The following is a 72089-nucleotide window of genomic DNA, read 5'->3' as shown; positions in this document are numbered from 1 at the left end:
AGCTCACCCATATGGCTATTATGTGCTAAAAAACCACAAGCACTAAGTAGGAAGACGAAATGGTGAATGGCAATTGGTTGAAGCCCTACTTTGAATAAAATTATATAAGATATGACAGTCACATGTATTTTTTTTGAAGATGAATGTATCGAATATATCACCCTCTTCTTGCCCTAGCCTTTCGGCTGATTCTCTACTTTCGGTCTTCCTTTGTCTTTCAAGGAGACCACTCTCACATAGCTTAACCACATCTCACCTACACAAAGCAAAAGAGACCACTACATATTCACTGATTTATGCGAGTTACCATGCTATGGAAGAGTTGTAACTCCATTGGGATAACAATGAAATGACAAACTCATTACATGTTCTAGAGAGTTTGTGTAGAACAATCCCTATGCAAAAGTCTAAGGAATCATAGGGGGTTCCATCTTCCAAAAGTCACTAGGAAAGTGAATTCTAGAGTGATCCACACGTAGAGCTACGGGTTGGCCATCAGATGCCTATGACCTTTTAACATTGTTGTATCACTTACTATCCCTTTGACGGAGAAGAAAGGCTAACTATATGATAAGGCTAAGTGTGGTGGTCTCCTTGAGGGAAAAGAAAGGCTAGGAGTCTTGGGTAATATAGGTAGGCCACAATCTTCTCTTGATAGAGTTGCGTTGTTATGATCCACACCCCCTTTTATTAGGGGAGCTCCCGAGGCCCTGAAGGGAAGGAGCCAGAAAGGGTTTGACTCCTATTTGGAAAGGGGATCTTTGATTCAGTGTCGATTGTTAGTGGGACACTACTAGGGGTTCGCCATGTGTCTCATGAGCCCAATGCGATTTAAGCAGAACTTGAACCCCAAGTGCAATTGAATAAATAGAAAACCAAAAGAGCAAGAAACAATAAAAATAAGACCATAAAGATCAAACATCTAGGGAAGAGATTAGGCCAGAACTTTGAGTATATCAATACTTATAATCTAAGGAGCTCATTAATTCAACTAAAGCAAAAACATATTAAATTAAAAGTAGAGAGTCACCCTTTTTTGCTAATTCAACCGTTATGCGATGGTGAGAGTCTTAATCATAGCATAGTGCGATAAACTAAAAGGTAAAAGAGAAAGGAAAGAAGAAAGAATAAAAAAAATTGCATATTTGATTAGTATTGCACGTCAGTTTCCAAGAATGATCTCTACATCAATGTTTTGTTTCCTAGGTCTTCTTTGGTCGCATTCAAGGTTTTCCCAAATCTTCTTTAATTGGCGTATTATCTTCCAAATCTCGGCTTGATTTTCAATTGATGATCTCTAATTGTTGGTCGCAATAGTCCTGAAGATCTTTTCTCAAGCTTTCAATGGGTCTTGATCCAATCTCATAGACTTTCACCGTCTAGTCACCTATCATGGCAATCTCCCCAATCTTTGCTCAACATTGGCCCCTCGTTACAATTGTCTTCATCCTCATGCATGAATTCACCATTTTTGTTATAGTGGTTGTCAACTACCATTCCCCCAAAGATCAAAGTTAGAACCAGAGATTCTAATGTAATCGCCATGGACTCCTGGCAGTTGGCCAAGTCTTTGAAGGTCTGAAGAGGACAACATGGAAGAGAGAATATGAGAACAAATATTGGTTATGGAGGATGATGGGAAAAGAGTGTAGGAGAGAGAAACAGATTGAGAGAGACCTCTAAGAAGCCCTAGGTCAGGGTTGCCCTAGTGTTCTCCTAGGGGGAGAGTTATTCCCCTTTTATAGAGAGGACGCCAAGGCTATAAGGAGAAGGATCTAAAAGGAGATCACTCATATTAGGAAATGAGATTTTTATGCCATCGATTGAGGAAGCACCATTGGGATTTTGCCATGTTCCTAACGAGATCCATCAAAGATAAAGTTTCCTTTCTCTTAAGGATTCTCATGTGGCATGTGTAAGTTACATCCTCTTACGGGTTTCCAAGTGGCCACATGTTAAAGGACAAGATCTAATTGGCGATGTTATCATAAGTCTCAGGCGACACCCATTGTTCATGTGGGTCCCAAGAGGTGTCTTATGCTTATCGCAAGTCTTGGATGGCCTTTTGTGCTTATTGCAGATCCCAAGTAGCTTTTAAGCTCATTATAATTTTTGCAATGGATATTAAGCTCATCTCCGTGATCAAGGAAGCAACTAGAAATTCTATTGTAAGCAAGGTGGTGAGACAACAAGGAGTGGTTCCTTTGAAGGATGAAGATAATGAAGGATTAATGAAAGGGGATTTAAGACTCAGATAGAATCCATATAAGAGTTGGAGAGAGGGATTATGATGGAGACTAGGGCCTGAATAGTATAGTCTAGGAGTCTTGGGATGAGATTCATGTCATATGATTTGTGTCTCCTCTTTTGATATAGGAGATCCCAAGGCTATAAATAGAAATGTCCAAAAGAGGACTTTTCTTGTTAAGAAAGGGGATCTTGGCTCTTTATTTGTTATCAGATAGGCTCCATCGAGGTTTCGCCACCTATCTAGTGAGTATAATGCATGCTAACATGAGTCTCTTTAGTGTCTAGTGTTTGGAGTTTCTTATAAACACCCATTGACTGTGCTTGGGGTCTAACTCTAGCAACTAAGATGAGCTGCTCCAACTACTTGACAGCACACCAATGTCAACCTTGTTAGGATAAACTCCCCAAGTTTATCCAATCATTGAGAACATTCTAAACTAACACGAGTCTCTCTAGTGTCTAGTTTAAGGGGTAATAAATTGAAAAATACCAATATAAACATGAAACAACTATGTCAAGGTTTTTAACACCGACATAGAGAACGAACTAGTCAAGGGTCTGGTTCTTGGGTCGAACGGTCTGACCGTTTGAATCAAACGATCGGATCATTTTGACAAAAAAATAAATAAATAATGGTCAAAACCATTCAAACGGTTCAACCGCACATCAACGGTTTATGGATCAAATCCATGCTTTTTGGGCAAAAATCTAGTTTTGGGGAAAAATGGAACTGGTCACCTAACCCGTTCCTAGTTTTTTCCGGTACGACCATCTGGTCCGGTTTGGTTTTGAAAATAGTGAACTATGTATTTTATTCATTTATAGATAAATGTTTGTGTATATCAGTTTGATTGGAGCTAAGGGCATACACTATCTAACACCTACAAGCTTCCATAATTTTCTCTACTCTCCAAAAATTCTCTTACTCATCCACACTAAACCACAATCATCTTTACACTTTCAGGGAGACCACCTTCAATCACCTTCCCATCTTGCTTACATTAGAATCTTTGGTTGTGTCCTTAATCGCAAAGATTATTTCCAGAAGAATCAATCTTTCCCCAATTTTGAAAGAATAACACGCCAATATTGAAAACCAAACCTAGAATGTGAACCTTAAGGAAATAATCCAGAAAGAATCGAGTGACTGGCCAACATCGAATTTTTGTCACACAAAGTTTATGGTTTTGAAGATCAATTTGGTTGTATGGAGCATATGCAGGCTGAGATGGGAAACACCCTGTAGCTGCTCTTGCAACGAATGCTTGCAAACGAGAACCCCCCTTCACACCAATTGGCTTGTTCAACTACCCTTCTACTTGCCCCGAAGATTTCGCTCTTGAGCAAAGGGATCAACGACCACAAAAGACTATCAGTGGATCAACCTTACTAGTGGGAAGTATGATGTGTGTGGTTTACCCACAGACCACTCCGATCCCATCACAATAACCATGGTTGCGGAATGAAGCACAACACTAGATGAAGCACCTGGTAGCCAATGGTTGAATGCTCTCAGTCGCTAGGTCATTTCTAGAAAACTCTTAGTAGAGCCACTTTGTTAGTTGTTGGGTGGCAGGTAGAACATTTTTGTGCTTAGGCTCAGGCCTGAAAATCACGGGTTGAACTTGTGCCCATGCTCAGGCTTAGACGACTCCTTATCAAGACAATCACAACGAAGTGTGAGAGAAGCCATTTCAGAAGCAGGGATGTAGGGGCCATTAATCTCGTAGGAAACCTCAATCTCACGTAGGAGACATTGGAGGGTGAGATGATCTAGAGTGTTGTCGGCGAAGCAAGGGGAAATCTGGACATAGAAGAGCCAAATCTAGAACCATGACAACAAAGGTGAAGGAAGGCCATTCATGAGGCTATATGAAGGCGCATATTTGGGACTAGGGCTCGAGGTTTTCTTTGACAGGTAGTTCAGAAATGATGAATCCTCCCTTACACCTTGTTGAAAATCCATGATTCACCATTGTATCACAAGAAAAGAAAACTCATAAAAAAGAAAAAAAAATAAAGACTTGAAACTAACTTGTTATAATCAGAACGGGATATTGAAGCAAAGAACTAGAATATCAGAGTTCCATAACATGGAAAATCCCCAAGATTCCTTTTTTCCTCTTGAGATTGGAAACGAGAACCAGAGATTCTAATGTAAAAGACATGGACTCCGATCGATTGGTCAAGTCTCCAAAGGTCTAGAGAGAATATTGGGGAAAAGAGGGAGAGAGATCCCCTCGAGAAACCCTAGGGTTAGGGCTATTTAATGGTGTCTAACATTGGGGTCTAGGAGGCTTCTTTTCCCTTACATAGATAAAAGGCTAGTGTTTTTATAGGAACGCTAGGGAGAGACCCATGAAATTTTCCCATCATGGAAAGGTATTTAAAATTCATTAAGTGCTAAATAAGTAAGAGACTCAAGGTTTTGCCACATGTCCATGAGAATTCCTTAGGATTGGGAATTCCTATCCTTAAAGTTTGCATGTATGAAGCTACAACCTCTTCTAGGAACTTGCTTGTTGTAATGTGATCCCTCTTATGGGAATCGTGAGAGCATCACAAGGGTATCTTCCGTAAGTGTGTGTTTGGAGTAATATTATTGCTACTACAAAGGTAGTGTGATGTCGTAAGCGTTATCACAAATTTTGGTGTTACTACACATTGTGTATTTAAGATTTTAGATCATGGACATACAATTGTGTTTATGTTCTGGCAATGGATGTCTTCATCATGATGATTAGCTCCATGTAGTTACACTATGAATATGTTTTGACCTTAACAAAGACCACCCATATTATTTTCTAAAAAAAGTGCAGATATTTTCCTTCCTCTAGTATTCGAAATAGAAAATGTTGATGTAATACACTAATTTTCTTTAAATACCAAATTTAGCTTCAACAAAATTTATCATAAATAATTACAAACCAAAAAATATTTTTACCTCAAAATAATACAAAAATAATTACAAATCATAAAATTTTAAAAATTAATAAAAAGTTTAGCATTAAGTTACTTGCAACTTGAATTATGATCGAATAAACTAAACATAATCCAAAAAAAAAATGATTGAATTGGACTTACATGAACACGGTTGATGAACTTACAATTTATCTATAATTTTTTAGGACTTTAGCATGGATTTTTATGCCGGTTTTATTAATTTTATGCCTTAATTTAGCTTGATTGCAAGAAAGATTTCAGGGGGAGCCAAATCAACAAAAAGAAGGCAAAAGCAAGAAAAGAAAACCCAAAATTTATCAAGTTCAGCCCGGCCCAGCCATGAGAGCAAGAGAATTTCATTCGGCCCAAGAAGAGCAAGTGAAACTCTTTGAAAAATCCAAGGGAAGAAGCCTAGCAAGAAGGAAATTTCGGCCCAGCCCATTTTTAGCCCAAATAACAGCCTAGAGTGTAGCCCACATGAGCTCAAAAGCAAGCTATGTTGTAGCCCAAATAGCAGCCCAAAGGGAGCTAGGGGCGGCAACTTCTAGGAGTTTCTTGAAGAGAAGGAGGGAACACTCTAGAAGGTTCATGAGGGGTGTAATACACCCCATTCTAGAGGCTTCAAGAAGGGGCAAGAGCCCCTTTGAAAAACTATATAAGGAGGCCTCTAGGAGGGGAGAAAGTTGTTCAATTGCTTGAGAGGAAGGCTCTCCCACTCTTAGAGGTTCGGCCACCTTGAGAGAAGAGAAGAGAAGAAGGCTAGGCGCAAGGAAGAAGAAGAAGAAGGGCTGAAGGAATTTCAAGACAAGCAAGCTAGAAGAAGAAGGTGAGTTCGAATTGAGGGTTTGTGATTCAAAGATCTTTTGTAATAAATCATTTGTAGTTTCATTCTCTTTTGATTTGAATTCAGTTTCTTAGTTATATGTTCTTTCTTCTTTCTCCTTGTTTCCATTCTTCCTTGATGTATTTCAGCTTGTAAAATTTCAGTTCAGCAATCTAATTCTTTTTGATTCATTCAAATGGTCATGTATTGTACTTGAAGTTTCTTGAATAAGGGTGTGATTGTAGAGTAATTCGGCCAACTAACCTTCAAAACTCATATCTGAATTCTCAGATCTGAGATTGCAAGATCTGAATTGCTTGAAAGAGAATTCAGATCTGCAATTTTCAGATTGGGCGAATTAATCTACAGCTTGGAATTCCTAGAGTGCTTGAGAGAGACTCTAGGAATTCAGATCTACTATTCAAGAACTGAATTGAGTGCAAGGTTAGAGATAACTTGCACAATTCAGTTGGTGATCAATTCAGATTTGAATTGATGCCTTAGAAGTGTTTGAAGAAATGCATGCATGGGGATTAGATTCTTGCTAGAGATAGAAGAACTGTCACTCATGCATAGGATGAACATGCGCTTGAGAGAGGCTGTTCATGACCTTGGGGTTTCACCAAACCAAGGCTCAATCATGATTTATTCGAATGATCCAAATTGATAGATTGCTGAATTCTGAGATTGACATTTACTGCTTACTCTTCTAACCTGAATTGAAGGCAATTGGGCCAATGATTTAGATAGATTTTAATTTAGGATTTCTTAGCTTTCATTAGAGTTTTGATTTATTTGTTGATCAGATAAGAAGTGCTCAATTTAGTATTGGTAATTGTTTCCTAAATCCTCGTGGGAACGATACTTCACTCACTACTTTATTACTTGAACGGCTAGTGCACTTGCTAGTGTCACAATGAGCCACACATCAACAGTTTAATGGGAAATGCCATAAAAAAAGCTCATTTCTCAAAATCTCTCTCTCTCTCTCTCTCTCTCTATATATATATATATATATATATATATATATATGTGTGTGTGTGTGTGTGTGTGTGTGTGTGTGTGTATTAAAATTGGTCCTACCTTGTGAGCAGCCCTCTCCTTGCTTCAAACCCCCTTCCTAAATTTTTGTTTTTTTGAATTTTTTAGTTTTTAACACCATATAATTACCCATTAAACCAATAAGGAAATCACATATGTTTAATTATTTCCAACACAACCAAAAAGAAAGAGGGATTTGCTTTTCTAATGTTTAGCCAAGTGGAACTACTTTCTCCCACTTCCTCCTAAATTGTCTCTAATTCTTATTTATGTCCTAAATTATCTCTAACTTTTATTTATCTCTTAAATTATATATAATTTAGTAGAGAGATTCTCCCCTAAACTATCTCTAATATTTATTTATCCTCTCCCCCACTTTTTATCTATATCTATCTAAAGAAAGTTTCAATTAAAAAAATAGAACTATTTAAATGTTAAAAAAAATTATATACTAAATTTAAAATATTTATTCAAAACACAAAAAAATAATAGATTTAATAATATTCATATTATTAATAATTCAATATTCTTACAAAACTCATCATGAAATTATGTACTAATAAAATAAATTATAATTTTATGAATTATTTAATTTAAATGTTATTCAAACAATAAAAGTTTAACATTAAAAAATAAAACATTATTTAAATATTTCAATAACTAAAAATCTTAAATAAAAAATATTAAAAATAGCTAAATAATATAACAAAATATTTAATATTACGTAATAAAATTAAAATAAATAAAATTGAAATAATGAAAATTTTAAATATTTTACATATTATTTAAATATTTAAATAAAAAACATTTAACATGATATAATTTTAAATAGTTAAAATAACAAAATTATGTAAAAAAATTTAAAAAAATCTTAAAAGTAGAAAAATAATTATAATAGAATTCATAATATTCATATTAATAATAATTTAATATTTTACAAAATAAATAACGAATTAGGTAATAGTTCAATTTTAATTTTATGGATTATTAAATTCAATAAATAATTAATATTTTAAGAATTTAAATAAAAAATTATTTCAACAACTAAACAATATTGTAAATAACTAATTTCACTTATATCAATTAATAATTATGGAAAATAACTATCAATAAAATTATATTTATTAGTAGTAATTTTATAATAATAGTTTATATTCATTATATATTTATATATACTAATTTTATATTTATTTTATTTTCATTATTATTTATTTTTTAAAATATACTTTCAATAATTATTTATAAATGTATTTTTATTTTTGTTATTTTATAAAAAAATATCAATAATTATTGGAGATTAAACAACTGTTAGTAATTATATATTTTTGTTACTATATTTTTTGTAATTACTATATTTTTATTTGATATCTATTATATATTCATTATAAACTTATTTTCAATGATTGTGTACATTTGTTATAAATTTTCAATTATTATTGAAGATTAAAGTATTGTTATTTATTAGAGATTAGACTATAAATTTAGTTGAAATTATGAGTGTTCAATGATTGGTTCAGTTCAGTTGTAGGTTGTTCGCCAACCAAATCGATCTGGTCAAGTCTGCAGTTTGTAACTCAAAACTAATTGACCATTAGCGAAATCCACCAACTCGGGTTGTATCGATTTGGGTTTACTATTTAACTTTCACTTAACAAAACACGGGTCCCTGTCACCATGCCTCTCCTTGCTCCATTATCCCTGCCCTACATTTTCTTTGACTTTCTCTCTCTCCCCTTCCCACCACTTCCATTAAGCCATGTCATCCAATTACCTAAAAATATTCCTATAATCTCTCTCCTAAGTTATCTCATTTAAACCAGTAGGAAATTATCATGTTGCCCCACTACCTAGGCTGTTTTTAATATGCTAATCAGTGAGATCCTTAGAGGGGGGGTCAAAACCTAGGTATGTTGGGACAATCCGAGAATTCATTTGAGTGGGTGATCGTAGTGACAGGATCAGCCCCTTTGTCGGACAAAGTGAATGATCGGGGATGCACTCTCTTTGATGGAAACCTAAACTTCCGGCAGTTGATTTCAACTGTTGAAATTTGTTTTTTGCAATATATATATATATATATATATATATATATATATATATATATATATATATATGTATGTATGTATGTATATCTTTATATAAACATATTTTGCAAAAAACAAATTTCAACAGTTGAAATCAACTGCCGGAAGTTTAGATATATATGTATGTGTATGATTTCAAAATTTTTGCAAAATGTTTTAATTCCTGTGATCCATGTGAGTAGAGAGTGTAGCACTATACCTTGCAATTGAGGGAGAGGTCCACTCTTGTCGGGCAGTGTTTGATCATTATGGGCTGAGAGGTTAAGTGTAAGACCATTGAGGGTAATACTTGATAGGATAATTTTGCATCTGCCCACAATCCTTGGATTTTCATAAGGTGACTGGACCCAATGACCATTTAGTATAAATGTTGGGCCCATTAAGAGCTCATGGTGATGGACTTAGGGGTTCATTGTCTCCTACGATGAATTCTGCCAGGCCTTGTAACAAAGGCAGGGCTGAACTTATGTAGCTGATGTGTAGATCATAGTTTGGGTCCCACGCCATACAAGGATAATTAATTGGGTAGCAGGTTAAGAGTTTAAGTGAGCACATAGACTTAATGGGTCTAAAGCCCATTCAAACTGGCTTAATAAGATTAATTAAATAAGGGGCGGTTCTGGGATTTGGATAAGCTGATAGAATAAGGGATTATCCCTATCCATTCAAAGAGTCCAAGATCCAAATAAAGTTTTGGATCAGGAAACTCCTAATTTGATTAAGAATGTTGATCTTTATTTGTAGATAAGATAAGAGATTATCCTTATCTCTTAAAGAGAGTCTATATCTAAATATAAGATTTGGATTAGGAAACTCCTAATAGGATTATGAGAAGTTTTCTTTAAAGCTATAAATAGGAAAGTAGGGTAGACCTCCAAACACACTCACAGTTTACTGAATTAAGAGAGAAGACAACTTACATTTGACTACTCTTGTCTTCTGCTCTTTTCTTCCTGTTCTTGCCACCCCTACCTAGTTCGATCTCCACCAGTGGGAGTGATCAAGAACCGTTCTTGATATTGCTTCTTGCTAGAAGAGGTAATCTAAAGTTGTTCTCACCAGCCCTTTACTACATTATTGCTGAAGAATTCGGTTCTTGCTAAAGAGTCGTCCTACTGTTACTTCGTATCAGGTATATCCCTCTCCTCTCTTTTGGTTTTAGATTTGGTCTGGTTTGTTTCAAGATTAATCATTGAAATTGCAGTTTTCTAAAATAGGGAATGTGATTCTCAGATGGGAGAGAGAGAAATTTTTGAAATTTCGCCAAACCTTCCTACGAGGTTCGACCATCTATATGATGGATCTCTCATCTCTTCAGACCCGTCAGACCGTTTGACCCCATAACAGTTCCCTATTCAGTATAGTTTTAAAAACCTTGGACAAGGAGTGGGTGTCTTGCCTTGAGCTTGGCTTGGTGTGCAGCATGGCCTGGCCCAAGGTTTGGCTCATGGACCAACCTGCCCATGGCACAACACGGGCCTATGTGGGCTCGAGCTGTGGGCCATGCCAAACTGACCCCCAAATTATCATAGAGGAGGGAGGCAAGGCCCAAGACGCCTCATGGGCCAGCATGGAACGACTCACACTTTGTGCGGGCCACATGCGGGTTGTGTCGTGTCGATACAGTATGACCCAATTTACACCTCTACTTGAACCCGCCCAATACTGGGGACGGGGCAGGGAAATTCAAGGATTCTCCATCCTTGATGAGGAGTGGGGTGCCTTGCCCCTAAACTCGTTCGACATTGAGAAGTGATTACCTTGCCTTGAACCCGCGTGACACTAGGGATGAGGCGGGGATGAGGTAGAGTGTCTTGACTATGGGGCGGGGAAAGTGATGGGGTACCCTACCCTGAACCCATGCCATTGTCATTCCTATATAATTGTTAATTATTAGTGAAATTAATAAAAATGTTAATTTTTATAATTATTTTTATTTATTTAAAATTAATCAAATTTTCATTTAAAAATAATAAAAAATAAATTTATTAAAATTACAACAAATTATTAATAAAACTAAATTTATTAAAAAATATTTATTCATATTCAGTTAACAATAATTATTTTTTATAAATCAATATTAAATGAAAAATAAAATTATTAAATCTTTCAGATTTTTTCGTGCATGGCAAGGGTCTCCGCTAGTTTTTTTAATAAAACGCGTGCGTCGCACGTGTAGCAACTAAACACCCCTCCCCCCAATTTTGGTGCCAGCGGGATTTGAATCCCCGTCTCTACTAAACGAACAGCTAAACGACCCCTCAATTGGCCTTGCTTGTCATTGCTTGCTTGTTTTCAACGCCTTCTCGCCAACACCAACCGAAGATGTCCGACCATAAATCGCGTGCAGAGAATCACGGAGAAGAGGGAAAGCTGGTCACAAAATCAGTCTAGTACTCCTCAATTTCAAGCCGTTGGATGGAGAAATAGACATGTATTGGTCCCACAAAGAGAAAACGGCTGTAATATCTTTCATATTCAATTCAACCTCTTATATTTGACCCCTCTCTGGCGTCTGAATTCAAATCTCCCCCCTCTCTGTCGCTCGCTCGCTCGCTCGCTCGCTCGCATCACAGTATTTTCATGGATTAGCTGTGAAGGTCAATTTTTCTCCTGCAATTTGTCTGTGGTTTTTAGTGTCGAAGAGTGTTCTGATGAAGAGGTATCGAAATGGAGAAATTTGGGACTTCGAGCGCGAAATGCCCGTTAGTCGAGATGGGTCGGACGTCATTCTCGGGTTGGATGGAGGAGCGACTTCGACGGTGTGCGTTTGCTTGCCAGTCATGTCCTGCTCCGAGCAACTTCCCGACCCACTTCCCGTTCTCGCGAGGGCTGTTGCGGGTTGTTCCAACCACAACAGTGTTGGAGGTAATAACCCAATTGTTCGATCTATCTCGATCCGGATTATCTGATACGATTCCCATTCTCGTACTATTTTCGTATTTCTCTATGTGGATGTTAGATTTGATGAGTTTCTTTATCTTCTAAATTTCTGGGTTTTGTCGATCTCCCTTTTGGTTACTTATATTTTCTTGTTTTTGATTTATCTATTTTTTCCCGTTTGTTCTATTGTACTTGTTCCATGCTTCTCTGATTTGTGGCATTCTTTCGGTAAAAGGCTCCCAATTTTAATATATATTATTCTACGTTTATGTATCTAGTTGCGACATTAATTCAGAACGATACGCAACAAGGATATATATATATATATATATATGTGTGTGTGTGTGTGTGTGTGTTAAACTTTTGTTCGATTGATTTTGGGTGGTTGGCAATGTTGAATTGGGCATTCTTGACTCTAACTAAGGTAACCTTCCAAGTTCCAACCCATAACTCCGGCTGAGTATTTTTGAGAAGGTGAACTCAATCATCTGCTTACACTGGATTGCCGGTGGTTGTCCATGCCAAGGGAAAATTGGAGAAAGAAACAGAAACTGGAGGTAATTCAAGCATCAGGAAGTGCATAGATTTTTTTTTTCTTTTTTTTGAAAATAATTTGGAAGTATATAGAATATTGGTAGAAAATTCTTTTCCTTATCCCTTTATATAAGTGAGTTCAATATTACATGATAGAGATAGTATAGTGGTCGCATCATTTGTAACCGCCAGAAGTTGAGCCTCATTTTATCCCTAGTCAAGTTAGAAGGATGAAGTTCTTAGGTTGTGGAGAGGTGATGAGGTGATTGATTTGTTATTTTCGTTTCTTCATTTTATTTATTGTTGCTTCTTCATTCTGGAATCATTTTATGATGCAATTTGTGATCTAGTGGATGTTTTTGCATGATATTATTTAGGTTTTGAGATGCTAGATCTCCCCCTAGGAAGAAAAAGGGAAAATTGATGTGGAGATGTCTTCTTTTGGTAACTTCATGGAGGAATTTGCGAGGAAATAATTGACGTTTTTGAATGAAATTCTTTATCATCTATGGAAGAAAAGAATTAAATAAAAACTCTAATAGGAAAGAAGTGTCTGCCATGATATGATTATTTATTCTAATTCTTGGTGGTTTGGATTCTATAGAAAGTGCAGCAAGGGAGACATTGGAACAAGTGATGGCAGAAGCCCTTTCAAAGGCTGGTTCTAATCGATTTGCTGTACGTGCTGTTTGCTTAGCAGTATCTGGTGTTAACCATCTTACAGATCAGCAACATATATTGAACTGGCTTAGGTTTGTCCTCTTGATATTTGGATTACAATTTCCTTTTTTTTCTTTTGGTCAATTACAATTTCCTTTTTGTATATTGGTTAAAATGCATCTTTGTTGTCTTTTTTTGGTAATAAAATAAAATTTATTAAAAGAAAAAAGAAATCATAGAGGAGAGTGACCAGAAGTCACCCGAGAGAGAAGAAGGGACAGAACAAAACTCTAAAACCCAACACAAGCACTCCAAGCCATCCTATCCTCAACAAAACCAGCTGAAATCAGAACCTACAAAATCACCACAAGATAAAACCCCACAATAGAAGAAGACCCCAAACAAAGGCAAATTTCAAAACTCAAAGCCAAACAAAGACAAGAACCACTTCAAATCCACGAGCACACATCTTTACTTGATAACAACCAAAGCCAAGAACAACTCACAAGCTCCGACCTTTGATCAACTAAAACACTAACATCTTCTTGAGGTTTTTTTTGACCTTCAACAACTTCTTGTTTGGTCCAGTTCCAAAGAGACTTCCTTTTAGTCTTGTGAATGCCTTTGACACCAAGACATTTCCATGTTTCCTTGTTTTTTAAGTATATTCTACTTGCTGCAACAATCTTCCTGGATTCTAATGAGCAAGAAGGGTTGTCATTAATCCTTTCCACTTTTAGGACAGTGTTCTTCCAAAAAAAATGAACATCCACCAATGTTGTAGTTCTTTCATTGTTAGCTTCCTTTGGTCTAATTGTACTCTAGTCGATACTAGTAATTAAGCACGTGCGTTGAACGTATGGATTTTTTTCATATTAGTTACTTTAATTTTAGATATATCATAACTAAGATAGAAATTGAAAATTAATAAAAGTAACAATATGGTTAATAATAAACTTCAATACTTGGACTCATAATTTTCAAGGCGTCTAAGCGATTCTGGGCGACATTGGGGTGCCTAGTCGCCTAGGCGATAAAAATTTTATAAAATGAAAAACTGACTTTTGGCTAGTTTCCTAGTTTTATATACCATTCATCAGCATAGCAATTCTCTTTATTAAGAACATTATATTTCCTCTAAAAATGTGGCAAATCATCACATCTAAAAGATAAAAATCTTTTACATATATTAATTTCATTATTTTTAAAAATAGTACTACTATAATAAGTATTTACTAGAGCAAATTCATGTTAATTAGTAGCTAAAGAAGGTTATTAACTTTATATGATAAATATTTAAGATGGAAAGTAAAATAGATAAAAAAACAAGGATGGAGTTTCTGTTTTATTTAATTAGAGAGAGAATAGAAAAAAAAACTTCATTATTCTATTGTTTCTTTCCCCTTTCTTTTCTTTTCTTTTCTTTCTTTCTTTCTTTCTTTCTTTTTCTCTTCTTAAAACCCTTTGATCTTTTAAATTTCAATAGTAAAACATTAAAACAAAATATAATTGATCACATACATTAATAAGATACAACAATATAAATGATATTATAAAAGGCACCCGCCTTTGTTAGACAGTTTTGTATGCCCTTAGCTTCAATCTGATTTGATGTACTTTTGTTATTTAGTGGAAATAAATAAAGTGCATGTTTGATTCATGTTGTTTGGTTTAATTCTGTGTAAAACCCTAAAACTGGACATTTATAGAGACTCATGTTAGTTTTAAATGTTCACAGCCGTTGGATAAGTCTGGGGAGATTTATCCTGCCAAGGCTGATACTGGTGTGCCACCAAGTGTTGGGATGGCCTGTCTCAGCCATCAGGGTAAGACCCGAGGCACATGCAGTATGGGATTACTTCAATCCTTGAACCGGACCAGATTTCCAGTATTGCCCTGGACCTTGGAGATAGATGGGCAAAACTAGAAATTTACACCTGACCCCTAGACTCGATTATGACATTTCACTAGGTGTTGGATCAGGCTGCCTTTGATATGCCAATCAGTGAAATCCTTAGTGGGGATCAAAACTTGGGTATGTTGGGGCAGTTTGAGAATTCATCTGAGTGGGTGATCATAGTGATAGAATCAGCCACTTTGTCGGACAAAGGGTAATGATCGGGAATGCACTCTCTCTGATGGAAACCAAACTGCCGGCAGTTGATTTCAATCGTTGGAATTTTGTTTTGCAAAATTAATATATTTATATATATATATGTTCGGTTTCGAATTGTTTGCAAATGGTTTTAATTCCCGCGATCCATGTGAGAGGAGAGTGCGGCACTGTACCTTGCAGCCGAGGGAGAGGTCCTCTCTTGTCGGGCAGTGCTTGATCATTAAGGGCTGAGAGGTTAAGTGTAAGACCATTGAGGATAATGCCTGATGGGCTAATCTTGCACCTACCCACAGTCCCTGAGTTTTTATAAGATGGCTTGGCCCAGGGACCACTTAATGTAAGTGTTGGGCCCATAGGGTCCATATGATGGACTCAAGGGGTTCATTGAGTTTTTCAGTGAATTCGGTTGGGCCTTGTTTTAGAGGCTGGGCCGAACCCATGTGGCTGGTGTGTAGATCAATGCTTGGGTCCCACGCCATACAAAGAAGCCCAACTGGGCAGCAGATTGGAAAGTAATTAGACACTGAACATTTAATGGGCCAAAAGCCCATTTCGAGGTGGGCTGATATGATCACCCATCCATGGGGCAAATTTGAGATTAAAGTTAGTAAAAGGATTGGGCCTTTTAGCCTTATCCATTCTTAGAGACCAAATTCAAATTAGATTTGAATCTGGTAACCTCCTGATAAGATCGGGAGTAAGCTAACTTTATCTGCAGAAAGGATTAAGATTATCCCCTATCCAAATACTGATTTGGATTGGGATAACTCCTAAAAAGGAGGTTTCTTAATCAAGAAGAAATGAGGAGATTTCGAACCACCTTGAAGAGGTATAGGATACCTCCTGCGAATTCAGATCTGATCTGATTCATACTCTCCAGAAAAAAGAGAAAAAGCAGTTCAGCCTTTTTCGTTTTTGGAGATCTCTTCCTGCCGCCGCCATCTGCCATTGCAAGATTAGATCTTTGCAGAAAAGAAAGTCAAGAAATCTGTTCTTGACATCAGTCTTGCAAGAAAGACTGAGAAGGATTCAGTGTTTAGTACTTCCAGAGGATTCTTGTGAAGGATCCAGTGTGTAGGACGCACCCTGCTGGTTCTGTTCCATTCACAGCTGTGTCATCTTCAGCAGGAACGGATCTTGGAGCATTCTTTGGGCGTGAACACCAACTTTGGGAGATACTGCTTCTCCGGATCAGGTATATTCCTCTCATTTATCTTTTGGTACAGATCTGGTTTGATTATGGTTCAAGTAGGATCCTTGAATATTGTATTCTAAATTTAGGGAATATGATTCCCAGTTGAGAGAAAGTAGAAAATTTTTGAAATTCGCCCACCCATTCCGCAACCTTTATGGCGTCCATTAGATGGATCCTACCATTCTTACAGCCTTGTCATTTTTGTCGCCTAGGCGGGCGCCTAGTTGCTAAAAGTCAAGGCGTTTGGGCGAGGTGCCCAGCCAAGGGCGCCTAGTCGACTAGGTGATGCCTTGACAACTATGCTTGTACTAAATGTGGACATGCAGAAATTTTAAATTACAATAACAATTATTGTTATTATTACTAAATGTGCACCTACTATTAAATTTTGTATTCCATTTCTGTCTCAAATAAAAATATTTTTTATTTTAACAATTATTTTTATTTAATATGATGATTATATAACGTTAGAAATGTTCCGAAATGTCTTTAACAAACTCTATACTTTTTTATCTTTTGTGTTCTATCTTTTTTTAAATATTTATTATTCAATTATGACATCATGATTTTTTTTTTTTAAAAGTTGGATCATTGACCCACCATTTAAATAAGAAAATAGCTTTGCTTTTGGATTAGTTTTAAGTTATATATTTCATCTCCATAATAAATATACCATTCAGCATATATGTTAATTGAAAAATAGCAATTCTTTTTATTAAGAACATTAAATTTCCTCTAAAAATGTGGCAAATCATCACATTTAAAAGATAAGAATCTTTTACGTATATTAATTTCATTATTTTCAAAAATAGTACTACTATAATAAGTATTTAATAGAGCAAATTCATGTTAATTAGTAGTTAAAGAAGGTTATTAACTTTATATGATAAATATTTAAGATGGAAAGTAAAATAGAAAAAAAACAAGGATGGAGTTTCTGTTTTATTTAATTAGAGAGAGAATAGAAAAAAGAACTTTATTATTCTATTGTTTCTTTCCCCTTTCTTTTCTTTTCTTTTCTTTTCTTTCTTTCTTTCTTTCTTTCTTTTTCTCTTCTTAAAACCCTTTGATCTTTTATATATTTATTATTCAATTATGACATCATGATTTTTTTTAAAAGCTGGATCATTGACCCACCATTTAAATAAGATAATAACTTTGCGTTTGGAATAGTTTTAAATTATATATTTCATCTACATAATATACACAATTTTTACTTATCACACTTAATTTTTGTTTGACATAATTAATATATCATTTTTAATTTTTTTATTAATTGTACTTTTTTATTATTTTTTAAATATTTACTATGTAACTCTTATATCATCGATTAATCTATTTGATCCAAACTACTAACCCATGACCCAAAAATTATATCTTATGTATAATATTTATTTTTGTGATTCTTTGTATTTTCTATTTTTAAAAATTTTATTATTTGTCTATGACATCATTTCATTTCTAGGTTGATTTTAATTTGGCATTTCATTTTCATCATTTACAAAAATACTTCTTACATTTCATACTTATTTTTGTTCAGTATAATGAATATACAATATAAATGACATGCCCAATTATTTTTATTTTTTTGTATTATATATTTTATTTATTTTAATTTTTCATTATTTAATTATGCCATTGTTTATTAATGGATTTGACCCCAAGTGGTTGAATTTCTTACCCACCACCGAGAGAGAAGAAAATGGTTTTGTTTTCAAATTATTTTTCAAAATATTTATTTTTTTATATTATTAAAATTAATGTTGTGGATTTAATTAGTAGAATTTGATGATGAGAAAAATATATCTTAAATATAGGATTTAATAAGAGAATATACCTTAGATATGAGATTTAATGAAATATAATAGGAAAATAGTTTTATTTTAATTGTTTTTAAATTTTACATCTCATTTCCATCATTAATAAAAGCATTTCTTATTTATAATCAATGTTTTCAACTTGTTATTAGCATACTCGATTGAACCGTTCAAACCGTCACTCAGCCTTGATTCTAGGTTTGGTTTTGTTGAACCCCCTTTTTGGTTAAAAACCATCTAACTTGGGCATTTCAACCATTGACTTGTTAGACTCAGTAACCAAGTCGTAGGTTGTGCACTTAATTATGTGCAAACTTTTGGAAGCCATAACTTTGAACTTAGATGTCTGATTGGGGTTATATTTTTTTGAGTAACTTTTTAAGATCTATACGTTCCAAGGGCATTATGTGCCTTGCCTTGCTATTTTTGCGAAAAAAACCCTTTTTTGACCCCAAATTGCAGTTTTTAATATTTTTTGTAAATAAAAAATTAAAACGGAATTAAAAAACGTAAATGCAACATAATACATATATTATATGTAATATATGTAAAACATAATTATATTATTTATTGATAAAATATGCATTTTTACACACACACACACACAGTGTTGCCGCAAAGCAGTTTGACTCGTTTGACATTGACAGTCTAATTGGTGACTTGTGACCCGAAGGCAAAAGTGGGTCGGCCTTTGAGTTGGTTTTTAAAACATTGTTTATCATACTTATTATTGTTTAATGTGTAAAAAATCTGATGTTAAAAACGTTCCCATTTTTTTAATTTCTATATTTTTTTCATTTTATATATTTTTTATTTTACTATTTAATTGTGGCAACATGGATTGGCCCATTTGGCCCAAATGGTTTAATTTCTTACCACCACCTAGATGAAAATACTATTTTTTTCTGGTAGATTTTAAAAGTATGAGCTTTTATGTTATTGGAATTGTTAATTTATTATGTATGTATTTAATTATAGAATTTTATGATGAGAAGAAACAAAGAAGCCTTAAATATATGATTCAATGAAAGTGAATGCAAATTAATACCTTAAATGTTGGATTTAATGAGAGATAATTGAATGCATTGAATATCTTATAATCAACTCTTTTCAACTCATTTAATATTAATAACTCATTACCCTATTTGCCCTCATTTTTTATCAATAAATTTAAATATAGAGGGGTAAGTTTTGTCATCACAAAATTCTAGAAATATTCTTGAGGCTATTCGTACTTTTTAAAGTAGTATAGATAACTCTCATCAGTATCTATAAAAAAATATAACTCTCATCAGTATCTATAAAAAAATATAACTCTCATCAGTTAGTGATGGATGTGTTTGAAGATCTCCATCATTCTCCTTAACATTCCTCTAACTCTTGAAACATCTTCCTTGCGAAGGATTCACCTCGCAACACAAACAAACCTAGGGTTTTACCTACCTTTGTTGCTGAGCTGCCAGGGTTAGACCCCAAGCACAACTAGTGGGTGTTTGAAAGAAACATTGAACCCGAACCAATTTCCATCTATGCCCTTGACCTTGAAGATAGATGGGCAGTGGAAAGTTGCACTTGATCCCAGACTTGATTATGATATTGCACTAGGTTTTGGGCTGAATTGTTTTTGTCTATTTGATATGCCAACTAGTGAGATCTATCAAGGGTCAAATATCTGGGTATGTTGGGACAACTTAAGAAATTACTTAAGCGGGTGATCATAGTGATAGGATCAACCCTTTTGTTTGACGAAGTGAATATTAGGATTTAGGCCATGTTTGGGAGTGCTTAAAAGTAAGTGCTTATTTGTGTGGGACCACATCATTAAGCACTTTTTGGTGTTTGGGAAATAAGCCTGAAATAAGTGCTTATTTTTTAAGCCCAAATTTCCATTTTTTTAAGTGCTTAAACAATAAGCAATTATTCGATTTTTTTTTTCTACCAAAACTGTCCCCATTTACTCATACCATCTTCCTTTGTACAACCAATTACTTTCCCTTCTATCTCCTATGCAACTCTTTTTCTTTTCCGATTTCTCACGACTTAAACTTCAAAACTCCCACACGACGACGACAACCACCACGAGAGAGGAAAGCCCAACGACGAATACTTTACCGCCATCCCCCCCATCTCCTACATTGTTTGCTGCAATTTCTACATGGAACAAACCCTCGAGAAGGTGCAAATCAATGTCACTTCCGAACTCATCTTTCGAGTCCTTAGGAGCTATGGTAAGTGTGGAATTTCATAGAGATACCAATACGGTTAAGTAATTGATAATTGATAGGGAAGGAATAGGCAAAACATCACATGTTAATTGAGTGATTGAACAATAGAATGGTAGAGAAAGACACGAACATCAAAGAGGCATATCTCAACCCCATTTTGTTTCCTTCAGCTATGCTTGGATCCAATTTGTATTGGTAATGTTTGCTGGAACTGTTGTTGCCAAGCTATTTTGTTTTTGTCCTGGAGAAGACGATGAACAGTATATTGCTTTGTTTTGTGATGGATGACAACGGATATTGAACTTAAACCTCTTTTTGTGAAGAAACTGAACTAAGCTAATAGGGGGTATTTAGACATGTCTCCTCCTCCTCTTGGTTGAGGTAGCAAAACAAGTGTAGTGAGAAATGGATGATTGGGTTTCGGGGAGTGAAGAAAGGAGATACGACTGGGACTTGTGAGAACGGTTCCAGGCGATGTGGGACTTGTGAGAACGGTTCCAGGCGATGAGAAACCGCCCAAAAAAAATGGGACCATTGAATATGATCCTTCGCATGGGATCGGGTTGTTGAAGTCTTTAACCGTATGAGAGAGAGCCCACCGCCCACAAGGTATATTTTGAAAAATTGAAAGAAAATGAAGGGCAAAATATTCACAAGTGCTTATTGGAGAAAAAGGCTGCCAAATGCCCAATATGAAATAAGTGCTTATTTATTTATTTTTAATTAAGCACTTGAATAAGTTGGGTGTTAAATGCAAATAAGTGCTTATTGGAAACCTAAACATGGCCTTACACTTTCTTTGATGGAAACCTAAACTGTCGGCAGTGGATTTCAATTATATTTGAAATCTGATTTGCAAAAATGTATTTATATGTTATATTATTATTTTATGAAAAAAGGTTTGCAAAAGGTTTTAATCTTGGGATTCATCTGAGCAAAGAGTGTGACACTGCATTTTGTAGTCAGGGAAGAGGTTCTTCCCTGTGGGTAGTGTTTTGATGATTATGGGCTGAAAGCTTAGGTGTAAGAGACCATTATAGGGTTGATTACCTGATCGACTTTATGTGTAAATATTGGGCCCAAATTGAGCCTAAGCTGATTGGGTCTAGGGTTAACTACCCCCGAGTAGTGAATTTGGCCTAACCTCTTCCAGAGGTGGGGCTGAATCCTTATGGACTTGTGTGAGACCTTTGTGGGTCCAACGCCATACAATATTCAGGCCAAAAGTGTCCACGCAACACCTTGGGACGTGAACCATTAAAGAAAATAGGCCAAGGTACATACTAATATGATTAGTTAAGTTGTCATGTGATTTGGGTTGAAAGTTGGTATAGATTTGGGTATAGAGCACCCATTCTCTTAAGAAGATAATGAATATCAATTAAAGATAAAGTTCTAATCTAAATTTGATTTGGATCAGCTCCTAATTAGATTAGGAGAGTGCTCTATATAAGGGGCTAAGAGGGGAGCTACAATTTAACCCAGTTCTCTCTAATCTCTTGCTCTCTTCTCTTCTCCCTTGCCTCTCAGAAATCCTAATTCGACCCAATAGCGATAGGGGCTGATTTCCATCAGTTCCCTATTGTGTTTTTGCAAGAAAAGCATTAGAGGATATTGGGTTCATACACCCACGTTGGTCCAAGCAAGTTGGGAACCGGTTTTTTCTGAAACGGTATTGCTGAATCAGCTTAACATACACACTCGCCATCTTCAGTTGGAGGCTGATTTTGGGATTGATATTGGGCGTGAACTACCACTTTAAGAGCTGCACACTATGGTCTCCATATCAAGTATAATCAGTTTTAATTTGGGTTTCAAATTTGGTTTGGTTCAATGCAAGATTGATCTCGAAATTTGAGATTTCCAAATGGTTAGGAAATCGGTTCTCGGGTTTGGTTAGAAAAATTTAAAATTCAGCCATCCACTAAACCTGATCCGGCCTTGTGAAATTTGATTTCTAACCCTTCCAACAATTTGATCATATGTAATTTATTCCTTATGCTCAAAACCCCATTACAAACCAGCCAAAGCAACTATTGTCTTGTTACACCCTGTTTAGTCTGAGAGTTAGCAAATCCGTACAAACTCCTTCTGACCCACTTAAACTCAGCCCCTATGCCTTTTGCAATCTTAGCCACTTCCCTCATCACATCTCAAAGTCCAAGGGATATGTTATTTATCAAAAAAAAAAAAGGGATATGCCTTTGTCTTGTGTCTGACCGTGACATGCTTATGTTTTCCCATGAAATGATTACTTTTGAATCCGTTCAGCCTCCATTAACCTGTAGCCTAGTTGTTTGTCTAATGTAAGGCCTTGCAAAAGATCCATCAGTTAGCCTTTACTAAGTTTTTCAAACCAGTCAGTCCTGAAAATAATGCCAGAACCCTTCCCTCAAAATTTCTTATTACCCCACCTATTCTTGCCCTTCCTGGATTTCCTATGGAGCTTCCATCAAAGTTCAGGTTAACTTTGTTGCCTTCTAGAGGTTTCCATTCCACTCTTACTCTAAACTTCTTGATGAATGAGATACCTGAGTCCAAGTTCTTAAGATGTCAGTGATAGAAAATGTTTGAAAGCAATCTGCAGACTTTACCCATAAATCTGCCTTAATTTTTTTGCTATCTATCACATCCTCTAAACTCTTGCTCTTTTTAGAGAATATCCTATTCTCCCCAAACCACCCAACAGATTGCTTCTTCATTGACTCTCCATTGCACTTTTCCTCTTTTCTTTGGTTGCCTTAAGAAGTTAGGATTGAAGATGCCCACTACATCTTATGGGGGGACCTGCTTGCATCCAAAGAGAGTGGAAAAAATACCCAGATTCTTTGCATAAAAGGACAGGATAATGATAAATGGGATAAGTTCTCACCACTACCCCTGCATAAGAAGCACATATGAGGAGAAAGGAAAATCAAAGACCTTCTCTCTACAGCATATCACAAGTATTTACCTTACCAAGAAAGATTTCCCAACAGAAAGCTTGAATTTTAGGTGGGATAAGCTTACTCCAAATTTCTTTCAATAGGAAGTCCACCCCTTGAGAGTTAGGCGAGACAAGGAGTTTGAAAAAGGAAGAGCAAGTGAATAAACCATTGGGATAAGCCAAGCAAACTCTAAAGTCTTCAAGGGACGGGCCCATGTGAACTTGCCCTAGGTTCCAATTCATCCCAGTTGGAGAAGGTGATCCCATTCTAGATATAGTCTCTCCATTTAAAAGCGAAAGGGAGAAGATCCGAGGGAATTGGTCTTTAAGTGGAGTATCTCCTATCCATAAATTTTCCCAAAACCATATTTTATTCCCCCTTCCTTCCCACATCAAATCAAGTAGAGTTGAAAAATGATTAAACCTCATGAATTGCTTTCCAAGGAGAAGCCGAGGAAGAGTGAGGGGTTAGTTTAGCATCCTGGTCAATTCTTTCCGGCCTATGAATGCTTACAATTTTGTGCCAAAGCCTATTGCTTTCAAAATGAAATCTTCATAACCACTTACCTAGTAGAGCAGTGTTTCTCAAAGCTATGTTTCCTATTCCTAGGACCCTCTTTTCCTTAGGCTTACTAACCTGTTCCCATTTGGCTAGGTGATCCTTTCTGTCCTCTCTTGGTTTCCAACGGAAGTCTCTCATGTATTTCTCTAATTGCCCCGCTATCCTCACAGGGAATTGAAAGGTGGAGATAAAATATGTGGGGAGATTCACAGTGTGGCTCTAATTAATGTAATTCTTCCTCCTAGAGAGATATAGTTCAGTTTGACATGACCACACCAAGCATATTGAGTTGGACTATCATTTTTTATCAAGAAGAAAATTGAAGCCCAAGAAATTTGTCTTTCGTTTATGAAGACTACTTACCAGCCAGCTGATTTCTTAACGAAAAGAGTTCTGAAAACAAAATCAGAGGCGATTCTTGACAAGTTGAGCATGAATGATGTCTATGTTCACTTGAGATGTCTATGTTCACTTGAGGAGGAGAATAGAGAAATATAATGGGCAGAAGAGGGACATAAGAGATAGGGGGGTAAATATGTAGTTTCACATTTTCTACTTAACCTAACAATAATGCTGAATACGCAGATTGTTGATCTTAATATGTAGTTTCACATCTTCTTCTTCTCTCTAATTACTGGTTCTCAGATCTGCAAAATGGCCAACTTCTTTATTATATGTTGATACTGCACTTACTTGTCCATTGTCAGTTCTGCTGCTTGTATGAAGTAATTATTTTTTGGGTTCAAAAAGGGCAGGGACCCTTGATAAGTTTTGCTTTGTCATTTTCCTTGTATGTTAACCCCCTCCATCCCCCACATACACACATAGACAAAAGTAAGAATGTCTTTTATCTGTTTATCTTTTTTGGTAGTGGTGGGTCTGATTGTTGTCTCGATCTTTTTTCCAGGGACGTATTCCCAAGCCATGTAAAATTATTTGTCCACAATGACGCTGTGGCAGCTCTAGCAAGTGGGACAAGGGGGAACCTTCATGGCTGTGTATTAATTGCAGGTACAGGAACAATCTCTTATGGGTTCACTGAAGATGGGAGAGAAGCTCGAGCTGCTGGTGCTGGACCTATCTTAGGCGATTTGGGGAGGTATATCTTTGCTAGTCTGGAGGAGCCAGAGACCTAATCGCTTCATTTGTGTGTGTGCTAGAGACATGATAGCTTTTTCAATTCCTTTTTTACCTCATCAGTTAAGACTAGTTTTTCAAAATCTGGGCAGGACCAGATTGTAAACCTGTTCACACTGCAAAATGGTCAGTGGAAAAAGGTTGGTTCAACCTTGATCTGTCCCTTGGTCAACCTCTATTCAGGCCTTGGTTTCTGTATAGTAGCCATTTACTTGGTGCTTTTAATAGTTTTCTTTGATGATTGTTTCTTTGACTTGTGATGGTTCATTTTTTTTTTTTGATAAGTAAAAGATCATTAAATTTCATTGAAAACAATAATGATAGGCACTGTTACAAGCATCCCAAAGGGAGGGGCAAAATGCAGCCTCACTATTAATTCAGAGCTCACACTGTAATTACAATTGCGCCCAATACAACTGGTCCCTAATTACCCCTTGCTTTGCTAAAGCATCAGCCAATGCATTTGCCTCCCTTCCCACCCATTGTATACTTGGATTCATCTGTTTTGTTAACCACTGGAATTTCTTCAATTCATTTCTATAACAGCAAATCACTGAGTCTGGATTTCTTAGCGAACCTACCACCACCTTGGAGTCCCTTTCAATCACCAGGTTCTCCAAATTCATGTCTTTTGCAATTTGAACACCTTGTAAAACTGCAAACCATTCAGCCTTTAAAGAGTCTCCAATCCCCACTGGTCCTGAGTAAAGTGCTAGTATAAACCCTTTCTTATCTCTTATGACTCCAATTCCCGAAGGACCTGGATTGCCTTGACTGCTCCTATCAAAGTTTAATTTCAGGAAACCTTCAAGAGGAGGCATCACACTGACCTTGTTTTATTTTTTGAAGTTTTGGATGTTAAATATAGATGGTTGAACTGCTAATCCATTAACTGGCTGGTCCAGTATCTAGTTCATTTTTCAAAAGATATGGTAAAGTTTAATCTAATAGCTAATAGATTGCTGGATAATCTGTATGTGTTGTAATATATAGAATACATTCCGCAGGGGCATTACTGTCATTTAACATTATTTTGACTCTCTTAATATATAATAACAAGAGTGGGCTCTGCCACTCAATTTTGGCTCTCAAAACTTATACTGTTTTTCTTCGTTTCTCTTTCTCCTCTTTTTCTCCAATTGATCTACTGTATGAAACATTGTATCATAGCAAAAACTGTTTTAGATCCCTTGTTTCTTCTGCTTTCTCCTTTTTCTTCTATATTTCTTAAGACTGGAGAAAACCCTTCTGCCCTGATCGATTCCAAGGACAACACTTTTTCTTATTCTCTCTTGGTTGTATGATTGACTGCTGCTTAACTGCTGGACATTCTGCTACATGGTGTATGGTGCAAAGATTGGAAAGTAGATTGGTTGGAAGAGGGCCCCGGTGCTGAACTGTTTCAACAGTTTGTGTTCCAAACAGTTTATTTAATGTTATGGTTGTGCCTAGAATTCTTTGTTGCGACCCGCTTCATGAATCCACTCTGAATTATGTTGAGAAAAACCCAAAGGCAAATACTCATAAAAAAACCCGAAGGCAAAATTTCATAGTGGTTTGTGGTGGAAATGTCCGATCCATATTCAGCTTGTGGGTCCGAACCGAAGAATTATGTTTCTCTCTTGTATTCTTTTGTCTTTGTCTTGTGAGAGAAGTCGAGAGACTTTGGGTGTATTTGGGGTTTAGGGTTTTCTGTGAGTGAGGTAGTGAGTGCACAGCTTTGTATTCTTTTCCATTGCTGATTTCATAATAGATTTCTGCTCCACCCATGGACATATGTTATAAGCCGAACCACGTAAATTTGTGTCTCTCTCTGTTTACTTATCTTTATCTCTGTTTTTCTTTCGTTTTCTGGGTGCCATTCGAATATGCATTCATGGGTTTTGCTCAACATTTAATGTTGGCTGTGATCTAAATGTTACAATGGGTCTTTTCCTTTTGTTTATCCCTTTGTATGAACTAGCAGTGGTGTTAGGGGTGCTGTTATAGACCTGAGCTTTCATTTTTGGGTTAGTGTGAACCAGTAAACGATAAAGTTGTTATTTGCATTTCTTATTTCTTTCTGTGGTTCATATGAACATTTTAAACGAGACAGAAGTGGTGACTGTGTGTAGTGACAGCAGTGGTAATTGGTTTTTTCTTTCCTTTGAGGGTCTGTGTGACTCCTATCATAGTTTTCAAGGCAACGCCTAGGCGATAAGGCACTCATGGAGGCTCACCTCATTTAATGGCCAAGATATTTTTTACATGGTGCTCTTGGATGCTTTTATATTCTTAACCTTTTATGATTATAATAATAAAACACATTATTAAAGTAAATTATTAAATGCTATTTCCTTTTTATTATTTTCTTATTTATTACGGTTCAAACATGTATACTGTCTTGAACCCTCGAAGAGTTGAAAACTTGAATTAATAAGCAAGGAAAAACTCAAAATTTTGTCCAATCAACACATTGATCTTCTTCTTCTTCTTCTTCTTCTTTCATAATTTATTTTCTTCTTTTCCTAGGACAAAAATAGATCCTCCATCCCCCCTCTATTTTCTGAAATTTCTTTTCTTTCTTCCATGTTATCATGAATATGTTGATTTTCTATGTTTTGAATGAAGTTTATACTTCATACATTTTTTATGAAGATTATAGACACTTAATAGTGAAAGATGGTTGCTGCTTGCTATGGAACCTGGGGAATTACCCTAGGATTTGTTGTTTTATTCAAAAAAAAAAAAATCAATTGCTTTGATGCGCCTAGGTGCCTGGTGCCTGCCAAGGCAACTAGGTGACAAGGCGCCCCCTTGTTGCCTTCAAAACTGTGACTCCTATTGAGGATGACAGTAGCGTTGGTGCTGGGTTTTTTGGACTTTTTTTTTTCCCTTTTAGTGATTGTGACCCCCCCTAGAGGAAGGCCTAAATCTCATTGTTTGTTGGTGAGTTATGCTATAGCTGACTCAGCCACATCTAGAATTTCAGGAGTGGTAAATTATAATTTTGGTAGTGTTTCTGAAAGTATGAACATTTAATTATCTATCACACCCATGGATGGTCTAGATTACTTGAAATTGGCCAAATCAGTCCAACTGTTTGTAGGTGGAAGGAGAGGACTAGGATATCTGAATGAAAAAAATGAAAGAACAAGAATAGATTCCAAGACATGGCAAATAGGAACAAGATATATTATGAAAGAACTTTATGTGGGATGAAACAGCCCTGGAAATCTAGGATCACACCAAACTATTTACTCAGAACAGATATATTTTGAACGGGTATATTAACTTCAAGTTGAGTCGTCCTCAGCAGAGAGTATTTGCCTTTTTGGCTGGTTTGAGCCCATTATATGAGTCAATTCAGCTATAGATTTTGGGTAGTAGCGACTTTCTCACTCTTCAGGAGGTGTATGCTCTTGGTCCAATATGAAGAGAGTAGGCCCATGGCTATGAATATTTTTAGGACTGAAGCAAATTGTGACCCTTGCTACAAGAAGTGGGAGTAAGAAGGTTGAAGTGAATATGATGAAGGGATGAGAGATTCATCATATGGATGGCCGAGCCTTGTAGGAAGGTTGGGCGAATTTTCAAAAATTTCTCTCTCCCATGTGGGAATCACATTCCCTGTTTTAGAAAATTGCATTTTCAAGGATCAATCTTGAACCAAAACCAGACCAGATCTGAAACCAAAAAGGGAGTGGAGGGTTTATGCCTGATACGAAGTAACAATAACCTCCAATGAAGGTGTTCACACCCGAGGAAAGATCCAAAGACTGCTTCCACCGAAGATGACATGGTGTAGGATGAAGCAGAATTAGTAGGATGGCTCTTCAGCAAGAACCTGATTCTTAGCAAGAATTTGATCAAGGGCTAGTGAGCACGACTTCTGATTACCTTTTCTGCCAAAAGGTAATATCAAGATTACTTCTTGATCGCTCCCACAGGTGGAGATGGAACTGGTATGGTGGCAGGAGCAGGAAAGAGCAGAAGACAGGAGCAGTCGAACTGCAGGTTCTTCTCTCTCTTTAATCTCTGAACTGAGAATTGTGCATTGGAGGCTCTCCCTGCTCCTCTATTTATAGCCTTTAAAGATAGCATCTCCTAATCCCATTAGGAGTTTCCTAATCCAAATCTTGTATTTGGATCTGGACTCTCTTTAAGGGATAAGGATAATCCCTTATCTTATCTGCAGATAAAGATCAGCCCTCCTAATCTAATTAGGAGTTTCCTGATCCAAATCTTTATTTGGATTTGGACTCTCTGAGTGGATAGGGACAATCCCTTATCCTATTTGCTGATCTAAATCCCAGAACCGCCCCCTTTTTATACTGCCCTTTTTATACTGCTATTTGGTTTTGGATTTTTGCCCTCTTCTGTTGCAGGTGGTTTTTTCCAGCAGAAGTAACTCAGTTGTTCAATTCCTCAGCCTTTGTATGGCCTACAAAGAGGATGGTTGATGTGGAAGTGTATTAGAGCAGCCTCCTTATGGACTAATTTGGGAGGAAAGAAACACCATAATATTCCAAAATAAGGAGAGAAGCTTCTTAGAGGTCAGGGGCTGCATTTTGACAATGGCAGTACACTGGTTGACAATGAATAACATGCTTCAATCCTTTTCTTTTGATGACTTCTGGAGAAATTGGTCAGCAGTGGCTAGTAGCTCTTCTTCTAGGAAGAGTTTTGTTGTAGATTGGGCTCCTCCTCCTTAGGGTTTTGTTAAATTGAACTATGATGGGAGCAGTCAAGGTAATCCTGGCCCCTTCGGCATAGGATATAGCCTTGTTTTCAGGCCCAGTAGGATTGGGAGACTCTACCAGGGCAGAGCATACTAACTAAAATGTGGGACTGGGAGACTACCAGGGCAGAGCTACTAACTTCCATACAAGGGATTCATCTTGCCAGTCAACTTGGTGCAGAAAGATTGTTAATTGAGGGTGACTCCAAAGTAGTTGTGGGATGGTTGCTGGATCCGGATTCGATTGTTTGGGGTTTTAGGGATCTCCTTAAGAAAGTGATTTGGCTGGATGTTATCTCCTCTGAAGAGTGCTGCTGCATCTCTCACCTCCCTCTGGGATACTTGTAACAGACTGTCTTTTGTTTAATGAATTAAGTGTAAGGAAAAGGATGCCAGTTTCCTTAAACTGGGAAAATATAGGCCAAGGGAGAGGTTCCCTTGTTACAATCCATCTAGACTAACCACTGAAACAATACATTAACAGCATACACATATTATAAAACAAAGTTCATCCCAGATGATTCTGTCCCAGTAGCTGTAAAAATGGCTCAAGTTTATACCCTCAATAGTTTATCGGTAGAGACTCGTTTCACCAGAGCCCTCTCCACCTTGTCACAGAGCCTCTCAATTGGCATTGCTTGATTGACAAAGGTCCTGTCATTCATTTCTTTCCAAACTGACAAGAAAATTAGTCCAGGAACCATGCCCCACAGGACTTTCCCTCTCTTTGGTAGGCCTTCCAGACTCTAAGAGGAGATTGGTGATTCCAGATCCTGAGGAACAACCCAAGAAACAGCAAACAGGTTGAAAAGGTGGGACCAAACTGCGGTGGAAAACATGCACATTCTCTGCTGCCATCTCACAGAAACAGAAATATTGGCAATGTACTTTCCTTTTGACTGCAGCATATCAATAGTTTGAATTCTTCCCCTCATCCAACCAAATGAAGAAAATCAATTAAGATGGTATTTTCAACTTCCAAATCCAGCCCCAAACCCACTTGCTGATTAGAGGGGCTTCAGCCCTTCCAGCGGTAATGTCATATTGGAGAGAGATCTGAAAGAAGGGTAGGATCTATCGTATGAATGCAAAAAGGTTGTGGAATGGGTGGGCGAATTTCAAAAAATTTTCCTACCTTCTTCCAACTGGGAATCATATTCCCTAAATTTAGAATACAATATTCAAGGATCCTACTTGAACCATAACCGAACCAGATCTGAACCAAAAGATAAGGGAGGAATTATACTTGATCCAGAGAAGCAGTATCTCCCAAAGTTGGTGTTCACGCCCAAAGAAGACACCAAGATCCGCTCCTGCTGAAGATGACACAACAATCTGTAGAACGAAACTAGTAGAGTGCGTTTTACACACTGAATCCTTCACAAGAATCCTCTGGAAACAATGAGCACCGAATCTTTTGAGTTCCTTCTGGAAATCTGATATCAAGAACTGATTTCTTGATTTCTTTTCTCAAAGATCAAATATTTTCAGAGAATGGCGGCAGCTGGAGAACTCCTGAGATGAAGATGGCGGATGCTGCTTCTCTTCTCTCTGGAGTGTATGAGATCCTATCTCAATTCGCAGGAAGATTTTCTTGCTCAAAACCCTAGGTTCGAATTCTGTTAATTCTCTTAGAATTTCTCCTCTTTCTTCTTGATTAAGAAATCTCCCAATCCTAGTAGGAGTTATCCCAATCCAAATCAACATCTGGATAGGGGATGATCTTAATCCTATCTGTGGATTAGGTTAGCTTACTCCAGATCTTATAAGGAGATTACCATATTCAAATCTGATTCAAATTTGGTCTCCTAGAGTGGATTAGGTTAAAGGCCCAATCCTTTTGCTAACCTTAATCTCAGATCCGCCCCATAAGTGGGTGATCATATTAGCCCAGTTCGAAATGGGCTTTTGGTCCATTAAGTAATCAGTGCTCAATTGGTTTAGGTTAGCTTACTCCAGATCTTATAAGGAGATTACCATATTCAAATCTGATTCAAATTTGGTCTCCTAGAGTGGATTAGGTTAAAGGCCCAATCCTTTTGCTAACCTTAATCTCAGATCCGCCCCATAAGTGGGTGATCATATTAGCCCAGTTCGAAATGGGCTTTTGGTCCATTAAGTAATCAGTGCTCAATTGGTTTCCAATCTGCTGCCCAGTTGGGCTTCTTTGTATGGTGTGGGACCCAAGCATTGATCTACACACCAGCCACATGGGTTCGGCCCAACCTTTATTACAAGGCCTAGCCAAATTCACCGAGAAGCCCAGTGAACCCCTGAGCCCATCACATGGACCCTATGGGCCCAACACTTACACTAAGTGGCCCTTGGACCAAGCCATCTTATAAAAACCCAGGGACTGTGGGCGGGTGCAAGATTAGCCCATCAGGTATTATCCTAAATGGCCTTACACTTAACCTCTCAGCCCATAATGATCAAGCACTACCCGACAAGAGAGGACCTCTCCCTCGGCTACAAGGAACAGTGCTGCACTCTCTTCTCACATGGATCCCGACAGTTTGGTTTCCATCAGAGAGAGTGCATTCTCGATATTACCTTTGTTCGAAAAAGGGGCTGATCCTGTCACTATGATCACCCACTCAGATGAATTCTCAGACTGTCCCAACATACCCAGGTTTTGACCCCTACTGATTAGCATATCAAAGACAACCCAATCCGACACCTAGTGAAGTATCATAATCAAGTCTAGGGGTCAGGTGTAACTTTCCAGTTTTGCCCATCTGTCTCTAAGGTCTAGGGCAATACTGGAAATCTGGTCCGGTTCAAGGATTCGAGTAATCTCATACTGCATGTGCCTTGGGTCTTACCCTGGTGGCCGAGACAGGCCATCCCAACACTTGGCGGCACACCAGTATCAGCCTTGGCAGGATAAATCTCCCCAGACTTATCCAATGGCTGTGAACATTTAAAACTAACACGAGTCTCATTGAGTGTCCAGTTTTAGGGTCTAACACAGAATCATACCATACAACATGAATCAAACATGCACTTTATTTATTTACACTAAATGTCAAAAGTACATCAAAATCAGATTGAAGCTAAGGGCATACAAAACTGTCTAATAAGATTCACATCCCAGTCATTTACTTCCCTGCACAAATGAGGAATCCTTACTTTTTGATTGCCTAAGGTTTCAAAGCAATCACTAATCTTAGCAGCATAGTTGTCAAGGCGTTGCCTAGGCGCCTAAACATGTCGGAAATGTCGTATGGAAATATTGTAAAAATTATAGACATGGTGGAAACATTGTAAAATATGCAAACTATAGAATGATATTTTATGAAATGACAAAAGAAGCATACGCATACTTTTTAAATTATTGTTGTTCCAAGTTATTAAACAAAACTAAGAAACTAGGATTATAGACAAAAGAATACGTTCTAAAGTTGCCTTGTAAACCTTAAGCTTTAGAACCTCATGATAGAATTAGTTGAAGCAAAATTTAAACTAATAGAAGATGTAAATGGTTGTAACAGATCAACCAAATAATCTACTACATAAACAAAAAGTATTATCTAAATTCATGTTCGAAATGAATATTGAGATAGCTTAAAGTTGTAATCATCTAAGTTAGGTGGACAATAACTTGTTATTTCACATATCTACAATATTGTCACCAACTTATGTTATAATACTATCTCTTGTACTGGTAGTGTTCAAAAGGAATATGCCAATTCTAGTAAAATTACATGTTACCCATGGAAGTGAAAATGGAAATATGTCGTGGGTACTATCTCTTGTACTCCACGTAGGTCTGGTAGTGTTCATTGGGGAAATGTCGATTCCAGTAAAATTTCCTGTCGCAACCCATGGAAATGGAAAAATGTGGTGGAAATATTAGGGACATTAGGGACATTTTAAACCATCATCTCAGCTTGCTTCATGCTTTCATTCTTCAACTTCTCTATTTCTCTCCTACTTCAATTTGGACTATTGCTAGGCTTTTTACAACTTTATTTATTTATTTTTATTTTGATAACATGGTCTTAGAGAAAGGTTGATCAAATTAGACTGTAAAGTACTCTACAACAAAAGTCGACTTTTATTTTTTCTCACCATAGTTTGAATAAGGGAAAAGTGACCAAAAATGACTGATCACCCACTAGAGAAGGAGGCCTTCATGCCTTAGATTGCAGTGCTTATGGTGGTTTCTATGGTTTTCTAGTTTCCTTCTAATTGGCAGTTGAAAGCAAGTTTCATAGTTTCGGAAATGCAAGATGTATTGGTAAGGCAATTTTATGAGATGTATTGGGATACGCTTTAGATACGCATGGATACAATTGAAAAATCAAGCTGCATGTGGATACACTGATAAACTAAAATAAATCTTAAAAATATATATTAATAACAATAGATATGAGTTTTATACAATTACAAATGAGTTATTTAAATGTAAAAAATCATACTTCAAGGGTTTTTATAAATAGTGAGATATTCAGACACAATTGGAAACCATTGAAGAATAATGGAAGAATTAAAGTTTATATTTATACATCTTAGTTTTCCTAAATCAATATATTTACATATCTTAATTTTCCTAAAGTTTATATCTTACTTTTATTGCCAAAAAAATTCCCTTAAGAATTCAAATCCTCCTATTTGTGTTTTTTATGGTTAGTTTAAGGCTTTTAAGGTGTATTTAATGGCATTTTTAGAATTTAAATTCGAATTTGAATATTGATTAAATATATTAAATGTAGCATTAAATATAGGAGTTATTGAAAGAGTGGGAGTAATTATTGGAGTTATTAGAGAGAGGAGTAATTATAGGGGTTATAGGGAGTAATTATAGGAATTATTAGAGACAAAATGAATGACATTAAATAATATTAAAAATCTGAATATATCGATTGATGCATACATAATTTTGGTGCGTATCGGGCCTGTATTAGCCAATGTAGACCCAAAATGAGGCTATATCAGTTCGATACAGATGAAAAGAAATGAAACCAAAGGTTTTGTAGCATTCCACATATTGAACCCTCATTGGAACGGTATGTATCGGCCAATATGGAGCGATACATTACGAAATTTAAAACATTAGTTCAAAGAGGGTTTGATGGTGACTCGTACAAGTTACTATTATGTTTTCTTCTTGTTTCCGCAATTCATATTGATGGGATTGGCTAGATAAATGTTTTAAAACGTGGAGGCGTGACGCGAGGCGTTCCACTACCTAGAGGTGTGAGGCGTAGTTCAGAACGCAAGTGCTGTAAGCCTCCCGAAGACAAGGAGATGTAAGCCTCCTTAAGAGGAGGGGGATGAGGAAGAAGGGGAATAAGAAGGAGGATCTCATTTTTCTTTATTTTTAATAAAAATCTTTTATATTAAAAAGAATGAAGGTGAATAAAACTAGTTGAAAGGCGGAGGTGTGATGTGAAGCCCCCTTACCCAAATTTGGATTAGCTAAACGCTTTAGCTGTTCAGCAGGTTGTGGAACCAATGGTAAGGTTCCATGCCAGTAATAAATTCATGGGCCACACTATAAAAGATGCGGGCCCCATGTATTTAATACTGGCGTGGAACCTTATCATTGGTTCCACAGTCCACTGAACAGCTAAAGCGTTCAGCTAAACCTTGCTCCCCTGGCCAAGGGGTATGGGGGAAAAGCCCTCAGCCCACTTTCTTTCCCCTTATCTATTCTTCCCTTCATTTCTTTTCTTTCATTATCTCTTTTCTTTTTTTCTTTTTTTTTTCTTTTTCTTTCCCTTCCCTTTCCTTTTTTCTTTTTTTTTTTGTTTTTTTATATGAGGTGTGCATGAGGCGTTTGCCTCAAGCACACTTCATGAAAAAAGCTTATGAGGTGTATGCCTCTTGCACTTGAGGCATATGCCTCAAAGGTGTTAGTGCCTCTGGCCTGTCCTAGTTCCTTTCTTTTATTTAAGTTATGTTTATGCTTATGTTCTTTTAAGTAGTGGCCCTGAGTTATGGGCCTGTTTTTGTCTTTTTGTTATTTCTTTAGTGCTAGCCACCCTATTAAGGGTATTCATGGGATTGTACTCAGATTTCAAATAAAGAACAAAAAGATATCTTTGGGGGCTGGAGAGAGGGATTGAACTCTTCTCTTCTTTTCTCTTCCCTTCTCTTTATCTCTTATTTTCTTCCATAAACTTTGCTCAAGCTTCTCTTCCTTTCTCTCGTTTTTCTTTTTTAATTAATATTATGTTTGTTATTTTTATTTTTTGCATTTTTGGCATTTTTTTGTACATTTTTACACCTTGGTTCAAAAAGTGCATGCCTCACCTTGCGCCTTGTGCCTTGGGCTCAAAATGCCCCTTCTACTTTTAAAATACTAACTCAACTTACCCAGTCTGCCATCTTCTTTCTCCTTGCATACCCTTGCCTCATTTAAGAGGTGATCCTTCTAGAGTCATTAGGTTTCCACTTTTCTAATGATTGCCTCTCATGATCTTTTCAATGCTTTTATGTTTTAACAGTTCTAATGGGAGCATGAATGAGAGAAAGGGAGTAGTGAAGTGATGTGGACGTGTATTGGGAGCAGCAACAGCAATGATTCGGTGTTCTAATCCTATCCAATTCGGCAGCAATAGTCTTATCCATTTAGCAGATTAGATTAAACTATCTTGTTATTCTTATCTTATGAAGTTAGTAGATTAGATTATCTTATCTTATTAGATTAGGATTAAGAGAGATTATCTTATCTTATTAGATTACGATTAAGAGAGACTTATCTTATCTTATCAGTCTTATCTTATCAAGATAGAGTTGTAGGTCTCCCTATTCAACAAGGAGTCTCCCTAAGAGCATGACTCTTGTAATCTCCTATTTAAGGGGACACTATTATTGAATAAAGGCATCCAAGAATTTCAGTCAAGAGAAGAGTTGAGGAGAGTTAGGGTGATCTCTTGGACAAATCACCCCTTAGGTCGCCACGATAGGGTCAGCACGCAAAGGGAGGGTCAAGGGGAAACTAGAGGTTCTCCCCGTGGACCGACCTGTGACGAGATCCTATTCGTGGGCCCATAACAATTTGGTATCAGAGCAAGGCGTCATGGGAGATTTGGAGCAGTTGCCATCCAGGGTCCACGACCTCGAGCACCAACTCGTGGGGACCTGTTCAGAAGTACGTGAGATCAAAGACGAAGTGAGGGAGCTGCGGCGCCTGATGGAGTTATTCCTTTCTAGCAGGGAAAGGAACAATGAAGGGGGGACAGCCACTAGCGACCGCTGACCAGATCTGCCGGAGTCTTCCGGCGAACAACAGTTCATTAGCCAAGGAGCCGCACTCATCCCCAAGTACAACAGGTTAGAATTCCTGTCGTACAACGGCAACGACGACCCCTTGGGCTGGCTGTACCGGTGCAAGCAGTTTTTTCGGAATCAACGGACAGACGACCGGGATAAGGTAAGTCTAGCTGCCTTTCAGTTAACAGAGGAAGCACAACTTTGGTTCTATTGATTAGAACAGGAAGAACTTGGGCTCAGTTGGCCCCAATTTAAGTCCTACTGCCTTCTTAGGTTCAGACCCCCACTGACAAGCAACCCCTTAGGCGAGTTGATTAACCTTAAACAAACTAGCACGGTGGCAAAATACCAGCGCCAGTTCCAGACCCTCCTCGCGAGGGCATCTTCAGTGCGACTGGACCAGCAGGTAGACATGTTCACTGTTGGGTTAGCAGAACCCCTGTGGGTGGACGTGGAGATGCAGAATTCCCCCAATTTGGTCATAGCCATGAATATAGCTCGTGCCTTCGAACGCAAGCTACAACTCAGCCGCGGAACCTTCAGTATGGGGCGGACTCCATCAGCATGGGCATCCCCGGAACCACTCGAAATGGCTCCATATTCAGCAGCCAGCCAAGAACGGAAGCCACAGACAAGCAACAATTCCAGATCAGCATCCAGTGTATTAAGCACTTGTCCAGGGCTGAGATGGCGGAACGCAGGGCGAGGGGACAATGCTTTAATTGTGATGAACTCTACTCAGCAGGGCACAAGTGCAAGGGACTTTTCTACCACCTAGCGAAACAAGAGGAAGAGGAGGACGAACCCCCTTCATTGGAACCCGATCCAGGAGGGCAAAGTCATTCCACCTATCCGGGTTTCCATTGACTGTGTTTCAAGACACCCATCCTGAATTCGAGCTTGAGGACAAGCTTGTAGTCCAAGAGAGGAGTAATGATGTGGACGTGTATTGGGAGCAGTAACAGCAATGATCCGATGTTCTCATCCTATCCAATTCGGCAGCAACAGTCTTATCCATTCAGCAGATTAGATTAGACTATCTTGTTATTCTTATCTTATTAAGTTAGTAGATTAGATTATCTTATCTTATTAGATTAGGATTAAGAGAGACTTATCTTATTAGATTAGGATTAAGAGAGATTATCTTATCTTATTAGATTAGGATTAAGAGAGACTTATCTTATCTTATCAGTCTTATCTTATCAAGATAGAGTTGGAGGTCTCCCTATTCAGCAAGGAGTCTCCCTAAGAGCAAGACTCTTGTAATCTCTTATTTGAGGAGACACTATTATTGAATAAAGGCATCCAAGAATTTCAGTCAAGAGAAGAGTTGAGGGGAGTTAGGGTGATCTCTTGGACAAATCACCCCTTAGGTCGCCACGATAAGGTTAGCACGCAAAGGGAGGGGCAAGGGGAAACTAGAGGTTCTCCCCGTGGACCGACCTGTGACGAGATCCTATTCGCGGGCCCATAACAATTTGGTATCAGAGCAAGGCGTAATGGGAGATCTGGAGCAGTTGCCATCTAGGGTCCACAACCTCGAGCACCAACTTGTGGAGACCTGCTCAGAAGTACATGAGATCAAAGACGAAGTGAGGGAGTTGCGACGCCTGATGGAGTTATTCCTTTCTAGCAGGGAAAGGAACAATGAAGGGAGGACAGCCACTAGCGACCGCTGACCAGATCTGCCGGAGTCTTCCGGCAAACAATAGTTCGTTAGCCAAGGAGCCGCACTCATCCCCAAGTACAACATGTTAGAATTCCTGTCGTACAACGGCAACGACGACCCCTTGGGCTGGCTGTACCGGTGCAAGCAGTTTTTTCGGAATCAACGGACAGACGACCGAGATAAGGTAAGTCTAGCTGCCTTTCAGTTAACAGAGGAGGCACAACTTTGGTTCTATTGATTAGAACAGGAAGAACCCGGGCTCAGTTGGCCCCAATTTAAGTCCTACTGCCTTCTTAGGTTTGGACCCCCACTGACAAGCAACCCCTTTGGCGAGTTGATTAACCTTAAACAAACCAGCACGGTGGCAGAATACCAGTGCCAGTTCCAGACCCTCCTCGCGAGGGCATCTTCAGTGCGACTGGACCAGCAGGTAGACATGTTCACTGTTGGGTTAGCAGAACCCCTGCGGGTGGACGTGGAGATGCAGAATCCCCCCAATCTGGTCATAGCCATGAATATAGCTCGCGCCTTCGAACGCAAGCTACAACTCAGCCGTGGAACCTTCAGTATGGGGCGGACATTATCAGCATGGGCATCCTCGGAACCACTCGAAATGGCTCCATATTCAGCAGCCAGCCAAGAACGGAAGCCACAGACGAGCAACAATTCCAGATCAGCATCCAGTGTGGGGGGCAACGTCGTTGCACCCCCTATTAAGCACTTGTCCAGGGCTGAGATGGCGGAACGCAGGGCGAGGGGACAATGCTTTAATTGCGATGAACTCTACTCAGCAGGGCACAAGTGCAAGGGACTTTTCTGCCTCCTGGCGAAACAAGAGGAAGAGGAGGATGAACCCCCTTCATTGGAACCCGATCCAGGTGGGCAAAGTCATTCCACCTATCCGGGATTCCATTGACTGTGTTTCAAGACACCCATCCTGAATTCGAGTTTGAGGACAAGCTTGTAGTCCAAGAGAGGAGTAATGATGTGGATGTGTATTGGGAGAAATAACAGCAATGATCCGGTGTTCTCATCCTATCCAATTCGACAGCAACAGTCTTATCCATTCAGCAGATTAGATTAGACTATCTTGTTATTCTTATCTTATTAAGTTAGTAGATTAGATTATCTTATCTTATTAGATTAGGATTAAGAGAGACTTATCTTATTAGATTAGGATTAAGAGAGATTATCTTATCTTATTAGATTAGGATTAAGAGAGACTTATCTTATCTTATCAGTCTTATCTTATCAAGATAGAGTTGGAGGTCTCCCTATTCAGCAAGGAGTCTCCCCAAGAGCAGGGCTCTTGTAATCTCCTATTTGAGGAGACACTATTATTGAATAAAGGCATCCAAGAATTTCAGTCAAGAGAAGAGTTGAGGAGAGTTAGGGTGATCTCTTGGACAAATCACCCCTTAGGTCGCCATGATAGGGTCAGCACGCAAAGGGAGGGGCAAGGGGAAACTAGAGGTTCTCCCCGTGACGAGATCCTATTCGCGGGCTCATAACATGAAGATTGATATAATGCTGGTTTTCCTACTACATCCGAGATGTAATTCTTTTCCACATCTCCAGATGTTTAGAAAATATCCTCATCATTGACTCATTGAGAAAAAGACCTAGGATTTCCTGCTAATCATCCAGAAATTTGTGCACCAATTTCCTCGTGACTTCTGTATTTTTGACGCGTGGATCTGCTTAGAGTTTTCTTTCCTTCCTAAATCTCGGAAAAAGGTTCGGGAGCCATGGGAAGATTCTTAGCCTTTTGTTAAAACAAAGGAAAAATGAATAGAGCAGTTTTAAGATAATTGAATGTGATATATTTCACTGATAAAGAAAATAAAAGCTTAGCCAGTGTTTGGAACAAAGGCTGTTTTCTTGAAAAACAGCGTGACATCTGAAATCTGTTTTTTCTGACCATGCCTGGTATTTGGTCTAAGTGTTTTTTCCGGAAAATGTTTTCTCAGACCGTGGCTTGGAAATTGGGAAAGGTGTGGTCTAAGAAAATGTCCTTTTTGGTATTTTCTTATTTTAACTGTTGCTAGCAACAGTATGCTGATGTGGCATTGAGAAAATGCTTATGTGGCAGCAACAGTCGCAAAAAAAAGTTTTCTGAGAAAAAAGCATATTAGTGCAGCGCCGTTTTCTCAAAAAATACCTCTCAGGAAACAGCATTGGTTCCAGACATGGTTTTCAAACAATTTTATGGTGCAGATTGCAGAACCTGTTTTGTTATTCCCCATTTCTCCTGTAAGTTCTGCAGAAATTAAACTGATGATGAGTTTTGTTTTGCTTTTTTTTTATAGTGGTTATGGGATTGCTGCTCAAGCACTGACGGCAGTAATCAGAGCCTATGATGGTCGTGGCAAAGAATCAATGCTTACATCTATGATTCTTGATACACTTGGTCTTTCTTCACCAGATGAACTCATTGGGTAATTATCAAAACCTACCACCATCAGTATTGTTAATTTGCCTATGTCAAATTTAATAGTATGTTTACTGTTTACTGTGCTTCCATTTGTGTCTCACCTCTTGGAGAGGTCCTGATTATTTGATGATAGTCTTACGGCCTTCCAATCCAGATTTTAAATTGGGTAGACTCCAAAAATTAGGTTAATAATACAAGGAAAAAGAAAAATTCTATATGTTTGGCATTTATTTTTCTCTTGTTGGCATGGATTTATCCAGTAGCAGACCACTTTTTAGATTGGATCAGGACTACCTTAGCTTGAGGAGAAAGCTTGCATGCTCTCTCATCTTTTTCTTCTTTTGCCTTTCGTAATAAATTGAGACAACCCCTTTTTATGTTTCTGTTAAAAAACTCTTTTTCCTCTCTTCTTTTTTCATAGCAAAGATATCCTTATATTATAATGTAATAAAATAAGGGGAAGGTAGTTCCATACTGTCTTCTTGGAAGAGGGAATTTATATGTTGAGAAGAGTGAATTTATATGTTGAGAAGAGTGAAGCCATTGCTAATGAGTACTTCCAGCCAAACTGATTAGCTTCCGTGTTGACAAAATAACCTGCTGCAGTCATGTATAGACATTGTATCTCCCAAGTTGGCAATGTAGTGGTCATGTAGCAGTGATCTACTGTGACAGCTGCACTGCAATGTTATTGAAAGATCAGTGGTATATGCCCTTCATAAGTGATAAGTGATAAGTAACAAAGGAAAAACACCTATATATACTCAATCCTGGGACCATATATCAGATGTAAGTTTACCAGTAGCAGAGCTGGGAGGAGACGGTGGAGTTGTATTGAGGCTCAACAACTTGAGCACCAAATATGGCCTGATGCCTAGTCAGGGCCTAGATATATCACCTAGGCACTTTTGACTAGTCAATCACATATGCGCTCACTGCTCAGTTAATTATGAAATCATCTTGTATACATGTTCATAAGAGAATATACACACATAATATGAAAGATATGACATGAAAAAAAGTATGTAATATAAAATAAACATACTATCTTTCAAGTTTCAATTCAACTTGGCTCCACAAAGCCTTGCCCCAACTGTGGAGTTGGTTCTATAAATCATGTTCCATCATTTTTCTCTGTTCAGTGCCATTACCATTGTTAAATCCTCTAATCATTTCTCTTCAATTAAATTTCTGTTTTGGCCTGCCCCTAGCTCTTCTAAATTCTTCAATTTGTAACAGGTCAGTTCTTATTGAACTTCTATTCAGCATACATTGCCTTTGTATGTTCACAAGCCTCCCTTGCAGTAAACTCTAGAAGTGGTAATTGAAGAAGGATGGAGAAAAGAAACGTTGGAGATTTTGTACCAGCTTCCAGATGAAGAGAAGAACTTGCGATAAAAGTGAAGAAATTGCTGTTGAAGGAAGGAAAGAGCAGGGGACAAATATTATTGAAGATAAGAGAAGGAAAAGCGACCATTTTTCTACTGGGTGAAGCTACACAGTGGCTGAAAGGCTTCATCGATGGAATGCTGCACTCTGTGAGGGTGGAAGGATGGAAAGGTGTTTTGGAAATTCTAAGAAGGAAGTATTTGGTTGAGTTGAAGAGGAACCAAAAGGGGTGGTTTCTGGCAGTCTCTGAATTTTTGGACAAAACAGGAAACAATTATTCTGTTGAACTGAAGGAAAGCAAGTAAAGGGGTGGAAGATAGTTGTGGGGAAGTTATAATGCTTTCTTTTGAATAAAGAAGCCGATGCGATCAGTATGTGTAAGGTTGATGAACAACAACGAAAAGATAGAGAGAAATTGGTGAAGTTGGTTAGAAAGCCTAGTAATAAGGTGGAGCTTTCTGACGAGAGCCCGAAAGATGAAAATACACAGGATGTTGTTGTGCCCAATTCCAATAAAGTGTGGAAACTGGTATTTGATTAAAGCAAGGGTTTATGGGAGAAAAAACTGATCCTTAAGGCTGGCCTGCTGGGAGGAAGGTGACCATTTGGAGTTGTGTTAGGGAAACTATTTTGGAAAAATTGAGAGAAACACGGTGTCTATATTCTCCCATTGATGAAAAAAGGATGGTGCTTGAAATAGGGGAGAAATTGGTTGACTTCAGAACGATAGTAACTAACTTCGGATTAGTTTTAATTGCGAACTGGCCGTTCTCCTGTAATAGCAAGGAATTGGATGACAGTGCTTTCTCTATCAAACTGTTAGGCTTACCTTTCACCCTCTGGAAGCGATAAATTTTGGAGAAAATCATCAAAGCAATGGATGGAGTTATCATTGATTATGTCTTCGATGATCTATGGGTGATCAAAATCACGATTGCCAGAGTAAAACCATATGAAGTCCCTAGATTGATTGATATCTTCTCTGATAATCTGTGGTCTAAACTCTAAAGTCTGGGTAACCATAGAACAAGAGGCGGTGCTTTGGCATGGGGGTCGAAAGGTAGACAAAGATGATGACCTGGCAGGTATCAGCTTATGAGGAGTAAGGGAGGAGGTGAAAGAAAATGAAAAAGAACGGTGAGAGGAATGGGGAAAATGAAGAGTCCTATAATAGGGGCTGAGCCGAGGCAAACTTGGGAAAGAAACAACGTTTCAAAAAATTTGAAAATAAAACAGGAATTTAGCGTAGTTTAACCTTTGCTCAGATCGTCTTTAAGGGTGGCACCTCAGATCCTAGGTGGAGTCCACTCTAGAGAACGGAAGGTAAAGGGTCAGACACTACTTTGGAACCGAGTAGGAGAAATGAGGACTGGTTTAGTGACTCACTAAAGAACCCCAGTGGCCCAGTGAGGTAGTTCTTAAGGAGCCATTTGACACATTAAAGGGTCACATGTGATAACAAGGGGGGTGTCCGATTAGGGACCAAAATAAGGGTGTATTATCATCCCCTATTGATACCATCAAAAGAAGTTTAAACAGTTCAAAAAAACAGTGTGCTTTGCAGTGGATTCCAAGGTCGGAGGCTGTGTAGGTCAGTTCAGTTAGCTTAGTGTTTGATTGTCCTAACTTCTAATCCTAGGTATGAGAGGAACAGGTCGGAGGAAAAGGAGGATGAGGATAAAGGTTGGGTGAACTGCGAGAAGGAAGACGATGACATTTCAGATTCAGATGTTGAGCTGTTGGAAGTATGGAAGATGTTGGTTGGTTCCTTAGAGAAACAAGAGGACCAAATTAACTTAGCCTCTTTGTTTTTAGACGAAGGAAAGGGTACACAAGCCTTGGATTTGTGTGTAAATATGGTGGAAGTTTAAGGAGGTGGGGGATGGAAACCGAAGTCCACACAAAGATACCGGTACTAAATTCTTCTCCTAGGCATGGTGTCCATAAGTGATTAGTGGTGAATCATCTTAGACCGAATAGGGAACTACCAGTCGGGGACATGAAAGGGGGTTGTGGGAGTGATCAGAAGGAAAAGTCAAGTATAGGTCTGCCCAGATAACGCCCAAAATGAGGTGAATAGTGAACTCCTAGATCTGAATCGGAAAAGTTGGTAGTCCAGTGCAATATTGCTGAGAAGCCTCCATTCTCAGAACCAGGTACTTGTGCCCTTTCAGTTTTGGATACTAATCCTTACTCTTTGTTTGTAGGTTGTATTCTAGTTTCCAAGGAGGCTCTTGGCCAGCAAGTCCTTGAAAGTGGGGTTAGTGAGAAGCGGGGGAAGGGAAGGTGAGGAATGGAAATTTAGAGGAAAGGGGTGAGAGTTTATTGGAGGATCTTAATAAAGTTGAATTACAGAAGCAGAATTATGGGGTTGGGGGAAGGGAAACCAATTCGGCAAGGCTTGTAACAATGATTGAGAATCCACCTAAGACACTAGAGAAGAAAGGAGATGACTTGGTGGCTGCGATGTGGAGAAATTGGGTTGTAAAATGAAAAACCCAGATGAGATAAAGGTCTTCTCAAGAAAGAATAAGGTGGATGGTAAAGGAAGGCAGAAGAAATTGAGTGAAGCAGAGAGGTTCAAGACAGATGTGGAGGAGGATAAGCAGTTTAGTGGCAAAAGGGTAGAGATAGGGGGAACAAGTAGAAAGGGAAGCATGAAGGGGCTGAGATAAATACAATTGGATGTGAAGAATGCATTCCTTAATGGCCAACCGAAGGAGATAGTGTATATGAAACCTCCACCTGGATACTGTAGTGATCCTTCCCTTGTTTACCGATTGAAGAATTCATTGCATGGGATGAAATAGGATATGGTTTCAGAAATTTCGTGATGTCATTGTTGATGTTGGATATAGTTAGAGTGCTTCTGAGTTTCGATCATTCTCTCTTTGTTTGGACATGACCTTAGGGTATCACAATTCTCCTCTTGTATGTGGATGATATGTTGCTAATAAGCGATGATGAAGAGAGAATTAAGGAATTTAACTATCTTCTTTGTTTCACATGAAGGATTTGGGTACTCTCACCCATTTCTTAGGACTTAAAGTCCAAAGGAGTAATTGGGGATATTTTATTTTCTAACACAAGTATGTATTTGATCTTGTCTAGTCGAGAAAGACGATAAACAAACACATCAAATACCAAGGCAGCCAAAATACCTTTACAATGGCATGATGGCACCCTGCTAAGGTAATGGGAGACTCACCTCTTGAGACCTGTGATAAACGAAGCGCCGTCCGGGACTTGCGATAGGCACAAAGCACCATCCAAGACCTGTGATGAACATAAAACACCTCTTGAGACCTGCGATAAGCAATTAGCGTCGCATGAGACTTGCGATGGACATAAAATGATATCACAAGTCTGAGATGAGTCGAATGCACTATGAACACTTTGCGATGAGCATGAAATGACAACTACTCTAATGAATGCTGGATAGACCCTGAGATTAGTGACACCCACCTGCGAGTGATTAACATCCCTTATGCCACAACGAGTTGTGACGAGGCGCCTCGGAGGCAATCAAGTAGACACCCGAGTCTGGGGAGACCTATCTTGACAAGGTTGACACTGTGGTGCCACCGAGTCGGTTGGGGTGGCCTGTCTCAGCTACCAGGGTGAGACCCTAAGCACATACAGTGTAGGATTAATTGAATCTATGAACTGGACCAGATTTCCAGTATTGCCCTGGACCTTGGAGATTGATGGGAAAAACTGGAAAGTTACACTCGACCCCTAGACTCGATTATGATACTGCACTAGGTGTCGGATTGGGTTGTCCTTGATATACCAATCAGTGAGATCCTTAGCGGGGGTCAAAACTTGGGTATGTTGGGATAGTCTGAGAATTCATCTAAGTGGGTGATCATAGTAACAGGATCAGCCCCTTTGTCGGACAAAGGTAATGGTCGGGGATGCACTCTCACTGATGGAAACCAAGACGGCCGGCAGCCGATTTCAATCGTTGAGATTTGTTTTGCAAAATATATTTTATATGAGATATAAAAGTATATATATATATATATATATATATATATTATGGTTTCGAAATGATTTGCAAAAGGTTTTAATTCTCGGGATCCATATAAGCAGAGAGTGCAACACTATTCCTTGTAGCCGAGGGAGAGGTCCTCTCTTGTCGGGCAGTGTATGATCATTATGGGCTGAGAGGTTAAGTGTAAGACCATTGAGGATAATACCTGATGGGCTAATCTTGCATCTGCCCACAGTCCCTGGGTGTTACAAGGTGGCTTGGCCCAGGGACCACTTAGGGTAAGTGTTGGGCCCATAGAGCCCATGAGATGGGTTTCAGGGGGTGCACTGTCCATAACAGTGTATTCGGCTAGGCCTTGTAATAAAGGTTGTGCCGAATCCATGTGGCTGATGTGTAGATTAATGTTTGGGTCCCATGCCATACAAGGAAGCCCAACTGGGCAGCAATTTGGAAGGATAAGTGAATACATAACCTTAAATGGGCCTTAAGCCCATTTCGAACTGGGCTGATTTGACCAGTCAATTAAAAGGGGCGAATTCTGAGATGGATCAACTGATAGGATTGGGCCTAGACCCTATCCACTTAGAGAGTCCAAGATCTAAATAAGATTTAGATTTGGAAGCCTCCTAATTAGATTAGGAGATGGCTGATCTGATCTGCAAATAAGATAAGGGTTATCTCTTATCACCAACTCCTAATGGGGTTAGGAGCTAATCCCTTTAAGATTATAAAAGGAGGGGGCGGAGCCTTTAGACATGCAATACATAGCTCTTGTCTTCAGAGCTGAAATCACAAGAAGAGAGAATTTCTGCTCCCTGTGAATACTCTCTTGCCGCCTCCTTCCTGCAGCCGCCTCCTTCCTGCAGCCGCCGCTTCCAGCAGTTCGATCTCCTACTCTACAGGAGTAATCAAGATTTGATCTTGATAACAATCTTTTGGAGAAAAGATTGATTGGAGCTGTATTCACAAGCCATCCTGTTGATTTTTGCAAAGGGTCAAGTTCTTTCGGAAGAACACTACTGATTCTGCTCCATCCTACACTGTGCCATCTTCAGTGGGAGCAGATTTTGGATATTTCCTTGGGCGTGAACACCTTCACTGGGAGATACTGTTTCTCTATATCAGGTATAATCCTTTTTTACTCCTTTTGGTTCAGTTTATGGTTCAAGAATGATCACTGAAAATATGATTTTCTAAATAGGGATTGTGATTCCTAGTTGAAGGGAGAGAAATTTTTGAAATTCGCCCCCCTTATTCCGCAATCTTTGGGCGTCCATGTGATGGATATCCTATCCCTTCAAGGGGATGTAGCTTGCGTGTGCCACCCAAGAATTCTTGGGAGAAAGGAAACTTTGTCCTTGAAGGATCTTGTTGGACACGTGGCGAAACCCCAAATGTGCTCCCTTAATAGTTGACATAAAGACAAAGATCCCCATTTATAATAGGAAAGGTCTCTTCTGGGAACTTCTCCTAATAACCTCAGGATCCCGTCTATAAAAGGGAAAACAAGCAAGAGATAAACACAGGAGTCTTCAGGGCTTACTAGCTGAGACCCTTTTTCATTTATCTCTCCCTCTTCTCCTCTCTTCCTCTCTTTTACACCATCGTCTCTTTGGACCTTCGGAGACTGGACCAACTAACTGGAGTCCACGCTAATTATAGAGAGTGTTTCCTTGTCTCAAGCATATTCTTTAGTGCATAGTGAGGAGAGTAGGAGGAAAGTTATGCTACAAAACTCTCAGATTGAAACAACTTTAGCAACTATGAAGCCGAAGCATTATGGTGACAAGGAGAGGGGTAAGGAAGGAAGAAAAAGGGGAGATTATATGTGACCATTGCTAGAAGCCTAAGAACACACTAAAGAGACCTGTTGGAAGCTTCATCCTCAGTTGGCACCTTCAAGAATTAAGAATAAGAAGGGAAATGCAAATGTTGCCACTTCTACAGATGTTTCACCCTCTACTACAGCTGGACCTACCTCCTTGGATGCCTTGGTTGCTATCAGGTTAGTCCTGACACAGTTAGAGAACGAGGCTGGCATTTATGGACCATCTCAGTCTACCTTAGGCCCTCCTACCTCCACTTCAGCATTTGCTCACTCAGGTATTAAAGCTACTGCCTGTCATGCCTCTACTCCAGGTAACACTAATCTTGTTTGGATTGTAGATTTGGGTGCCTCTGTCCATATGATCAATTTAGTCTCATTGTTTTCTTCTTATCATTTGTCATCTGGTAGAGATAAGGTCTCTTTTGTTGATGGCTCTCTTGTTCCCATTCCTGGCAAGGGGGACATTAGAGTTTTTGATGCACTATCCTTATCATCAACTTTACATGTGCCCAAGCTTAGTAACCTTCTTTTTGTCAGTAGCATTACTAAAGTTTAGAATTGTTCAGTGACATTTTTTCTTAATCATTGTGTTTTCTAGGATTTGGTGTCAAAGGTGCTTGGGACTGGCCATGAGGCGAATGGGATCTACTTGCTTGAGCATCCACCTGAAAGAAATAAATGAGTTGGAAAGTCTTTTGTCTTTCAGTCTGTGAATCGGATTGTGCTTTAACATAATCGTTTAGGTAATTTTTCCTTTGGGTCTTTAAGGAGTCTTTTTCCTACTTTGTTTGAATCAGTCCAAGTGTCCAATCTAGTGTGAAAGTTGTGAGTTGGCGAATTATAGATCAATATATACTTTAAGTAATAAAAGAAGCATTGTTCTTTTTAAAATTGTGCATACTGATGTTTTGGGACCATATCATATCACTGTTATGGGGGGATACAAATATTTCTTGTTACTTGTTGATGATTATTCTCTTTTCTCTTGGGTTTATCTCATGTGTTCTCATGATGACCTCCCTATTTTGGCCCGTGCCTTCCACCAAATGATTCTCACTTAATTTGGGGTGAGGATCAAGGCTTTCAGATCTGATAATGCCAAGGAGTACTTCACTAAATCATTGAACTTGTACTTCCTTGAATATGGGGTTATTAATCAGAGCACCTGTTCTCATACCCCTCAGCAAAATGGGGTAGTTGAGAGAAAGAACATGCACATCTTTGAGGTTGCACGAAGCATTATTCTTAATTCAAATGTTCCTATACATTTTTGGGGGGATGCAATTCATACGACCATGTATCTTGGGTATGAAAGCCCCCTTCACTTTATCGTATCTTGAGAAAGACTTGTTTACTATCCCTCTTAAAGTCTTTGGGTGCATATATTTTGTTTAGCTTTTGGGGCCTAATCATTCTAAAATTGATCCAAAAGCCTCCAAATGCATTTTCCTTGGTTATGCACAAAATCAAAAGGGATATTGTTGTTATGGCCCAATTTCTGGTTCTTGGTTTGTGCCCATGGATGTTATCTTTTTTGAGGATGTTCCTTTTTGTCCGTGAGTTTTATCTCAGGGGGAGAGAGAAGAGAGGGGTGTGTCTATTCCTGAAGTTCCCCTTCCTATTCCTATTCTTGAAAAGGAATTATGTTAAGAGGATCACTGTCAGAAATGTAAGGAATTGAAGGTTTTCCATAGGAGGTGGAGGCGAGTTGATTTTTGTGCTCTTGATCAGCCTAGGCTAGTTCCAGTTTCCTCTATAGCACCTGATCCAGATACTGCCGGTTCACCTTCTACTCTTGAGACTACCACCATAGAGCCATTGCCTTCTACTAATGATCTTGACCTTCTCATTGCAGCCCGTAAAGGGAAACGGAGATGTACCACATCCATTGCTCATTGCATATCTTAGTTTCTTTCATATGACCACCTTTCCCCATCCTATAAATCCTATTTGGCATCCATTTTTGTTATATCTATTCCTAAAACTATGCAGGAAGTTCTTTATGTCCTTGAATGGAAAGATACAATGGAGGAAGTGAATGAACTCATTAAAAATGAGACATGGAAACTAGTTGATTAACTTGAAGGAAAGAAACTAGTTGGGTGCAGATGGGTGTTCACTATGAAGCATAATGTAGATGGATCAATTGAAAGATATAAAGCCCGCCTTATTGCAAAGGGGTACACATAGACCTATGGCATTGACTACTTTGAGACCTTTGCACCAGTTGCTGAGATGAATACCGTTTGTGTTTTGTTATCTCTGGCTGCAAACTTTTCATGACTCATGTTCCAAATGGATGTTAAGAATGCTTTCCTCAATGGTGATTTACGTTAGGAAGTGTATATGGAGTTGTCCCCTTGTTTCTATGATGTAGATGCATGCAAGAAAGTTGCAGACTCAAGAAGGCTTTGTATGGTTTAAAGCGATCTCTAAGGGCTTGGTTTGACATGTATAGACTTGCTCTGGAGAAATTTGGGTATATGTAGGCTCACTCAGACCACACACTTTTAATCAAGAGTGGTGGTTCCTCTTTGACACTACTTGCTATGTATGTAGATGATGTTATGGTAATAGGCAATGACGTTGATGACAAGATCATATATCAATGGTTGGTTGGGAAACTTTTGTATCTTTGTCTGACTTGGCCTGACATTTTTTATGCTGTCAGTGTTGTTATTCAGTACATGCACACTCCAAGAACCACTCATTTGCTGGCAGTTAGCATATCTCAAAAGGTGTCCAAGTCGTGGAATACTCTTTAAGAATAATGGTCATATGAAGATTGAGCTATACATTGATGCGGATTGGGCTGGATGTGTAGATGACAGGAGGTCTACCTATGGGTACTATGCCTTTGTTGGAGGAAATCTGGTTTCATGGCAAAGTAAGAAACAAAATGTTGTAACTCGTTCAAGTGTGCTGAAGCAGAATACAGATCTATGGCTCATGGAGTGGCAGAAGTTCTATGGCTGAGATCCTTACTTGAAGAACTTGGAATTAAGCATGAAAAACCCTTAATGTTGTGTTGTGACAATCAAACTGCTATTAATATTGCCCGTAACCCAATACAACGTGACAAGACTAAACACATTGATCTCTGATATGCAACTTGCTAATCTCTTTGTTAGACAGTGTATGCCCTTAGCTCCAATCAGATTGATGTACAAATACGTTTATTGTAAATGAATAAAAGTACATTATTGTTTCATGTTGATATTGGTATGTTTCTGTGGAATTAACGCTTAAACTAGGCACTTATGAGACTTGTGTTAGTTTAGAATGTTTTTAGCCGTTGGATAGACTTGGGGAGTTCATCCTGCCAAGGCTGACACTAATGTGTTGCTAAAGAAGTTGCTGTAGCTTGTCTCAACTGCTAGGGTTAGACCCAAAGCACATGCAGTGTATGTTTGGATGAAACACTGAACTCAGACCATTTTCCAGTTATGCCCTGGACCTTGGAGATTGATGGGAAAAACTGGAAAGTTATACAACCCATAAACTTGATTATGGTAATGCACTAGGTGTTGGATTGGGCTGTCTTTGATATGCCAATCAGCGAGATCTATCAAGGGTCAAAATAGAAGTATGTTGGGGCAGTCTGAAAAGTCATTTGAGTGGGTGATCATAGTGATAGGATTGGCCCTTTTGTCAGATAAAGTGAATGATAGGGCTTACACTCTCTCTGATGGAAACTTAAATTGCCGGTAGTGTATTTCAAATGCGTTTGAGATTTGGTTTTGCAAAATATATTTATATGATATATATATATATATATATATATTAATGTTTTATGAAAAACTTTTGTAAAATGTTTTAATTCCCGGGATCCATCTGATCAAAGAGTGTGACATTGAACCTTGCAGCCAGGGGAGAGGTCCTTCCTTGTCGGGCAGTGTTGTGATCATAGTGATAGGATAGTTCCCTTTGTCAGACAAAGTAAATGATAGGGCTTACACTTTCTCTGATCGAAACCTAAACTGCCGGCAATGTATTTCAAATGTGTTTGAGATTTGGTTTTGCAAAATACATTTATTTTATATATATATGTATTAATGTTTTATGACAAACTTTTGCAAAAGGTTTTATTTCCTCGGATCCATTCGAGTAGAGAGTGACACTGTACCTTGCAACTAGGGGAGAGGTCCTTCCCTGTTGAGCAGTGTTGTGATCATTATGGGCCAAGAGGTTAAGTGTAAGAGACCATTTACAAGGCTGATTACCTAATGGGCTTTATCTTACTTAAGTCCATTATCCTTGGGCCTTCACAGGATGGCTAAATTTAAGTGCAAATGTTTGGCCCATATTGAGCCCATAATGATGTGCTCAGGGGTTCACTGCGTTTAACAGTGAATTCAGCCAAGGCCTTTTCATAGAGGCTGGGCCGAACCTATGTGGACTTATGTGAGGTCATTGTGGGGTCCCATGCCATACAAATCGGGCCTAAGTTGGCCGTGCAACATCTTGGGTTGTGAGCCTTTGAAGGAAATGGGCCTAAGTTGTCTTGTGCTCTAGGTCAAATTTGGGTTTGGAAATGGGTATGGAGCACCCATCATCTTCTGAGGATAAGGCTTCTCTCTTATTAGAGTCCTGATCCAAATTAGATTTGGAATATCTCCTAATTTGATTAGGAGAGTGCTCCATAAGGAGATAAAAGAAGAAGAGGGCAAATCAGACTAGAAGACCACTCTCTCTTCTTCTCTCTTCTTCTCTTTTGTCTTCCAAGAAACCATCACGACCTAGGATTTCAAGGACTGATAGAGATCAATTTTCTTCTGATTTTTGCAAGAAAAGTTTAGAGGAATTTCAGGCTCACCTTCCTTAGTTCGATCCAAGTATTTGGTTGCAATTTTGTTGAAAACTGTGTTGTTGAATCAACTTCACCTATACACTGTACCGTGTTCAGTGGAGGCTAGTTTTATGACTGATTTGGGCGTGAACTTCCACCTTGGGATCTGCGTTTGAGGTACCTGTATTAGGTATAAATCTCTCTCTTTGTTTGGTTTTAAATCTGGTCTGGTTTAATGCAAGATCGATTTAGAAAAATGTAGTTTTTCAAAACATTGGGAAATTTTCCCATCCATCTATAGATCCTAACCTTTCCAACACTCTTCACCAAGGCAGTCCCTTAAGTCAAGATGGATACAGATTTGTGCAAGTTGAGAATGCTCAATTTCTATTCCCAACTTGAGGGTGAGTGTAGAGATGTAGACAGGGATATCTAGTTGGTTCTATATGTTTGTTAGGTGCAGAAATATGCTCCCCATCCTTATTTGTTTTGTTTCAGACTGCTGTACTTAGTATTGCTCTTTGTCATAGTCGACAGGGGTATTTTTGTCATTTATATTTTTTCCTCAAGTAATATAAAAGCCAATGAAGGGGGTGACAGAACCTTATTCTTTCTGCTCTCTCTTTCTCTCATTCCTTCTCCTCTTCCCTCTCTTCTTCTCTTCTTCTCTTCTTCTTTCTTCTTTTCTTCTCTTGAACAGATCTCAAACTAACCTAGGACTGCTGCAGCTGTGTTTCAAGTGTGACAACTCCTCGTTGGAGATAAACAAGTGACCAACAGATAGGTTCTTTTGAACAATGACAAGAGACCATGTGCGAGTCCATTTGGTCAGAACATCAAGGGCTTGTTAATCCAGCCTACTCATTTCCCCTTGAGCAAGGTTGCATTAATTTCTTTGGATCTTGCGAACATAATAGGAAAAGAATGAACAAAAGCGCAGTTTTGGGCTATTAGAATCACAATGTATCATACATAAACGATACAAGATGGAAATTAACAAAAGAGATGTTTCAGTCTTCTGATGTCATCCATTGTTTAAGCAATGTGCTGAAAATCGTAATTGTATTATAAATTGTAAGATTATTTCTGCTTTACCAACTTATCAACAAATTAAAAATAGATATACTAAAAGACTAAGTATAAATAGGAAACTGATTTTACACTATTTTTAGTCCATATATACTATATTTGTACCTAAAGCAATAGTTGTGCAATGGAAGGCTGACATGATATAACCATCTTTGATGTGCAAGTCAAATAATCCACATACAATCACAATGATTCTTTAACCTACATATGATGGAAAATAATCTCAATATATGGTTGTAAATAATGTAAAAAATTATCATCTAGTTAGGACCTTAAAACAAGGCTCCCTTGACAAAGGTAAATATAAACGAAATAATAATACCAATAATAAATGCCTAAGTAGAGAACTAATTCTTAGTTGAATTGAATCGGATCACAGTTGATCATAAGAATTGTTTAAGACGTATGATAAATGAATCAAATTGTAGGATTCAAACAAAAATCTAATAAGGAATTCAGACATAAGATTCAAATCGAAATCCTTCGGATTCATCATTTAAATCCTGAATTGTATAGTAAATAAGATTTGACAATATTGTGTTTAAGTCCTTTTAGAAATTTCCAGGTATGCTTTTGACCTTTTGAGAAACCTAAGGGTATGTTGAAGTCTTTTTCTTAAAAGAACAACTGCAAACTGGCCCAGTAAGTGCCTGCCCACTTCTCAACATCCTATATGTATAATTGAGACAAAAAGTGCAACTTTTGTATCAGGTAGGAGTGCAAATCATAGTGCCAAACAAGTGTAAGAAAAACTGATTGGCATGCAACACCTGGGTTGAATTTGCACTACAAACATAGGTAATATGCATGCATATAACAATATATTGGAAGCTTCTATTTTGAAAGATTAGATGCCTAGACAAGCAGATCAACTTTAAAACAACTTTGTGGTTGATTAGATTGACTAGTCATTAGTTGGTCAAGTTAACCTAATAATGGTTAATTGCCCAAAGCAATCACATCATGGGCAATGAGTAACTAGTAAACGACTAGTCATTCTGTACTTGTATATCAGTAATATGTTTCTCATAATTGTTTCGTATAGAAAATTTGATGGTTATATTCAAGTAGGATTTTGGTTTTCAACTGGTTTTCTTGTTCTCTCTTATTGGGTTTAGGTGGACCTACGCAGATCCATCTTGGGCTCGTATTGCAGCACTTGTTCCAGTGGTAGTATCTTGTGCAGAAGCTGGTGATCAAGTAGCAAATAAAATATTATTAGATTCAGTTGATGAACTGGCTGCAAGTGTAAAAGCTGTTGTTCGGAGACTTGAATTATGTGGTAAAGGTACACAGCCAATTTCAACTTTGGATATTCAAGAAGTGCCTATTGCCTATAGATTAAAGGCTTATATCTGATCTTTATTTGGAATACTTACATGAGCTATGATCTTTGACAGCCTGAGTGCTGGCTATATGTTCAACTTATATTTATTAAATGGAGTAGTGCTACGATTTCTGTTCAACTTAAAAGATAATGGAATTAAGCATGTACATCCTTGAGCTTCAAGGTTGGTTTATAAACTTGTTATTAGCACAAACATGATCAACTGGGACAGGGTTTGCATCTGCCCCCACCGGCCCCCCAAAAACATCCCACGGACTCATAGCGTGCCGCTTGTCCTCCCACACACGAGTTAGACTCTCTCGTGCGGAGTTAACCCACTTCGCCCTAAAGGTCATCCCCTCTCAGACTCTCACTCCTCTCTCTCTCTCTCTTGAATTTCATCCTCACTTGAACCTTCGACCTTCCATTCTCAGTACTGAAACTGGCCGGAGCTTGCCCCCTTCGAGTTCCACCAGTCAACACCGACGATCGTTCTGGCAGATTTATTTAACGGAGGTAAGTTCCGTTCTCATATCCGTTTATTCTCAGTTATCATATCTGTATTTGTATATGCAGTCATATTTGACACTTATTCATTGACTTGCAGGCTCATCTGATCCGATTAACCTCATCTTTGACACTTTTTAATCCTCAGAATGTTTGGATTAACATTCTTGCATCTTCAACAGCAACCTGTGTCCCAGGATAGTTCATAGTCTGCACCTGTCCCTCCCTCTGCACCCAATACAGCTTCAGCACTTGTTGCTGCTGCAAAGGCCAAAGGCCTTGTTCCTGTGGGATCATAGTACAAGTGGGTAAGACTTTGGTTAACTCGTTGCAAAAGCCAAAGGCCAAAGGCCTTGCTCTTGGCGGAACTCGAAGGGGGGCAAGCTTCGGCGGGTTTCAGATCTGAGCACGGAAGGTAGAAAATCAGAAAAAACAAAAAACAACGTAAAAAATGAGAAAAAATAGATGTGAGAACTGAGAATAAAGAGAGAAACTTACCTCCGGTAAATAAATCTGCCAGTATGATCATCGGCGTTGATTGGCGGAACTCGAAGGGAGGCGTTCTGAGAACGAAAGGTTGAAGGTTCAAGTGAGGTTGAAATTTGAGAGAGAGAGAGAGCATCTGAGAGGGGGATGACCTTTTGGGCGAAGTGGGTTAGCTCCGCATGAGAGTCTAATTCATGTGTGGGAGGACACACGGTGTGCTGTGAGTCCGTGGGATGTTTTCGGGGGGCCAACCTGTGGGGGGCGGATGCGAACCCACTGGGACATTGATCTGTGATCACCGATGGTTGAGCATTCTTTTGAATGGATAGTAGCAAAATGTAGTGCTAGAACTTGGCTAATGCATCAAGGTCCATGTATCTGGTTGATAAGTGTTCCATGCATATATGGTCTGGTGGTGTAAGAGTTATCATCCTTTGTGCTCCATCATTGTATGTTTTTTCCCCAAAATAAATAAATGATACTTAATAGTTTTACAGGGGAACATATTCTAATGAAGTTTTTTGACCTCTGTCTGCAAGTTCGTTCTATTTGCTTATAAATTCATCCCAATCATAATATTTCGTAGATATGGGGTAGATATCTCAGTTTCAATGATGATGAAATGGGAAGTGCCTATTTATTAGAACATAGTTTTTCATATTTTATGGGGTTGCATCTAAATGAGTATGTATGGAATTAGAAAATTATTAAATTGAAGCCTGTTCTATGAGAAACTTGACTTGCCTGTTGTAGCTATCTGAACTTGCATAGTAGAACTTGGTGAGTTTTGTTGTTATCGCTAAATGTTATTGCAGATGGAAAGGGCTCTTTCCCACTTGTCATGGTTGGTGGTGTCCTCGAAGCCAACAAGAGTTGGGATATAGGGAAGGAAGTCATAAATTGTATCTTAAAGGACTATCCAGGAGCTCATCCAATTAGACCTAAGGTCAGCTTACTTCACTAATGTTGTGCTATTAGATTCATTAAATTCCATCTTTCTTTTTTTTTTGGGGGGGGGGGGGGTCAGTTGGAGGACACGTGTATTGGTTTTCAGCCTTTGCTTCTGTTCTTGAGCATTTTACAATTAAGTTTGAAACTAAAGCCGTAATGTTGTAACAATTGAAAAACATTTAGAAAGCAAACAGTTGTAATAGGAAAAATGGTGTTTTTTCTTCAATAGGAGAAGAGTTTTAACCCAACAACTAGCTTTTATGGACTTGGATATGAGCTTCTTTCTGGGCCTTATTATTGACTTGGGCTAGACTATTAACTAACCAAGAAGCTGAACTAAAGGTCCAATATGATTTGTCTTTTGGGAAAGGGTGGGACTGAGCTGTGGGTTTGTACACAAGGTTCAAAGTATCGACACGTATCGGTGGCTTCCCGATATGCCCCTACAGGGGTTGTATCAGGTCAGACCATGGTTCAGAGGGTAGCCGGGACTTAAACCGATTGCTCTGAACCGGTTTTGAAAAAAAATAAATAAAACATAAAAAAAGCACCGATATAGGCCGATACGCCCTTGTTTGTACACTATAGACATTAATAATGAAAATGCTGTTTTAGCTGTGCTTGCTCAGCAATGGGGGAGGTAAACAGTTATGAGAGTCATCCCAAAAGCACTAGAGCAAGGAATAGGGGTTTTAGAGGCAAAAGGCAAAGTATATGACTCATTGATTGTAGACTATGCATCTAGCCTCACCCTTAAAATGTACCTTACCTATGCATCTAGGCACCATTTAAAACACTAGCCTCACCCTTGTCTATCTGACACGCATTCCATGAAGACTACAAATTTTCTTGTACTAGACTTCCATAGTCTCATTCATTGGCCTAGCAAGAGTACATGGTAGGCCATAATGCCTACCCAATGCTCCACAAAGTATAACTAGTTGTGTGGAAAGCAATGGCCTGTTATTGCTATTTCTTGCTGCTTTATCTGCCTAGTTCTTCTTTTCATGACAAAGTCATGGGTTAGTTCAGTGGGATGTGTTTGGTCACTGTATACAATTGGTCAGAGCTGCATGCCAATCTAAAATAGAGGAATCAAGTGGGATAAAACAGTGAAAACTATCCTCTTGGCTCTCATGGATTAATTTGGAAGGAACTCTCTTACATGTTGCCAAATGCCTAGAATAGATAATCTGTCTTTCAATGAAGAATCCCTTACTAAGCAGTACAAGGCAGCAATTGTTATGGTTTTGTCATATTTTTTGCCTATTCGGTTCCACCATCTTGTTGTAATTTAGATGGATAATGATCATGGATGTTGGAAGTGTGAAGAAAATGAGAGATAACTGTATGGTGTATAACATACATCCAATGCAGCTGGATAATGGTTCCGGTCCTGTATTGCCATCATCTTGGCTGTTCAAGATAATGGTGTTATCCCAATGAAAACGAGTTCGCATGTCCGGCCCCAGGAGATGTGAACTCATTTTCATTGGGATAACCATATCTTATCATGGTTATCCAATGTGGCAGAGATGTTCCCAATACATGGCGGAGATGCGCTGTGGGTCGTTGTGGGGCGGAGATGTGAACTCAATGAAAACCAAGATACCTGCAAAAGCAGCCCTACTTTTTTGCACATTAATGACTGTGCCAAGATGAAATGGATTATAAATAAAATGATTCGAATCTTTCCTGGTCAGTGAATTATTAATGTTGTGATGCATTTATTTATTTATTTTTCTTGTTACCATAAGGTCTGATATAAACATGATTAATTTTACATTTTTTACAGGTGGAACCAGCAGTTGGGGCAGCATTACTTGCATGGAATTTCTTCATGAAAGAATCAGAAGATGGCCACAGGTACTGCTGAAAACTGATTTATCCCCATCAATTGTACATTACAAATAATAAGAAAAAGGGCAAAAAAAAAAAAAAAGAAAAGAAAAGGAAAGCCTGAGGCATAAAGGTTAAGGTTAAAATATGATTGTTTTTTATTACCCCTATAGATTGGATGAGATTCCCTTTCTCAGACAATTGAGTTGCTTGTGTGCAAAAGATTTCTCATATACTTGGTTTCCTGGTCGTTTCCTCTTTATATAATGTACTAGCATTTCAGTCAAATCAATGTTTTTTAAGTGTTAGACATAAGATTGGAAAAAGGAATAAAGATTAAAACCGTTGTATGCTGGGCGGAATTTCCAATCTAATTTCTTCCAACATTTTTCCGGACTACGTAGATTAGACGCTGTGGTAAGAGCAATACTGATGGAACTAATTTTTATGGAGCCCGGCTTTTTTATTTATTTTTGGTTAATGCCAATAAATACAACCTTGTTGCCTGTGTTGGTTGGAACTTGGAGTGTAGACAGGCATTTTAGAGAATATCTCAAATGGTGTTTCAGATCGACTTTCTTGAGGGTTGAAGCTGACGAAAGTGGATCTCAGACGGGTTAATTCTTTTTGAAAGCAGTATCAAATTTATAATATAATAACAAATGTTCAAAATATAGCAAAGGATCTATGCGTATCCTACGATTAATTGATTGGACTACCAATAGATCGCCATACTGTAGAAGTATGTATAAGATGTTGAAATGGACAGACAAACCCTGTAAATGAATTCCTGGGTGTATATGAAATTATGAATAATAGGTCGGCGGGCTCTCTACCCCAAATTTGCCCATCGTATAGCTCTGAGGTATTCCCAAATCCCAAAGATAATCCATTCACCTTTGTGTTTCTTTCTATGTATAACTCTAGACTCTTTTTGACACCCGCAATTTAGAAAAATGATTTGTAAGAGTAAGAAAAAAGGCAGCTACAGATTAAACTAAATAATTTACTTAGTTTACCAAAAAGAACTTTCATCTTTATAAAATGGTGTTGGAAATTGAGAGAGAGAGAGAGGAATTAAAGAAGAAACAGTTGTGTTTGAATAAAATTAATTGACCATTTTTTAGGAAGGGAAGCATAGGATGCCACGTGTGTGAAAGTTTACTTTTTCTTTGAAAGTGGAGTTTAACCACTCGCTTTTTTGAGAGTGGATATACCTCAGTTTGGGAATGGAATCAACCGCTTTTGAGATTGCTTTTATTGATAAAAACAAGATGTTACTTGTTTGGGAGAGAAGCTCTCTTGCCGAAGGCCTTTGCTGTATATATTGATCATCTTATATGCCTATAGAATTAGGTATAAAATTAGGCTTGTATCACTTGATACATTTAGTCTCTATAATGGGTGGAATGGGAATGCATTTCAATTTTGTATGCCCTTAGCTTCAATCAAAATTGATGTACTTTATGAGTTTATCGTAAATGAATAAAAGTATATATTTGATTCATGTTTCATTGGTATGTTTCTGTGTAATACCCTTAAACTGGACACTTATTAAGACTCGTGTTAGTTTATAAGTTCACAGCCAGCGGGTCGGTCTGGGGAGACCTATCTTGACAAAGCTGACACTGCGGTGTCACCAAGTCGGTTGGGGTGGTTTGTCTCAGCTACTAGGGTGAGACCCTAGGCACATACAGTGAGATTAATTGAATCTTTGAATTGGACTAGATTTCCAGTATTGCCCTAGAATTCGGAGATTGATGAGCAAAACTGAAAAGTTACACCAGACCTCTAGACTCGATTATGATACTACACTAGGTGTCGGATCAGGCTGTCTTTGATGTACCAATCAGTGAGATCCTTAGCGGAGGTCAAAACCTGGGTATGTTGGGACAATCCGAGAATTCATCTGAGTGGGTGATCATAGTGACAGGATTAACCCCTTTGTCAGACAAAGGTAATGATCGGAGATTTGTTCTCACTGTTGGAAACCAAGATTGCCAGTAGCCGATTTCAACCGTTGAGATTTGTTTTGTAAAGTATATTTTATATGAGATATAAAAGTATATATATTATGGTTTCTAAAATGTTTGCAAAAGGTTTTAATTCCCGGGATCCATATAAGTGGAAAGTGCAACACTGTTCCTTGCAGTCGAGGGAGATGTCCTCTCTTGTCGGACAGTGTAAGATCATTATGGGCTGAGAGGTTAAGTGTAAGACCATTAAGAATAATACCTGATGGGCTAATCTTGTATCTGCCCACAGTCCCTAGGTGTTATAAGGTGGCTTGGCCCAAGGACCACTTAGGGTAAAGTGTTGGGCCCATAGAGCCCATTTGATGGGTTTCAGGGGGTGCACTGTCTTAACAGTGTATTCGACCAGGTTTTGTAACAAAGGCTGGGTCGAACCCATGTGACTGATGTGTAGATCAATGCTTGAGTCCCACGCCATATAAGGAAGCCCAACTGGGTAGCAGTTAGGAAAGTTGAGTGAGTACATAAGCTTAATGGGCCTAAAGCCCATTTCGAACTGGGCTATTTATTTAATTAATTAAAGGGGCAAATTTTGAGATAGATTAGCAGATTCCTATCCACTTAGAGAGTCCAGATCTGAATGTGATTCAGGTCTAGAGACCTCCTAATGGGATTAGGATAAAACTAATCTAATCTGCAGATAAGATAAGGGTTTAACCTTATCACTAGAAGAGAAGGCTGATCAAAATATGATTTGGATAAGCACCTCCTAATGGGATTGGGAGCTGATCTTTTCAAGGTAACAAAATGAGAGAAAGGGGGCAGCAGCCTTTAGAGAGACCAAGAAACACATCAGATCCTCTTTAGTGCTAAAATCAAGAAGAGAGAATTCTGCACCCTGCGAATACTCTCTTGCTGCCCTGTTTGCCAGTTCGATCTCCAGCTGTGGAAGAAGTCAAAATTGGATCTTGACATCAGTTCTTTGAGAAAGGATTGAAAAGGAAGCTGTGCTCACGTTCCATCTTGCTGTTTCTTACGAAGGACAGAGTTCTTGGGGAAGAAAACTGCTGATTCTGCTCCATTCTGCACTGCGCCATCTTCAGTGGGAGCAGTTTTTGGATCCTTCCTTGGGCGTGAACACCTTCGTTGGGAGATATTGCTTCTCCGTATTAGGTATCATTCTCTCCCATTCCTTTTGGTTCAGATCTGGTTCAGTTTAAGGTTTAAGATTTATCCTTGAAAATATGATTTTCTAAATAGGGAATGTGATTCCCAGTTGAAGGGAGAAAATTTTTTGAAATTCACCCCTTATTCCGCAATCTTTGGGCGTTCATGGGATGGATCTCTCAACCCTTCAATAAATTCTTGTATTTGAAACCTCTTACAATAGAAATAGAACCTCTGATTTTCTCTTAACAGTTTTTTTGCAACTTGATGGTTTGGATTTGTGTTGAAGATGAGGGTATGACAACGTGCTCTTGTACTTCAGACAATATTAGAGATTACTTCCTTCAAATGGGCTTGGAAAGAAAAGAGATAGAACATTTGACTTTCTCTTGATAGTGCTTTTTGTAATTTGATGATTTAGATTTATATTGAAGTTGAGGGTTGAATGATGTATCCAATACTTCAGACAAAGTGGAGATTACTTCCTTCTATTGGGCTTAGAAAGCTTGATTAAAAGAATGATTGTGCTAGACTTCAAAATTGTTGTACTTTGCTCTTTAGATGATGGTGTTGAAGGAAGGGTTAGGATCTGTCGTATGGATGGTTGGGCAAATTTTTAAAAATTTCCTAATCATTCTATGAATTGAATTTCTTATGTTTCGAAAAATTGCATTTTTCAAGATCGGTTTTGCACTGAATTGGGCTTGATTTGAAATCAAACAAAGAGGGAGATGTATACTTGATATAGATATCACAAACAAAAGAAGAGAGCAGAATTGAGAGGTGTTCTTGATAAGTTTGCCCTCTTCTTCTTTTATTTCATTATAAAGCACTTCTCCTAATTTGGATTTGAACTCTGTCAAGAGATATGCCTTATCCTCTTAAGAGGATAGGTGCTTCATACCTATTTCTAACCCCAAATTCGCCCATGTCACATGACAACTTAAACTGTCATGTGATAGTTTAATTAAACATATTAGTTATGGGCTTTACGCCCATCAACTATGAGGTTCACGACCCAAGGGTGTTGCATGGCCAACTTAGACTTGATTTGTATGGTGTGGGACCCCATAATGACCTCACATTAGTTCACATGGGTTCGACCCAATCTCTGTGGAAAGGCCTGGCCAAATTCACTGCTAAATATAGTAAACCCTTGAGCACACCACTATTGACTCAAAACAGACCCAACATTTATACTTAAATGATAATTGAATTCAGCCATCCTATGAAAATCCAAAGATAATGGATTTAAGTAAGATAAATCCCATTAGGTAATTAGGCATGTAGTAGTCTCTCACACTTAACCTCTCGGCCCATATGATATTTATATATCATATAAATATATTTTGCAAAACCAAATCTCAAACACAATCCAATCCAACACCTAGTGCAGTACCATAATCAAGTCTAGATGTTATGTGTAACTTTTTAGTTTTGCTCATCAATCTCCAAGATCCAGGGCATAACCGGAAAATGGTTCGGGTTCAATGTTTCAACTAAACACACTACATGTACTTTGGGTTTAACTCTAGTAACTAAGACAAGCTGCCCCAACTTCTTTGGCAACATCAGTATCAACCTTGATAGGATAAACTCTCCAAGTCTATCCAATGGTTAAGAATATTCTAAACTAACATGAGTCTCATAAGTGTCTAATTCAAGTGATAATTTCACAGAAACATACCAATATCAATATGAAACAATAATGCAATTTTATTCATTTAAAATAAATGTATCTATACATCAATTTGATTGGATCTAAGGGCATACACTATCTAATAACTCCCACTTGCACTTAAGTCGAATCGTGTACAATCCTGAGTCCATATTGTCCATATGTTTATCAAATACCTTCTATGTTAGTGGTTTACCAACAATCCACTAATGCTACATTTTGAATTTAGATGTCCCATTTACCAACAATCCCCTTTGATCTAGTGTTGTCACACAACAATGGACTGGGTGATATGGTAGGATTCCAAATTCTAGGACAAATTTCTTCATCCATACTATATATTAGGCAGTCTCATGACAATGTACTTGGCATTGGTCGTTGACTATTTTTCATACTACATAGGGTCACAAAGTATTCAGACATAGACTTTCTAGTATATGGGTCAAGCTGGATGTCGGCATTAGTATGTCCGACCATCTGTAATGAATTACTATCAAAGACAAGACAATAGTCTTTATTCCTCCATAAGTATTTTAGCATGTTTTTAATAGTAGTCCAATGCTCTTGTTCGGAGTAAGATTGGTATCTACTTACAACTCTAACAACTTGAGCAATGTCTGGCTGAGCATACAAAATATCCAATGCTCCCTATGGCTGAGGCATAGGGAACCTCCCTCATGTCCTCTATCTCCTTAGGGGTCTTAGGTGACATGCCTTTATATAGAGTGAATCCGATTTTGGTTTTTACGTTGGGCGTGAACACCTCCATTGAGAGATATTGTTTCTCTGTATCAGGTATTATCTCTCTCTTCTCCTTTTGGTTCAGATCTAGTTCAGTTTATGGTTTAAGAATGATCCTTGAAAATATGATTTTTTAAATAGGGAATTCGATTCTGAGTTGAAGGGAGAGAAAAATTTTTGAAATTCGCCCACTTTATTCCACAATTTTGGGCGTCCATATGATGGATTTGCTGTCCCTTCAAAAAGAAGACCAAAACCCGCTTCCACTGAAGATGACACATTGTGTAGTGAAGTAGGATTAGCAAGATGGTTCTTCAACAAGAACCTAAACTCTTCTACATGAATTGAGCAAGGGCTAGTGAGCACCACGTCAGATTCCTTTTTGCACGAAACAATATCAAAAACTCTTCTTTATTAGATCAACAAGTGGGGATCGAACTAGGTAGGGGCGACAAGAATGGGGGAAGAGTTCTACAGTTTGCTGTTGTATTTAAAATCTAAAGAATTCACCCCCTATTTATAGCCTTCTCTGGATCAGCCTCCTAATTTAATGACGAGAGAGTTTCCTAATCCAAATCTTATATTTGGATCATGACTTTTAAATGGATAAGACTTATCTTATCCTTCAGCTAATCCTAATTAGTTTAAAATTAAAATTGCCCCCTGATGCGGCACGATCCGGGCACTCGTAGATGGCTGCTGACTGGCTCCTTGTTGGCAACGAATGGCACCTGAGAAGATGAAATGAGGGATTTATGGGGATTTTACCCAGTGGGATTACTCCAATGCTTAAGTTAGTATTGTGTACAAGAAGCAAAGAGAGAACGAAAGCTAAGAGTGTGAGTCGCGCTTTATCACTATACTCGAGAGATTAGAGGTCTCAAGAAGAAGTTTTTCTTCATCCCTGAGGCTTTTATAGGGGCGCTCTTGTGAGATCGGGCATAACTGCCACTGGGCCTCTGCCACAGCCGTTACCTGTCAAGGCTGCGCAGGTGGCTGTTGTGACGCACTCCTTGCCCGGGTGAGTGACACGTCTCGAAAGTGACAGGCATGCCACCGCCTGCTGAGAGACATGGGTGCAGACTGTCGAAAGGACCAGGACTGCGTCGTCAGTAAGGGATGAGGCGCAGTCTGATTGGTACGACCTGTTGGATAGAAGCTTCCTGAGGAATGCTCGTGTGGCCCATTCGTGAGCTACTTTGCAGCGAGCTCGAAATACTTTAGGAGTACCCTTAGTAGAATTGGTCCTCGGGATGACTTGTCTGCTTGGGAGCTCGGGCGAGCTGGTTTTCTTAGCTTGCAAGCTAAAGTTGCCTCGAAATATCCCTTTAGAGGTAGCTCGGGAAACCCAGAGCTTGCGTTGTGGCGATCTCCTCCTTTTGCGTGCTACGATGTAGCGAGCTGCTTTATGGGCCCGTTACTTAGTTGTACTGGACCACAATGCTGAGGTGTCGCTTACGCTGAGTCAGTGTCCACGTGTCACCATTTCATAGGTTAGGTCAAATCATCCTTCATCAATTACCCCCCACTCCTGGGGCTAAGAGTATTGCCTTAGTACAGGGAGTTTATGAAGTGCAATGGACTGATTTGACCGAAATTCAAACTTGATTGACTATCCCCATTAAATGCATTTGCGGGAATCAAGAGATCTTCTGACTTCCCTAACTTTTTGGATTCTGAAAACGTGCTGAGGTGGCCTTTAACTCCAAACGTCGTGTGGTTGCGACTACCTTAATTATGGAAGACGTGCCGCTAATCGCCTTTGGTTTTCAGAAGGCGTGCGATCAGGGCGCCTGCAGACCGTTGGATCTGCTTTGATTCGGGCTGTCAGTTTGAAAGGATGGGGACTATAAATAGGGGCCCCCCTCGGGCCCTATCTTCTTCCACGCCATCTTGCTGTCTTTGGATTCTGAGGTCGTGTACTTTGCCTAGTCTACTCGAGTTCCTCAGTCTGCTCCGTTCCGTCTACTCTGGTGAGTCCTGATCGCCATCATCCATGTCTGGGTACGCACGTCATACCTATTACAAGGGCAATAGCTAGGATGATGATGCTCCCTCGAGCTCGTGAGGAGCCTGGGAGCAGATCCCAGAGGCTCGGGAGGCCTCTGGCGACATGGTGTCTACTTCTAGGGGGAGGGAACCTGATACCTTTGGCCCTTTCCTAATGACAGCAGAGAGACATAGGTCTCTGATCCACTACTTTCGCCTCCCTAGGGACTTGGTTTACAGCCTCCCTATTGGCAGCTTTCCCTGGGAGCATGGTCCCAATGTCATAGTCATCTTTCAGGAACAACTCAAGGCTGGCTTGCGTCTCCCCCTGCACCCCTTGATAGTGGAGGTGCTAAATCACTTCAATGTCACTATTGACCAGCTTCATCCCAACGCCGTTCGAAACATGGTTGGGACTATATCCCTGTGTCACAAGTACTACCTTCCTTTGGACTTTGATATTTTTGTCTCTATCCTTTGTATAAAGAATGCTGCTCCTGGGGTTCCTCCGGAGAGGCATTTTATTACCTCTCTCCCCATTGCGGCTATAAACTCTTGTATGAGCTGTCGAATAAGATCCCCGCCTGGAAGCGAGACAACTTTGTGGTCCGTAACCCCGAGGGGTGACCCTTTCCCACTGCTTGGAGGGGCACCATCCAAGACCCCGGGGCCGAGTTGGACCCTGAGATTCAGAAAATGATGCTGTCCTGGTTGTCGGTAGGCTTCCTTTGCTCGGACTACTTGGCCGAGGAGAAGCTCGTGCAGGCAAGCTTGAGCTCCGGTAGGTCAGCCTTTTAGGTCGCGTAGTGCCTTGTGACTATCGTGTACACATGTATTTTGTTTCTTGTCAGACTAATATCTTGTGGTCTTTTGACAGCCATCATGTCTAGTGCCGATTTGCGCCGCCTTCTCTCGGGCAGCCAGAGATGCCAGGTGAAGAGGATGCGCCCCGACCGGACCCCTCTTGTGCAAAGCACTGAGTTCGGGTCTGCCGAGCCGGTCCTACCCCGTCCTCCACCTGAGGTTCCGATGCCCCATCCTGAGGGGGCTAGTGGGATTAACCCTGGTGGAAATGAGCTCCCTTAGCCGGGGGAGGCCCCCTGTAACCCCCTTTAGCCCCGTCCTTAGCCCCGGTTCCCAGTGGGAAACTGGGAAGGGGTAAATGATTATTTGGTAGCTCGCTGGAGGAGTCGGAAGGCAATCGCTAATGATGAGGTCGCTCAGTGGAGAAACATGGAGCCTAGGTGTTAGACAGTTTTTGTATGCCCTTAGCTTCAATCTGATTTGATGTACTTTTGTTATTTAGTGGAAATAAATAAAGTGCATGTTTGATTCATGTTGTTTGGTTTAATTCTGTGTAAAACCCTAAAACTGGACATTTATAGAGACTCGTGTTAGTTTTAAATGTTCACAGCCGTTGGATAAGTCTGGGGAGATTTATCCTGCCAAGGCTGATCTTGGTGTGCCACCAAGTGTTGGGATGGCCTGTCTCAACCACCAGGGTAAGACCCGAGGCACATGCAGTATGGGATTACTTGAATCCTTGAACCGGACCAGATTTCCAGTATTGCCCTGGACCTTGGAGATAGATGGGCAAAACTGGAAAGTTACACCTGACCCCTAGAATCGATTATGACACTTCACTAGGTGTTGGATCAGGCTGCCTTTGATATGCCAATCAGTGAGATCTTTAGCGGGGATCAAAACCTGGGTATGTTGGGCAGTTTGAGAATTCATCTGAGTGGGTGATCATAGTGACTGAATCAGCCACTTTGTCGGACAAAGGGTAATGATCAGGAATGCACTCTCTCTGATGGAAACCAAATTGCCAGCAGTTGATTTCAATCGTTGGAATTTTGATTTGCAAAATTAATATATTTATATATATATGTACAGTTTCAAATTGTTTGCAAATGGTTTTAATTCCCGGGATCCATGTGAGAGGAGAGTGCGGCACTGTTCCTTACAGCCGAGGGAGAGGTCCTCTCTTGTCGGGCAGTGCTTGATCATCAAGGGCTGAGAGGTTAAGTGTAAGACCATTGAGGATAATACCTGATGGGCTAATCTTGCACCTGCCCACAGTCCCTGGGTTTTATAAGATGGCTTGGCCCAGGGACCACTTAATGTAAGTGTTGGGCCCATAGGGTCCATATGATGGACTCAAGGGGTTCATTGAGTTTTTCAGTGAATTCGGCTGGGCCTTGTATTAAAGGCTGGGCCGAACCCATGTGGCTGGTGTGTAGATCAATGCTTGGGTCCCACGCCATACAAAGAAGCCCAACTGGGCAGCAGATTGGAAAGTAATTAGACATTGAACACTTAATGGGCCAGAAGCCCATTTCGAGGTAGGCTGATATGATCACCCATCCTTGGGGCGAATCTAAGATTAATGTTAGTAAAAGGATTTGGCTTTTAGCCTTATCCACTCTTGGAGACCAAATTCAAATTAGATTTGAATCTGGTAACCTCCTGATTAGATCAGGAGTAAGCTAACTTTATCTACAAATAGGATTAAGATTATCCCCTATCCAAATACTGATTTGGATTGGGATAACTCCTAATTAGGAGGTTTCTTAATCAAGAAGAAATGAGGAGAAACCCTAACAAAAGAAAGAGAGAAATACAACAGATTTCGAATCAAGAAAAATTGCAAGAAAGGTTCCTACGAATTGAGATCAGATCTCATACTCCAGAAGAAAAGAAAAAAAAGGCAGTTCCCTTTAGAGTTCTCCTCCTGCCGCCGCCATCTCCTTTGCAAGATTAGATCTTTGCAGAAAAGAAAGTCAAGAAATCTGTTCTTGACATCAGTCTTGCAAGAAAGACTGAAATAGATTCAGTGTTTAGTGCTTCCAGAGGATACTTGCGAAGGATCCAGTGTGTAGGACGCACCCAGTTGGTTCTGTTCCATCCACAGCTGTGTCATCTTCAGTAGGAACGGATCTTAGAGCATTCTTTGGGCGTGAACACCAACTTTGGGAGATAGTGCTTCTCTGGATCAGGTATATTCTGCCCATTTGTCTTTTGGTACAGATCTGGTTTGATTATGGTTCAAGTAGGATCCTTGAATATTGTATTCTAAATTTAGGGAATATGATTCCCAGTTGGGAGAAGGTAGGAAAATTTTTGAAATTCGCCCACCCATTCCGCAACCTTTATGGTGTCCATTAGATGGATCCTACCATTCTTTCACTAGGGATCTCTCCGCCTTTGCCTCTGCCCATTGCTTGGTGGTAAGTGGCCTTTTTCCCCTTCTTTTTTGTTTTGCCCTTTTCTGCTGTCTTCTGATCTTCTTTTTCTTCGATAGGTAAATTCTGCCATCCATGCTATGGCTCTCCAGACGTGCATCCATCGTGTCGACGCCCTTGACCAACGGGCTACCACCAGAAGCTCCAGGGTGAGCTTGACCGGATTCGGGGCGAGCTCCATCACACCCGCAAGGGGAGCGAGTCTCGGGAGCTGCTCATCCACGACTAGGAGGCTCAAATCGCCCAACTTACTGAAGAGAGCGCACGTTATAGGGAGGAATCATCGAGGATGGCGGGGGAGATGTAGCTCCTTAGGCAGCAGGTGCGGGACTTGGAGTCCACTCTTCTGAATCAGACTCGAAACTTTTATCAGATGGTGGAGACTGAGCGAGAGAAAGCTGTCTGGGATTTTAAAGACTCCCAAGAATTTCATGACCTCCAGGCGGAGTATGGTTCGGGTTCATACCGCTCAGGGTTTAAGCTTTGCCGGTGGTTGGTTTGGAAGAAGTTATTTAGGCTCAACCTCGACGACATTACTATGAAAGGTCTGTCACATGAGACAGCAGACCAAGCGGATGAAGAGGAGCCTGACTCTCCAGAGGACGAGGAGGCAGATGTGCCCTGTGATGATCAAACCTTTCCCGGGCTGTTTAGCTCGGTTAGTGCACTTGTTATTTTCCTTTTTTGCTCTTTCTTCTTTTTTTTTTGACAATGAAAGTTTCTTCCTTCTTCTGAGTATGATGAACTCCCTTTATTTTTGCTAAAGCGATATTATTATTTGAGCCATTAAAGTTACATACCCGAAGTAGGACTCTTCGGTAGGCGTTATCCCGATTTGTCACGTTTATGGCTTGTGGTATACCGTGAAGTGGTTACTATGTATGTCCGAACTAAGCATTGGTTGGTTATTTCTCAGCTCGACCAACGTATTGAGATGAGCTACGCTTCGTAGGGTTTGTACCCGAGCTGCTTACGCCTTTGATATTTCACACCTTGTCTTCGCCACAGAAGCGACTGTCTTTCTTCACGCTGAGGTCTTTGTTAGCTCGGTGTTTTGGCCCTTGGGCTGAAGGAGTGGCTCGTGGCCCACTCTCGGCGTTTGCCCATGCCATAGAGGCGACTAGGTCCTGTTGTGCCGAGGTCATATTAGCTTAGTATTCTAGCCCTTAGGCTCAGGGAGTAGATCGTGGCCTACTTGTTTCTTATAGATAATATTGCCTTAGGTTGACAATATTCCATGCTCGAGGTACTTGTTTCCCTTCAAGGGTTTCGAGCTCGTATGTTCCTTCCCCGAGCACTCGTTTCACTTGGTAAGGACCTTCCCAGTTGGACTCGAGCTTGCCAGTGCCGGGCTCAGGCACCATAACTTTACGAAGGGCCAGGTCGCCAATGCGGAGGTTTCGCTTCTTGACCCTGGCGTTATAGTACCGAGCTACTCTCTGCTGGTAGGCTGCGGTCCTAATGTACGCGAGGTCCCTTACTTCGTCGAGTAGGTCAAGGTTAGTACGTAGCTCATCTTCGTTTGTATGATCACTGTATGTTTCTAGGTGCAACGTAGGTACTTCAATCTTTGCGGGGATCACTGCTTCGGTGCCATAGGTGAGATTGAAGGGTGTTTCTCCCATGGTGGTCTTCTCCGTGGTCTGGTAGGCCCATAGGACACTAGGTAGTTCGTCTGCCCACAATCCTTTAGCTTGGTCCAGCCGTGCCTTTAGTCCGCAGAGGATGGCTCTGATTGTGACTTCTACCTGACCATTTTCTTGAGGGTGCGCGACTGAAGTAATCCGAGGTAATCCGAAGTGGCACACGATGTTCTTCCAAAAGAAGTTTTGAACATTTCGGGCTGTGATC

General features: G+C 39.2%; 1 protein-coding gene and 1 long non-coding RNA gene across 5 annotated transcripts; both read left to right on the top strand.

Annotated features, from left to right (window-relative positions):
* The first annotated feature begins 11406 nt into the window (after positions 1-11406).
* On the top strand, positions 11407-59819 carry LOC148865484 (Actin-like ATPase superfamily protein). Of its 4 annotated transcripts, XM_088979583.1 has the most exons (8): positions 11409-12009; positions 13163-13310; positions 24967-25158; positions 41119-41247; positions 55454-55623; positions 57471-57601; positions 59140-59304; positions 59402-59819. In XM_088979583.1, exons 1-7 carry the CDS (start codon positions 11796-11798, stop codon positions 59266-59268), a joined length of 1113 nt encoding a protein of 370 aa, XP_088835709.1. In that variant the 5' UTR covers positions 11409-11795; the 3' UTR covers positions 59269-59304; positions 59402-59819. The 4 variants fall into 4 exon arrangements, with proteins under 4 accessions (XP_088835710.1, XP_088835709.1, XP_088835712.1 ...); XM_088979584.1 differs by lacking the exon at positions 59140-59304 and having other exon boundaries at positions 11407-12009; XM_088979585.1 differs by lacking the exon at positions 24967-25158 and having other exon boundaries at positions 11512-12009; positions 59402-59558.
* On the top strand, positions 55874-56408 carry LOC148865485 (uncharacterized). The gene is made up of 3 exons (XR_016110286.1): positions 55874-56013; positions 56097-56178; positions 56270-56408. It is a non-coding gene; the product is annotated as an uncharacterized LOC148865485 (long non-coding RNA).
* Positions 59820-72089: the final 12270 nt, after the last annotated feature.

This window comes from Nelumbo lutea, chromosome 3 (genome assembly GCF_056320005.1).
Source record: "Nelumbo lutea isolate HS-2025 chromosome 3, American lotus-T2T, whole genome shotgun sequence".
NCBI lineage: Eukaryota > Viridiplantae > Streptophyta > Magnoliopsida > Proteales > Nelumbonaceae > Nelumbo > Nelumbo lutea.
This window is presented reverse-complemented; position numbering and strand designations above follow the sequence as displayed.

Coding starts and splice junctions, on each gene's coding strand:
- LOC148865484 (XM_088979583.1), top strand. CDS start 11,796: ATGAAGAGGTATCGAAATGGAGAAATTTGGGACTTCGAGCGCGAAATG. Junction 25,159..41,118: donor ATCTTAGGCGATTTGGGGAG/GTATATCTTTGC, acceptor TTTTTTTTATAG/TGGTTATGGGATTGCTGCTC. Junction 57,602..59,139: donor CTCATCCAATTAGACCTAAG/GTCAGCTTACTT, acceptor CCAATGTGGCAG/AGATGTTCCCAATACATGGC.